The 71,871-nt window shown below is 43.5% G+C and overlaps 3 protein-coding genes across 3 annotated transcripts; 2 read left to right on the top strand and 1 right to left on the bottom strand.

Moving 5' to 3' along the window:
* The first annotated feature begins 29,270 nt into the window (after positions 1-29,270).
* On the top strand, positions 29,271-32,227 carry LOC120020294 (tissue factor-like). The gene is made up of 6 exons (XM_038963857.1): positions 29,271-29,460; positions 30,198-30,312; positions 30,538-30,731; positions 30,949-31,130; positions 31,268-31,436; positions 31,664-32,227. The coding sequence occupies exons 1-6, from the start codon at positions 29,388-29,390 to the stop codon at positions 31,813-31,815; spliced, it is 885 nt and encodes a 294-aa protein (XP_038819785.1). The 5' UTR covers positions 29,271-29,387; the 3' UTR covers positions 31,816-32,227.
* Positions 32,228-32,862: 635 nt separating this feature from the next.
* Positions 32,863-53,520, bottom strand: LOC120020438 (ATP-binding cassette sub-family D member 3-like). Its single transcript, XM_038964101.1, has 22 exons — positions 53,403-53,520; positions 52,758-52,794; positions 51,454-51,549; positions 51,202-51,290; positions 42,086-42,155; positions 41,533-41,630; positions 40,498-40,621; positions 40,226-40,282; positions 39,919-40,061; positions 39,724-39,793; positions 39,187-39,256; positions 38,949-39,046; positions 38,770-38,861; positions 36,081-36,175; positions 35,856-35,928; positions 35,688-35,751; positions 35,456-35,533; positions 35,203-35,358; positions 34,810-34,929; positions 34,463-34,567; positions 33,958-34,014; positions 32,863-33,773 (listed from the first exon to the last, which is right to left on the bottom strand). The coding sequence occupies exons 1-22, from the start codon at positions 53,510-53,512 to the stop codon at positions 33,696-33,698; spliced, it is 1,980 nt and encodes a 659-aa protein (XP_038820029.1). The 5' UTR covers positions 53,513-53,520; the 3' UTR covers positions 32,863-33,695.
* A 452-nt stretch (positions 53,521-53,972) lies between these two features.
* On the top strand, positions 53,973-71,585 carry LOC120020437 (histone deacetylase complex subunit SAP130-like). Its single transcript, XM_038964100.1, has 19 exons — positions 53,973-54,049; positions 55,245-55,372; positions 55,517-55,782; positions 55,865-56,038; positions 56,177-56,291; positions 56,471-56,714; positions 57,006-57,244; positions 57,821-57,916; positions 58,174-58,312; positions 58,596-58,714; positions 59,098-59,373; positions 62,984-63,158; positions 63,290-63,364; positions 63,574-63,893; positions 64,086-64,310; positions 64,589-64,714; positions 68,502-68,605; positions 68,944-69,057; positions 69,430-71,585. The coding sequence occupies exons 2-19, from the start codon at positions 55,264-55,266 to the stop codon at positions 69,586-69,588; spliced, it is 3,075 nt and encodes a 1,024-aa protein (XP_038820028.1). The 5' UTR covers positions 53,973-54,049; positions 55,245-55,263; the 3' UTR covers positions 69,589-71,585.
* The last annotated feature ends 286 nt before the right edge of the window (positions 71,586-71,871 follow it).

The raw sequence follows: 71,871 nt of genomic DNA, 5'->3' as shown, positions 1-71,871 counted from the left end.
CAAACCATATTTAGTTTTGTCAAGCCTTATCAGTTGGCTATCATATTTGGCTCAGTCTACTACTACTGGTATAGTCGTATAGTCCAAGTGTAGGTTAGTAGGGCTCAGAAAAAAATATCTGACCTGGAAAAACTTTTGGCCTTTGTTATAGTTTACTGAAACTACAGGGTACAGTAAGGTACAGTTTTAAATGGTCAGATCAAATGGTCAAGAAAAACTCCTCACTCCAGTTTCTGTCTCCTGTTTCTCAAAGAATCCACAGCTCTTGAGCTATGATTCCCATGTCAGCCACAAGGGGGTGTTTGAGTGTAGAAGACAGGTGGACTACGGAAGAACTGGTGGACTGATTTGTTTAGCTGTTAGACGGATAGAGAGAGTGAGAGAGAAAGGAACCACCCATTAATCTTTTCCAGTTCTATGTCAGTTTTATTGATACAATCTTAGACATTAGTGTTAACTTTTCCCAAAATGTCTGATGGGGATTTAATTATGATGGTGATTTAGAGAGTCAAAGCATCAGGGCCTGCTCTAGCCTTTTGGGGGCCCTAGGTGAGATAGGGTTGGGGGGCCCTCCACCAAGTGGGCCAATTTCTTTAGTGTACGTTTGTTAAGTTAATTTCCTGCAATTCTACACATTTTGCCATGAGAAAATCTAGCAGTTTTAAAGCAAGTGTTCTGCAGTTCTACACATTGCCATTGGGCGGAGAGAACATTTTTCAATATCCCAAAAATGTCTATGCAATTCTACGCATTTTGTCATTGGGCAAAGTGACATTTTTGCAGTTTTAAAGCAAATTTTCTGCAATTCTACACATTTTGCCATGACTTATGCCATGTTAGTGATATCTTAGGCTGGAGCCGGCCCTGCAAACCATCTACAGATATTAATGATTTTTGACAAAATGTTATATCCAAACTCTTACAGCTGCATGCTAAACTTTTTACGAATTATGAAACAAAAAAAGGGGAACAATGTTATAACTGTATTATACCCACAGCAATGTCTTTCTCTTGTTTCCTCTCAAAAGAAATTGCAGGAATAATTTGTGTGTAACATCAACGGGAGTTCAGATAACCTGACTTAACACTAGTCACAGCGTTATCTGACTCAGTTGGTAGAGCATGGCGCTTAAAAAGCCAGGATTGTGAGTTTAATTCCCACAGGGATTAGTACAAAAAAAATTATGAACTCACTACTGTAAGTCGCTCTGGATAAGAGTGTGCTAAAAATGACAGAAGTGAGTTTGTGTTCTTACAGTAGGCAATACACTTACATTACCCAACAAAATTGACAGAAAATCTATAATTTCCATAATATCTAACCAAAGTGTAACCAAAGGTGTGATCAATGAAGACAACAGAAGACTACAATCATTCATGCAAAAATCACGTTATTTTTCAGATATAATTGTAACATAGGTTTACTGTCTGTAATCGAATGTAAGATTAAATATAACAAATTAAATTAATGAAAATAAAACATTTAGCCATAAATACTCATCCACATCACAGTGAATGTCCTCAATATTTATGCACGGTGGGAAAACCTTTTGGCATTGCAAATCCAAGCTTGACATTGGTCTGCATTGATGTCGTCGAATGCCTCATCCATGGCCAGAAGGAGGGTGGAGATGGCACGCTCATGGAGATGGTGATCGTACAACTTCTACCTCCATGCTGAAAAAATTACTGATAAGATGGTTGCTGCTGTCAGGGGGAGGTTAGATTTATTAAAATGTTGTTGCCAGGGAAACTCACGCAAGGAGGACTGGGAGAGGCTATATGAGTTACAGGATGTCTTAGACATTTTGCAGAACCTGGGGAGAGCTATCATATACTGTACTCTGTACCAACTTCTGCCTACAATTGTATTACTAAAGGATCATTTTAATACTTAAACAAAGAGTATGTGTTTCCTTTCCATTACTAATGTATGTTTGATAATTATATAGACCTGATCATTTGTTGAAGAAATTAACCAACAGGGTCACGAATCGGGGATGGGCCCGAAACCATGCCTGAACCACCTCTGCACGGTGGAATCCGACATTGTCCCACTCAATGACCTAGGTGACCCCTTCACCTTGGCAGGTCTGCTCAATTTAATTGAGAAACACAATGAGGTGTTCAGTGTTGTATGATCCAAGTAATGGCCTACGTCCTACCACACCATCTTTAGAGATCGCTGCGCACATGGAGATGTTTCCCCCACGTTGTCCAGGCACTTGGACGGTCACCCGTTGGCCGATGAGTTTTGGGCAGTTTGAAGCCCGCTTCATCAACAAAGATATACTTGTGATGGTTCACAGCAGCATCAAGCACCATCACTGTCTAAAAATGTATTTTAGTTAGTTATTTTTGAATTATAGTTCCAATATGATATTGTGAAGTAGCATGTGCATCAAATAGTAACAGTAATACAGTATATAATGTGATACCTGAACATACTCAGCCAGCAGTTGTTTCACCCGGTCGTTGTGTCTCAAAAGGAACCAGGTAAATGTGTAACTGACAGTTAGACTTACAGGTTATGTCGTTGTTTTGTGTTTGAATTGTTTACGTGTCCGCTGTGCAGGGAAATGATAAGACAAGCGGAACTACGTAGCTAATAACTGTTGTAACGGGGATTCTTATTGTAGCAACACACTTTTGGAGGGAAGGCAATCCCGCGCTGTGTTAGCTAAGTTTTCATGTCATCGGGTGTAGTTCATAAAGTTTGAAGCGTATATGTTAGGATGGTAACGTTATAATAATTAAGGATGAAGCGTGAATTCATGCCAGGAATAATAAGTGTGAAGTTTGATTTCCTCCCTTCTGTAATAAGCAGCCAATGAGGTATTTTTCCTTTATTCATGTGTTTAATCTAATACTGTTATAGCGCCGGCTAAACTGTTTATGTATGTAAGCACTTCAGAGTTATACCAAGCTAATAAGTCACTCGTAAGATAAGGTTGTAAGAGTATGCTTAACTGTATTTTTCATTTACTTTATAGTTCTCACGGAAGGTGATAATTCTGACTAAATCTACAGAATAAAGCCGCCAGTTAAAATCAAGGAACGGTTGTGCTCGTGGTTACTGGAGGGAGCTACAGTGAGAACTCAATGCTCTTCACGAGCAAGAGAGAAAGAAGAATCTTACCCAGCTGTAAAACGTCTACAAGATTCCCAAATCCTGGTAGGCCCTGTCATCTGATAAGAGTTTTGCACCTACCTGCAACCTAAGAAGAAAATCTCCACATAAGGAAGCATCGTGAGGCAACATAAGGTCAAGACTAACAGGAAAGTCAGACACGCAAGTACAAGTCAAGGTGTTTGAAGGTGGTCCTAGCCTTGTGAACAGCTAATAAGAGACTTTAAGATTACAATTCGTAAGGACTGGAGATAGTTGTGTATTTCAAGAGGCTGGTATTATGCATTTGTTCTTTCTATCTTATTAATGTATCGCTGGTATGTGTATTACTGGAAAAATATTCTTTGATACTTACTAAAAAATATATATATTAAAAAAAAGGGATATATATATATATATATAGTTACAAAACATTAAGGGTCAGCGTACACCTATTAATTCTATTTTCACCTGTAAGTTAATAGTGTAATTGTTTGGTAAGGTGTTTGTTCAAGCCTTTGTTACAAGCATTATACATGTTTATACCACGTACTAAGGTTTAAATTACAGTGAATTAGAGTATAAATTACCTACTCACTTATCCAAACCTTACCTAGAATTGATTTGATTTAGAATGTCAGAAAGAGGTAGTTTCACTAAAGGTGATAGAGATGGGGTAGGTCAAGTTGAGCGGCTGCAGCAACACCTCGCAAACTTCAAGCCTTCATCAGAACAAACAGAGCAGCAGGAAGAGGCCCAGACTGGTGTGGAGTCACTTCTGCCAGCGAATGACGATACAGAGGCTGCTAATGAGATATCACAACAAGAGCCACGAAAAGGTGAGAGGGTCCGCAGGTTAACTGAAAAGGGCAGAGAACTGAAAGGTGGAGACAGCTCGAACATCGTTTCAGGGTCAGCTATGAGAAGTGGAAGGCTCTGGTAAAGGAAGCAAAACTGTTACTGACAGGCTGTTGCTCTGAAGACCTACTAGAAGACCTCTTAAACAAGATCAGTCATACCTCTACAGAACTAAACCTTGTCTATGTAAATTTGCGTCAAATCGACATTCCCGACAACGATATAAGACGCAGAGTTGATACTTGTGAAGCAGTTACAATGTCTATTATCAAGACTGTAGGGTGTCATTTAAAAGGCAGGGAAGAAGGTCAAAGTAACCAGATAGAACTGAACTGGAAGGACAGCAATTCCTTGTGCGTGTCCGAACTCTCACATAAGTCAAGTCTCAACTATCAGCCCTCAAGTGCTTCCTCCCAGTCTCAAAGCAACTCAAAGCTCAACTCCAGACGCTCAAGCGTGTCATCTGTCAAGAGACAAGAGGCTGCGGCGGAAGTTGCTGCTAACCAAGCAGCTTTAGAAGTAATGGTTAAGCAAGAACGCCAACTAGAAGAGCTTCAGAGACTCGAAGATGAAGATAAGAAGAGGACAGCGGAGCAAGAAGCTGAGGCTGTGAAACGCAGCTTAGAAGAAGCTAGGCTGCGAGTCAAGTTAGAGGTAGAAAATGCTGCCAGACGAAGGACGCTAGAAGACAAGCGTAGAGAGTTAGAGCGCCTAGAAGTGCTCAAGAAACTAAATGCTGCCAAGGCGCGGATGCAAGTGTATGAGCAAGATGAAAACTCAGAGGACGAGAAGAGAGAACTACTCTCTAAATGCAAATCTGTGAAAGAAGTCATGCACAGAAGTGGGTCATTTCACAGTCTCTCACCACAACATGTTGTGACAAGCACACAACAAGAAGATGGCACCAAGACCATGTTCAGGTTACTAGCGGAATCAATCAGTGAAAGCCTCCTCCCCATACCAGAACCAGTAACATTCAATGGAGAACCACTCTCGTTCACTGACTGGAAGGTCTCTTTTCAGACTCTGATAGACAGGAAGAACATACCAGCAACTGAGAAGATATATTACTTAAGAAAATATGTCGGTGGGCCTGCCAAGAAAGCCATCGAAAGTTACTTTATGTTAGGAACAGAGTCAGCCTACCATGCTGCGTGGACCATTCTTGAAGAAAGGTACGGAAACAAATTCCTCATCGCCAAGTCCTTCAGAGATAAGCTCAATGCATGGCCTAAGATAGGATCCAAGGACAGTCTTGAACTTAGAAACCTTGTAGACTTTCTTCGCAGCTGTGAGGCTGCTATGTCTCAGAATAAGGGCCTGGAGGTGCTTAATGACTGTAATGAAAACCAAAAGATCCTCGCTAAACTTCCAGATTGGCTAACTTCAAGATGGAACAGAAAGGTCGTAGACATCTTAGAAGAAACTGAGACCTTTCCAAGCTTCAGTCAGTTTGTGAAGTTTCTCACGAGAGAAGCAAAGATCGCTTGCAATCCTGTAACATCCCTTCATGCTTTGCAATCAAGCGAAGATGGAAAACCTAAGACACCAAGGATTCAAAGCCCCGGAGCAAGGGTGTTAGCAACTAACTCTGATGAGAAAGATACTGTTACTAGTTGTGTCTTCTGTGAGAAGTCAGGTCACAGTCTCCACAAATGCTGTAAGTTCATGGATAAGCCCACCACAGAGCGACAAAAGTTTGTTCAAGAGAATAAATTGTGCTTTGGCTGTTTAAGGCCTGGGCATCACTCGAAAGATTGTGATAACAGGAACACCTGCGACACGTGTCAGAGGAGGCATCCATCCTGCCTGCACGAAGATCGTACTAAAGAAAGGTTAAGGGATAGGAAGACAGAGCCCCCACAAGATAAGGGGACAAGAGCGTCAAGTGAGGCCATATCCAACAGAGTCGTGAGGGACATTAACAACACTCACACCTCCACAATCATTCCAGTATGGGTGTCAACCACAAGCGAGCCAGATCGTGAAGTTCTTGTGTATGCACTTCTTGACACCCAGAGCGACACCTCCTTTATCCTTGAAGAGACAACAAACGCTCTCAATACAAGGAAGGAGCCAGTCCAACTGAAACTCTCTACAATGGCTTCAAGGAATACCATTGTGCCCTGCCAGAAGCTGTCTGGTTTGCAGGTTAGAGGGTTTTACTTGGAGAAGAAAATCCCTCTGCCAACGACTTACTCGAGAGAGTTTATTCCTGCAAACAGAGATCATATTCCTACTCCAGAGACTGCAAGAGCATGGTCTCATCTTGAACACATTGCAGAGGAGATTGCTCCTCAACAGAGCTGTGATGTCGGTCTCTTAATTGGCTACAACTGCTCCCAGGCTCTCCTTCCAAGAGAAATTGTGTCTGGTAAGGAAAATCAGCCTTTTGCTCAGAGAACAGACCTTGGCTGGAGCATAGTCGGCTATGGAAACCCATGTATCGACCATGGCGATGCTATTGGAGTGAGTCATCGGGTTATCGTTAGACAGGTGATGCCAAGCCTTCAATCTTCTTCCAACATCACAAATCAAGTACACTATGTTAGTAGAACACGCGTAAGAGAGGTAATCACAGCACTGGACATTATCAAGACGCTTGAATCCGACTTCAACGAGAGAACTGCAGAAGAGGACCTCATATCTCAAGAGGATATCCGGTTCCTGACAAAAATGAAAGCGGGAATCAGACGCAAGGACAATGGACATTATGAGATGCCGCTGCCGTTTAAGGAAGAAAGACCCAACCTGCCGAACAATAAAACATGTGCAGTTCACCGTCTCAAGTGCCTGGAAAGGAGGCTAAGGAGAGACAAGCAGTACTACAAGGACTACACAGCATTCATGGAAGAGACCATAGCTTGTGGAGATGCTGAGAAGGTCTCCAAAGAGGAAATTAACAAGCATCCAGCATGGTACATCCCGCACCATGGGGTTTATCACCCACAAAAGCCTGGGAAGATACGAGTCATCTTTGACTGCTCAGCTAAGTTTCGAGAGACGTCCTTGAATGACCATCTCCTTACCGGTCCAGAGTTGACAAACACATTGCTGGGGTCCTTTGTCGTTTTCGTAAGGGTCCAGTTGCAATCATGTGTGATGTAGAGCGCATGTTCCACCAGTTTCATGTGAAAGCAGAAGACCAAGATTATCTACGGTTCCTTTGGTGGGAGAACGGAGATCTAGAGTCTCAACCCTCAGTGTATCGTATGAAGGTCCATTTGTTCGGCGCAGCTTCATCTCCTGGTTGCGCCAACTATGGTCTCAAACATCTTGCTGCCGAAGAACGAGGAAGCTTCAGCGAGAAGTATATCCAGTTCATAGAAAGGAACTTTTATGTTGATGATGGGTTGACGAGCGTATCGTCTGAAGCTGAAGCGGCCCAGCTGGTGAAAGAAGCAAGAGAGCTTTGCAGCATCGGCAAACTCCGGTTGCACAAGTTTATCTCTAACAGCAAGGAAGTTATAGCCACAATTCCCAAGGAAGAACGTGCCGAGGGTGCCAAAGACCTGGATATGGCTCTGGGTGAACCACACATGGAGAGAGCGCTTGGTGTACTGTGGTGTGTCGCATCAGACGAGATCCAGTTTAGAGTAGTTGTCAAGGAACGCCCACTCACAAGAAGAGGAGTATTGTCTACAGTAGCCTCTGTATATGATCCGCTTGGGTTTGTGGCACCCTTTGTCCTGGCAGGGAAGCAGATCGTGCAGCAGATGTGTCGTGACAAGATCGACTGGGATGACCCCCTTCCAGATGACCTACGTTCCCAGTGGGAATTCTGGCTCCAATGTCTACAAATCTTGTCTGAAGTAAGGATTCAACGAGCCTACTTGCCATCAAGTTTCAAGGAGGTGCAGAGTTATGAGCTCCATCACTTCTCCGACGCTAGTACCTCAGGTTATGGAGAGTGCTCATACCTCAGAACAATCAACACAGACAGAAATGGAATAAAGACAGAAGAAACGCAAGGATTAATGACATTGTCATCTTGCAAGATGATACTGCACCACGCAACCAGTGGAAATTGGCAAAAGTTACCGAAGTGTACCCGAGACAGGATGGCCGGGTGAGAAGATTCAAGTTACTGATCAGCGACTCCTGGATGAGAGAGGTAAACGCATCACCAAACCCACCTATCTGGAGAGGCCCATCCATAAGACAGTCCTGGAAGCCGATCAAGAAACCTGCAGACCCCTTTCACAGAAATCACCGGTGATTGGTGGGAGTGTAACTGACAGTTAGACTTACAGGTTATGTCGTTGTTTTGTGTTTGAATTGTGTAACTGTGTTAGAGCTACTAGGAGTACTGGGTGGATGGATTCAAGCGCAGAGAGCAGGTTTAAGGAACGTGGATTTATTTTCCAATACACAGGGGAAACGATCATGCCCTAAAACACACGGGCGCATGAAAAGATGAGTCCAAAAACACCGGACTAAACTGTTCCGAGAAAATAACAAAATCCACTTCACAATCCAACACCAACATAACAGAAAACAAGCCCGCACAACAGCCAGCGGGCTACCTACCCTTAAATAGCCTACCCACCAAACTAAACTCAAAACAGGTGCACCCAATCAGCCCAAACTAACAGAAACAAAAAGAAAAGAATCGATGGCAGCTAGTAGGCCGGTGACGACGACCGCCGAGCGCCGCCCGAACAGGAAGAGGCACCATCCTCGGCGGGATTCGTGACAGTACCCCCCCTCTGACGCGCGGCTCCCGCAGCGCGCCGACCCCGGCCTCGAGGACGACCCGGAGGGCGAGGCGCAGGACAATCCGGGTGGCGACGGTGGAAATCAGCCAAGAGGGAAGGATCTAAAATGTCTCTCCCCGGTACCCAGCACCTCTCCTCCGGACCGTACCCCTCCCAGTCAACGAGGTACTGCAGGCCCCTCACCCGGCGTCTCGAGTCCAGAATAGCTCGTACAGCGTACGCCGGGGACCCCTCGATCTCCAGAGGGGGCGGAGGGACCTCCGGTACCTCACCTTCCTGAAGGGGACCAGCTACCACCGGCCTGAGGAGAGACACATGAAACGAGGGGTTAATACGATAGTAAGAAGGGAGTTGTAATCTATATCACACCTCGTTTATCCTCCTCAGGACTTTAAATGGCCCCACACACTGCGGCCCCAGCTTCCGGCAGGGCAGGCGGAGGGGCAGGTTTCGGGTCGAGAGCCAGACCCTGTCCCCTGGTGCGAACACAGGGGCCTCACTGCGGTGGCGGTCAGCGCTCCTCTTCTGCCGCTCACTGGCCTGCCTGAGAGAGGCCTGGACTGCCCGCCAGGTCTCTCTAGAGCGCTGTACCCACTCCTCCACCGCAGGAGCTTCGGTCTGGCTCTGATGCCACGGAGCCAGGACCGGCTGGTACCCCAATACGCATTCAAATGGTGACATGTTAGTTGAGGAGTGGCAGAGTGAGTTCTGGGCCAACTCTGCCCACGGGACGTACCTTGCCCATTCTCCAGGCCGGTCCTGGCAATACGACCTCAGAAACCTACCCACTTCCTGGTTCACTCTTTCCACCTGCCCATTACTTTCGGGGTGATACCCAGAGGTAAGGCTGACCGAGACCCCCAGACGCTCCATAAACGCCCTCCATACCCGGGACGTGAACTGGGGACCTCGATCAGATACGATGTCCTCCGGCACCCCGTAATGCCGGAAGACGTGGGTAAATAGAGCCTCCGCAGTCTGTAGGGCCGTAGGGAGACCAGGCAATGGAAGGAGACGACAGGACTTAGAAAACCGATCCACAACGACCAAAACGGTAGTGTTCCCCTGAGACGGGGGAAGATCAGTCAGGAAATCTACCGATAAATGAGACCATGGCCGTTGTGGAACCGGGAGGGGTTGTAACTTCCCTCTCGGCAGGTGCCTAGGAGCCTTACTCTGTGCGCATACCGAGCAGGAAGAGACATAGAGTCTCACGTCCTTAGCCAAGGTGGGCCACCAGTATTTCCTCCTAAGACCCCGCACTGTCCTCTCAATCCCCGGATGACCCGAAGAAGGTAGTGTATGAGCCCACCGAATCAAACGATCACGAACACCAAGCGGTACGTACCTAAGGCCAGTTGGACACTGGGATGGCACAGGTTCTACCCTTAACGCCCGCTCGATGTCCGCGTCCACCTCCCATACCACCGGGGCCACCAGACACGAGGCTGGAAGGATGGGAGTCGGATCGATGGGCCGGTCATCCGTGTCATAGAGACGAGACAGCGCGTCGGCCTTAGTGTTGAGGGAACCTGGTCGGTAAGAGATCGTAAATCTAAAACGAGTAAAGAACATGGCCCACCTAGCTTGACGCGGATTCAGTCTCTTCGCCTCTCGGATATACTCCAGATTGCGGTGGTCAGTCCAGATGAGAAAAGGGTATTTTTCCCCCTCAAGCCAGTGTCTCCACACCTTCAGGGCTTTTACCATAGCTAGTAACTCCCGGTCCCCCACATCATAGTTCCGCTCCGCCGGCTCCAGCTTCTTAGAAAAGAAAGCACAGGGACGGAGCTTCGGTGGCGTGCCCGAGCGCTGTGATAGCACGGCTCCAACACCAGCCTCGGACGCATCCACCTCCACTATGAACGCTAACGAAGGGTCCGGATGCGCCAACACGGGAGCCTCAGTAAACCTTGCCTTCAACTGGTTGAAGGCTCCATCTGCCTCGGCCGACCACCGTAGACGCACCGGCCCCCCCTTCAGCAGTGAGGTAATGGGTGCCGCCACTTGGCCAAAACCCCGGATAAACCTCCGGTAGTAATTGGCAAACCCTAAAAACCGCTGCACCTCCTTTACCGTGGTTGGAGTCGGCCAATTACGCACGGCGTTAACGCGGTCACACTCCATCATCACCCCCGAGGTGGAAATGCGATAACCCAGGAAGGAAACGGCTGGTTTGGAGAACACACATTTCTCAGCCTTGACGTACAGGTCATGCTCCAGCAGTCGCCTAAGCACCCTGCGCACCAGGGAGACATGCGCGGCGCGTGTGGCAGAATAGATCAAGATGTCATCAATATATACTACCACACCCTGCCCCTGCAAGTCCCTGAGAATCTCATCTACAAAGGATTGGAAGACGGCTGGAGCATTCTTCAACCCATACGGCATGACGAGGTACTCATAGTGGCCTGATGTGGTACTAAACGCTGTTTTCCACTCGTCTCCTCCCCGAATACGCACCAGATTATACGCGCTCCTGAGGTCCAGTTTTGTGAAAAAACGCGCTCCGTGGAATGATTCCATCGCCGTAGCGATGAGAGGTAGTGGATAACTAAATCCCACTGTGATGGAATTTAGACCTCGATAATCAATGCACGGACGCAGTCGTCCCTCCTTTTTTCTCACAAAAAAGAAACTCGAGGAGGCGGGTGACATGGAGGGCCGAATGAACCCTTGTCCCAGAGCTTCCGTGACATATGTCTCCATAGCCAACGTCTCCTCCTGTGACAATGGGTACACGTGACTCCTGGGAAGTGCAGCGTTCTCCTGGAGGTTTATCACGCAATCCCACCGTCGATGAGGTGGTAATTTAGTCGCTTCTTTCTTACTAAAAGCGATAGCCAAATCGGCATATTCTGGGGGAATGCGCACAGTGGAAACCTGGTCTGGACTCTCCACCGATGTGGCACCGATGGAAACTCCCACACACCTACCTGAACACTCATCTGACCACCCCTGAAGAGCTCCCTGTCGCCAGGAAATGAGGGGATTGTGAATGGCTAGCCAGGGAACCCCCAACACCACTGGAAACCCAGGTGAATCAATAAGGAAAAAACTGATCTGCTCCCTATGATCCCCCTGGGTTACCATGTCCAGCGGAATCGTGGCCTCCCTGACCAGCCCTGACCCTAACGGTCGGCTATCTAGGGAGTGCACGGGAAAAGGTGGGTCTATCTGCACCAGCGGAATACCCAACCTACGGGCGAGTCCGCGATCCATAAAACTCCCAGCTGCGCCTGAGTCGACTAGCGCCTTATGCTGAAGAGAGGGGAAAAACGCAGGGAAAAAAATAACCAAAAACATGTGACCAACAGGGAGCTCTGGGTGAGTCTTGTGCCTACTCACCTGGGGTGGCCGAGGAGTATTCCGCCTGCCATCCCGACTCCCAGATGGACTCCTCCAGCACCGGTCCGAAGTGTGTCCTCTCCGGCCACAGTAGGTGCAAGAAGAGCCACCTCCTCCGGTCCCCCTAGATGCAGCTCCTCCCAACTCCATCGGAGTTGGAGCGGGAGGGCTGGGAGGTGGAATGGACAGGACCCCCTCTGAACGCCCGCGGGCAGCTAGCAAGTTATCTAATCGGATCGACATGTCGATCAGTTCATCGAGAGAGAGTGTGGTGTCCCGACAAGCTAGCTCCCGACGGACTTCCTCCCGGAGGCTACAACGGTAATGGTCTATTAAGGCCCTGTCATTCCACCCCGCACCAGCAGCCAAGGTCCGGAACTCTAAAGCGAACTCCTGGGCGCTCCTCGTCTCCTGTCTAAGGTGGAACAGACGCTCACCCGCCGCTCGGCCCTCTGGTGGGTGGTCGAACACAGCCCGAAACCGGCGGGTGAACTCTGCGTAATGGTCCCGAGCCGAGTCTGGGCTGTTCCAGACTGCGTTGGCCCAGTCCAGGGCCCTCCCCGACAAACAGGAGACAAGGAGGCTTACACTCTCCTCCCCCGAGGGAGTCGGACGCACGGTAGCCAGGTAAAGCTCAAGCTGGAACAGAAATCCCTGGCAACCAGCCGCTGCTCCATCGTACACCCTCGGGGGGGTGAGACGCAATGAGCTGGTCCCAGCCGATGACCCTGTGGGAGTGGGTTGTGTCGTCTGCAGGGGAGCTGTAGGGGGCGTCGGGAGACCACTCCTCTCCCATCGTTCCATCCTCTCCATCATCTGGTCCATCGCTGACCCGATACGATGAAGTACAGCTGTATGATGATGGACACGCTCCTCCATAGTTGGGAGAGGGGTGGTCGCTGCTCCTGCTGACTCCATAAGGTGGTGCGGGCTTCTGTTAGAGCTACTAGGAGTACTGGGTGGATGGATTCAAGCGCAGAGAGCAGGTTTAAGGAACGTGGATTTATTTTCCAATACACAGGGAAAACGATCATGCCCTAAAACACACAGGCGCATGAAAAGATGAGTCCAAAAACACCGGACTAAACTGTTCCGAGAAAATAATAAAATCCACATCACAATCCAACACCAAATAACAGAGAAACAAGCCCGCACAACAGCCAGCGGGCTACCTACCCTTAAATAGCCTACCCACCAAACTAAACTCAAAACAGGTGCACCCAATCAGCCCAAACTAACAGAAACAAAAAGAAAAGAATCGATGGCAGCTAGTAGGCCGGTGACGACGACCGCCGAGCGCCGCCCGAACAGGAAGAGGCACCATCCTCGGCGGGATTCGTGACAAACTGACAGTTAGACTTACAGGTTATGTCGTTGTTTTGTGTTTGAATTGTTTACGTGTCCGCTGTGCAGGGAAATGATAAGACAAGCGGAACTACGTAGCTAATAACTGTTGTAACGGGGATTCTTATTGTAGCAACACACTTTTGGAGGGAAGGCAATCCCGCGCTGTGTTAGCTAAATTTTCATGTCATCGGGTGTAGTTCATAAAGTTTGAAGCGTATATGTTAGGATGGTAACGTTATAATAATTAAGGATGAAGCGTGAATTCATGCCAGGAATAATAAGTGTGAAGTTTGATTTCCTCCCTTCTGTAATAAGCAGCCAATGAGGTATTTTTCCTTTATTCATGTGTTTAATCTAATACTGTTATAGCGCCGGCTAAACTGTTTATGTATGTAAGCACTTCAGAGTTATACCAAGCTAATAAGTCACTCGTAAGATAAGGTTGTAAGAGTATGCTTAACTGTATTTTTCATTTACTTTATAGTTCTCACGGAAGGTGATAATTCTGACTAAATCTACAGAATAAAGCCGCCAGTTAAAATCAAGGAATGGTTGTGCTCGTGGTTACTGGAGGGAGCTACAAAATGCGTTTCATAGATACCTGGTGCCTCTTCAAAAGTCGAGTGATTGTTGGTAGACTTATGGATGCCACATTGGCAAAGGTGTCATCGTTCTTCTCAGTGGCCTGCTTTATTTCGGACAGCCGTATGTGACATCCTGGCCCACACCATTTCCACCACTGTCCACTACTGCTGGTCGGTCAACACACGGCCACCATAGGGTCTTCTGTCAATTCTGTGGGTAGAACAGAGTTTACTGTAAATAGATCATACTGTAAAATGTTTTGTGAATTTACATGCATTACAATATGTGATTTACTATAAAAGTCATGGTAAAGCATAGTGCATATTCTGCAGACTTACTGGTTTTCTTGGCAAAATGGTCTCATGATCGAATTGACAGTTGATCTTTTCAGATTGGGGTGAACTCACCTGACAGCCTCTGCCATGGTAAGGTCTATGTTTACCACATGGTCAATGATGATGGCCTGGACTTTGTTAGACAACTGTTCCCTACTGTCTGCCTCCATCTCTATGATGTCCACCACTTTCACAGGGACCATGTCCACCTCTTTGATAGGGCCCATGCCCACCTCTTTGATAGGGCCCATGCCCACCTCTTTGATAGGGCCCATGCCCACCTCTTTGATAGGGCCCATGCCCACCTCTGACGTGCTTCTTGTCTACGAGCTCTTTGATTTCTTCCTCTCCTTTGCTGTCTATCCTGCTCCATGTTGAAAGAAATTGCAAGTTTTCACACACCCTTTTATATGGTGACCAACTGTGGTTACCACTATCTGAAATCAATTAGCAATAACCAGTAGTCATTATGTATGGTTATCATGTATCATACATGTAATTTCGATGTTTATACTTTACAAACACACATTTTATTTTTGTAGTTCTCTAAATCCATATATAGTAGACAAACCAGTTTAAAATCTATAGGTTTACCAAATGGTTAAGTGGTTAACCATTAAGCGCAGTTGGATTAAGTGATGGTCAAATGTATTTAAACAAATGAGAAGAGAATCATATGAAAAGTATTGTGAGCATTGCATTGTGAAAGGCAATTACTTTATACGAAAGGTATTTCCAGATGAAACTGATTAGGTTTGGTGAAAAAGTTACTGTGTGATTTTGCGTGTTGTATTTAGTCAATTGAAAATGTGCTTAAAGTTGTTTTTTTAACAGCCTTTTTGATGTTTTGAGTTTTGTACTAAGAATTTAGAAATTTTACCACATACTTGTGAAAATAGTAACAATGCGATAAAAACATTTTTTATGTAAAAAAAAATTCAAGTGTTTTTTGGGGTATTTGTACTTTTACATTACTATGTATACTATTTACTAGTAATACTATTTACTATTCATATTTTTGACTACCTTTACTTCACTACATTCCTAAAGAAATGAATGTACTTTTTACTCCATACATTTTCCCTCGCACCCAAAAGTAGGAAAACGGTTCAATTCACGCACTTAACAAGAGAACGTCCCTGGTCATCCCTACTGTCTCTGATCTGGCGATTGACGTCGCCGGTCTACTAACCACCGGTCCTGGCAACCCATCATTACGCACAACTGGCAACCCATCATTACGCACAACTGGCAACCTTCATTACGCACACCTGCACCTCATCATTGGGCACACCTGGACTTCATCACTTTCCTGATTATTTCCCTTTTATTTAGCCCTCTGTTGTCATCACTCTTTTGGTATTATTGTTTGTTCTTTTGTATCTGGTCAGTACTAAAACTCACCTTCTGCACCTGCGTTCTGACACCTGGCATATACGTTACACTGGCAGACTCACTGAACACAAATACTTAATTTGTCAATGATGTCTTGCCAGATGGCGCCAACAGAGATGGTCGCCTCGCTTCGAGTCCTTAGGAAACTATGCAGTATTTTGTTTTTTATGTATTATTGGGCAATTGGGTCCTGGACTCTCTGACGGGCCGTCCCCAGGTGGTGAAGGTAGGAAACATCACCACTTTGCTGATCCTCAACACTGGGGCCCCACTAGGGTGCGTGCTCAGCCCCTCCTGTACTCCTTGTTCACACATGGCTGCGTGGCTATGCACGCCTCCAACTCAGTCATCAAGTTTGCAGATGACACAACAGTAGTGGGCTTGATTACCAACAACGATGAGACAGCCTACACGGAGGAGGTGAGGGCACTCGGAGTGTGGTGTCTGGAAAACAACATCTCACTCAACGTCAACAAAACAAAGGAGATGATCGTGGACTTCAGGAAACCGCAGAGGGAGCACCCCCTATCCACATTGATGGGACAGTAGTGAAGGTGGAAAGTTCCTCGGCGTACACATCACAGACAAACTGAAATAGTCCACCATACAGACAGTGTGGTGAAGGCGCAACAGCGCCTCTTCAACCTCAGGAAGCTAAAGAACTTTGGCTTGTCACCCAAAACCCTGACAAACTCTTACAGATGCACAATTGAGAGCATCCTGTCGGGCTGTATCACCGCCTGGTACGACAACTGCACCACCCTCAACCGCAAGGCTCTCCAGAGGGTGGTGGGTCTGCACAACGCATCACCGGGGGCAAACTACCTGCCCTCTATGACACCTACAGCACCCGATGTCACAGGAAGGCCAAAAAGATAATCAAGGACAACAACCACCCGACCATCCAGAAGGCGAGGTCAGTACAGGTGCATCAAAACTGGGACAGAGAGACTGAAAAACAGCTTCTATCTCAAGGCCATCAGACTGTTAAACAGCATTCACTAACTCAGAGAGGCTGCTGCCTACATACAGACTCAAATCATTGGCCACTTTAATAAATGGATCACTAGTCACTTTAAATAATGCCACTTTAATAATGTTTACATATCTTACATTACTCATCTCATATGTATATACTGTATCTTATACCATCTATTGCATCTTGTCTATGCCGCTCGGCCATCGCTCATCCATATATTTATATGTACATATTCTTATTCCATCCCTTTAGATTTGTGTGTATTAGGTAGTTATGGAATTGTTAGATTACTTGTTAGATATTACTGCACTGTCGGAACTAGAAGCCCAAGCATTTCGCTACACTCAAATTAACAGCTGCTAACCGTGTGTGTGACCAATCAAATTTGATTGTATTCTGGTGTTCCCCTGGCTATCTCTAAATAAATAAAAAAACAAGAATTGTGCTGTTTGGTATACTTAATATAAGGAATTTATGATTTATACTTAAGTATATTTTAGCAATTACATTTACTTTTGATACGTAAGTGTATTTAAAACCAAATTCTTTTAGACTTTTACTCATAGTATTTTACTGGGTGATGTTTACTTTTACTTGAGTCATTTTCTATTATGGGTGGCAGGTAGCCTAGTGGTTAGAGCCATTGGACTAGTAACCGCAAGGTTGCAAGATCAAATCCCTATGCTGGCAAAGTAAAAATCTGTTCTGCCCCTGAACAAGGCAGTTAACCCACTGTTCCTAGGCCATCATTGAAATTAGGAGTTTGTGCTTAACTGACTTGCCTAATTAAATGAAGATTAATTAAGGTATCTTTACTTTTACTCAAGTATGACAATTGGGTACTTTTTCCACCATTGAGGAATGCCCAGGATACAGCATTACTCTGCCGTTCTCTGGAGTTTAGATTCTGCATCGGTGCTATAATTCTTTACCAGCAGTGTTAGCTTAGAGAAGCCGAGCAGACTACCAAGACACGGGGAATGTGGCCACTATTTTAAAAAGCCGAAGGGTGAGCCTTTACCAAGCACTGAAATTAAAATTACCACAAAATATGCCACTCTCAGAGAAATTGTTGATTGAATCCCCCATCTTTCTATCTGAGTGGATGACCCATCTTTTGTGAACCTATTGTATGTTCCGTTCTCAAACATACCGAACTCCGGGTTGGGTAATCGAAAGTGTCTGGCAGGAATTTTGTAAATATGTCTACTCGTGATCTTTACCAATGCCTTAAGGGAACCTGAAGGCATTGGAAAGTAGCTTTTTAGACCATTTAGGTTTGTCTTGTTTTTTTGTTATAGGATCTGTGTTGGACTGAACCAACCCAAAGCCTGGTGCCAATTAGGCTGGAGAGTTCCGGATCTCAGCTTGTAACATTTATTTTGGAATGGGATGATAGGGAGCGGGTATTATTACGTAAAGGACATCTGGGGTACACAGCAAGGGACATATTGTTTGTTCTTGTTTATGTCAAGGGCATGGTACAACTATTGAATGTTCTACTTCAATCTTATACCGTGTGTGTTTGAATGATCAAACACATGAAGCCTACTTCTTAGTGTGAATAAAAAACGTTGGACTGGGCTCTCTAAACATGAACCTGCACTCTATATTACACTACAATAAAGAAGGAACAAAAATCATAGAAAAATGTACACTTGACCAATAACGTTCTCCCCATGTGTGAATAAGGCGTCTAGTCCTCTTGGCAAGAGGTCAGCGCTGTTGAAAATCAACTCTGTTTGCACCAGGACAGAGGGAGTGAACAGGAATGTGTAGTGCAATCTATCAAGAACTGTAGATAAAAATACATATTGGATTAGACAAGTGTGAAATGGAAGAGTCATAGTCTCACCAGGATTTGTGGTCACTTTATCGGATAGTGGGGGCCAGAACCATTAATTAAACAGCTGCATGGCTGCACTGTTGGAGTAGTGGAGTATTTCAGTGAAAAGGATACTGTGTTTGTGTACCATGTATCTGGCAAGCAGCTAAATGAGCCAATCTGTTGAGAATTATCCCAAACAGTCTGGGGCTTTATCCCATCCAGCTAAAACCTCCATATACTGTATCCCCAAGAGTTAGGCTAGACTAGAGGGTCCTGTTGACAGGTGTAATTATGAGTGTCCTCTGGTAAAGATAGCACAGAGAACTCTGCTCAGTTTCACAGCCTATTACACCCAAATAGCTATAGTCACTTCCTGTCGTTTGATTTCAACAGACTTCAACAAGTTACGTGATAGTACATTTCCTAGATTTCACTGAAGCTTTGCATATGGCTCAACAAGAACATGCAAACAATGGAGGATATACAGCAACCATGTGTCCTTATAGATGACAAATTATCTTATAGTTTGAAAAAACTGAATCAAGTTTGCTGTTGTTTTTAGTGATGTATACAAATGCTGCCAAAACCTATCCTGATCCCAATTTCGGTCAGCAGATTACCCTAAAAGTGCTCGCCTAGAGCCAACCCTGCTGATCCTATTCTTTGTGAATATGGGCCCAGAACTTTATTATAAGCCTGGTTGGTCATTAGTCTGAATGAAAGAAAACCAGGATGCATCGCCCTCCTTTGCATGTTGAGAATGTTGAGAATTGCAAATGGAGAATTCCATAAAAGGTCTATGTCCATAAAAGGAGCTCCAGGTCTTAAGGGAAAGATTTACCCATTTTGAATGTACTTGTTACAGATGTAGGATCTTAATTTGAGCCAGTTTGCTACAGCAGGAAAATAATCCTGCAGCAACAGGAAATGTGAATTATTATGTGGATTATAATTAATGGACATTTGTGTAGGGGTTGAAACACATTTAGCAAGAGAAAATCAAGTCTGAAATGTCAAAGTGGAAATTACAAACTTCAGAAGCCTTTTAAAACCTCAAATAGGCCGACACTACAAATTTTACATTTCCTGCATTGCAGGAAAGTTCTCCTGCAACAAGGTGATCAAATTAAGATCCTACATCTGTAGGATGACTAGGCAAGGCTCTGTGGTGTGGTAATTAATAACAGACTTCCAGTGATTTATAGATGGAACATCCACTTCACCACAGCAGCACTCAGGACAAATCAAACATCCCTCCCTCTGTTGTTTACTTAAAAGTCAAACAAATATAAACATTTTTGTCTGTTACATAGACCGCAGATGGTCAAATATTTATATTCTTTGAGGCACTGTTCCACTGCTTGAATTTAGCCCAAGAGCTTGTTTACCTTATGTGTACTGTCTGTTTTACCAGTTTAGAGTTTATATTACAATTCTGCAACATATGGACAAAAAATGTACCATATACATCTCACGGGATAAGGAGGTCTCCATCACCAGTCCGTTGGCAAAATCACCAGATATGGGCCGAATCGGGACAAAGTGGTACACGCTAAGCAAGCAGCGTGACATCCTTTACACATCCACCACCGTTACTATACAGCTCAGATATAGTGATCACAGTGGACAAGGACGGCTCCATTGTTCATCTGTCATCTCACTTTTACAATTATATTGTTCATCTGTCATCCAGCTTGACTGAACCCATGTGTGGAGGTGCCATGGACCCTCACGTCTGTCTGTGAGTTTGAGGGATAACTGTGCACCACGGCTAGGTGCCATGAAACTACTGTAGTACAGTACAGAGCATGTTAGGGTTGGGGTTAGGTTTGTCATAGTAGTAGGCCACAGCAGACCTGGGGAGTTAGATGTGTTACTCAGCCAACCCGAATAACCAACAATACTCTTAAAGAGCGACTGCCTTTGAAAAGCAACTAATCTCTTTGAAAACGGCCTATGTGGCATCGATATGAGTCAGAAACAGTCATTTTAGTGTCAAAATTGACTGCAAAGTGTAAATAGGATTATTTTGGTTAACAAAAAACAAAACGTTGCGCATTTTTAAACTTGAGAAATACCGCACCAAACACCTTAGTTAGATGTTAAATTGCGTAACTAAAAAGTCCTTGGCAAAAACGTTAACATTTAACTACAGTTTTCTTGAGTTATCTTAGATTAATTCTGGAGATTTTGAGGAAGTGAAATAGGCTTCTGCGGTCTACAGTATCTCATGGGGCCAAACTTCATTAACCAATGGTCAGGAAACCCACCTCCGAGACTGAAATCTAATTTTTCAAGTCAGCCAACAGAAAAACATACGTGCCAGTCGGCGTGTTCAATGACTCTTTAAGAGGGTCAATGTTCAAAGATCAATCTGTGTGGTTAGTGTGTGTAGACTCAACAGTCAGCAACAACTTAAGTACATTGAACACAAAAGGATGAGAAGCAGTGAGACTGAGAGGTAACGGGTGGGCCTATACAAACAAAGACTGAAGTTATTGTGAAATGTGAGAAAGATGGAGAGTTTAACAAAGCAGGCGACAGGCGGTTGGACTCATGCCACCAAGGAATTCTAAACCCCAGAGGCTCATAGGACAGCTGTGAAAATAAATCATGGGATTTGAGGGAGAATATATATCAGATATTTGTATATCGACTACAGAGACAAGTTAGGTAAATGGTGTGAAAACTTGAAGATTGTGGCTTTTGGAAAGATTGAGTAAATTCTGTGTTTAAAATGATAATGCTATAATCAAGTGATCACTGATTGTGTACAATTATCTTCTGTTACATTAGTATGAACTTACATATTTATTATTAATGAATAATTTAATGCCATTGAGAAAACATTTGTTTAATGTATGTACTTTCCAGAGTTTATCTTTCATGTGGTTTTAGTTAAGTTTCTATATGGCATGTAGGCACTGTTGTGGTTTTGGCAGGTGTTCCCACCTTCCCTGATCATCCCTTCCTGTCTGTCTGCCTGTCTGTCTGTCTGCCTGTCTACCTGCTTGTCTGCCTGTCTACCTGCTTGTCTGTCTGCCTGTCTACCTGCTTGTCTGCCTGTCTACCTGCTTGTCTGCCTGTCTACCTGCTTGTCTGCCTGTCTACCTGCTTGTCTGCCTGTCTACCTGCTTGTCTGCCTGTCTACCTGTTTGTCTGCCTGCCTACCTGCTTGTCTGTCTGTCTGCCTGCCTACCTGCCTGCCTACCTGCCTGCCTACCTGCCTGCCTACCTGCTTGTCTGTCTGTCTGTCTGTCTGTCTGTCTGTCTGTCTGTCTGTCTGTCTGTCTGTCTGTCTGTCTGTCTGTCTGTCTGTCTGTCTGTCTGTCTGTCTGTCTGTCTGTCTGTCTTTCTGCCTGCTTGTCTGCCTGCCTGCTTGTCTGTCTGTCAGTCTTTCTGGCATGACATTAAAAGGGATAAAAAAAGGGAAATCTTGAATGTGTTTTATGGTCATTGTCACAGTGTATGGAAAGAAATGAATACACACATAGAATACATCAATATCAACTAATATTAGTAATGGAACATTTGTCACCTTGTCATGCCTTCTGAGGCTTGTTTGTGTAACTCTTTGCTCTTAATTTAGGTATTTTTTTGTTCCAGCTGTGACTAAGCATGAGGGGGTATGCTACTTTTCATGTAACATTACAATGGAAATCTACCTGATTGCTTAAAGAACGGACAGTCATAACATGAGAATTGCACTAAAAGGCATAGGATTGTGCCAGTGACAAACCTTAGATTGCAGCATCTTAGAAATGTACCTCAGCCGCATGCTTTGTAATTTACATCCCATGACATCTAAGTCACTGCTTTCTAGGGTAAATGACTTCCTGGGTGGATTCTAGTCAACACACAGGATATTGAGAAAATGTCACTTTTATTTAATGACAACAACTTAGCCCTAGACACACAAAAGACTACATTATCCAATCGGGCATTAAAATGACAAAGATTTAGCTGGACCAAATTTCAACATCAAATCAAATGCAGAGTTAAAAATATATGAAAAATAAAAATAGTGTCAGGTGTCAATGTGCAGCGGTCTGGACGGAGTCAGGCGCAGGACACAGAACTGAGTAAAAGACGTACTTTACTCGAAAAGAAACAACAAATATTTCCATGCAGGGAAAACACATCAGCTCACAGAAGTCTTGAACACTAAACAAAGAACAAACATGCACAAAACCATGTGGGAACCAGAGGGTAAATAGGGAATAAATTATAACGTAATGGGAACCAGGTGTGGACAATCAAGACAAAACAAATGGAAAAAGAAACGTAGATTGGTCGCAGCTAGAAAGCAGGTGACGACGACCGGCGAATGCCGCCCGAACAAGGAGAGGCACCAACTTCGGCGGAAGTCGTGACAAATAGTAACACAAAATGAATAAAATATACAAGAATGAAGCTATATACAGGGAGTACCAGTACCATCAATGTGCAAGGGTACGATATATTTGAGGTAGATATGTATAGCGCCTTCGGAAAGTATTCAGACCCATTGACTTTTTCCAAATTTTGTTACGTTACAGCCTTATTCTAAAATGTATTTAAAAATAGTTTTCCCTCATCAATCTACACACAGTATCCCATAATGACAATGCAAAAACAGGTTTTTCGAAATGTTGGGTAATTAATAAAAAAACAAAAAGGAAATATGACATTTAAAGTTGAAGTCGGAAGTTTACATACACTTAGGTTGGAGTCATTAAAACTCGTTTTTCAACCACTCCACAAATGTCTTGTTAACAAACTATAGTTTTGGCAAGTCGGTTAGGACATCTACTTTATGCAGTGCCTCATTGCTTCACATCATGGGAAAAAAATAAAAAATAATCCGCAAAAATTGTAGACCTCCACAAGTCTGGTTCATCCTTGGGAGCAATTTCCAAATGGCTGAAGGTACCACGTTAATCTGTACAAACAATAGTACGCAAGTATAAACTCCATGGGACCATGCAGCCGTCATACCGCTCAGGAAGGAGACGCGTTCTGTTTCCTAGAAATGAACGTACTTTGGTGCGAAGAGTGCAAATCAATCCCAGAACAACGGCAAAAGACCTTGTGAAGATGCTGGAGGAAACAGGTACAAAAGTATCTATATCCACAGTAAAACGAATCCTATATTGACATAACCTGAAAGGCCGCTCAGCAAGGAAGAAGCCACTGCTCCAAAACCGCCATAAAAAAGCCAGACAACGGTTTGCAACTGCACATGGGGACAAAGATCTGTCAGAGTAGTGTGTATAGGTGGCAGGGAAGTCAAGCGCAGGAGAATCAAACTTAATGAAATTGAGTTGTTTAATGACTGTAAACAAAACATAACTTCAAAACTACGAATAAAAATAAAACAAAGTGGGTATGAGGACACGTCGCTCACCAATACAAACAACACGAAATTTGAATAACAAACAATCTCTGACAAAGACGAGGGGAAACAGAGGGTTAAATACACAACAGGTAACGAATGGGATTGAAACCAGGTGTGTAGGAAGACAAGACAAAACCAATGGAAAATGAAAAATGGATCAATGATGGCTAGAAGACCGGTGACGTCGAGCGCCGAGCACCGCCCGAACAAGGAGAGGCTTCGACTTCGGTAGAAGTCGTGACAAGATCGTACTTTTTGGAGAAATGTCCTCTGGTCTGTGAAACAAAAATAGAACTGTTTGGCCATAATGACCATCGTTATGTTTGGAGGAAAAAGGGGGAGGCTTGCAAGCCAAAGAACACCATCCCAACCGTGAAGCACGGGCTGGCAGCATCATGTTGTGGGGGTGCTTTGCTGCAGGAGGGACTGGTGCACTTCACAAAATAGATGGCATCATGAGGAAAGAAAATGATGTGGATATATTGAAGCAACATCTCGAGACATCAGTCTGGAAGTTGAAGCTTGGTCACAATTGGATTTTCCAAATGGACAATGACCCCAAGCATACTTCCAAAGTTGTGGCAAAATGGCTTAAGGACAACAAAGTCAAGGTATTGGAGTGGCCATCACAAAGCCCTGACCTCAATCCCATAGAAAATTTGTGGCAGAACTGAAAAAGTGTGTGAGCAAGGAGGCCTACAAACCTGACTCAGTTACCCGAAACGTTTGACCCAAGTTAAACAATTTAAAGGCAATGCTACCAAATACTAATTGAGTGTATGTAAACTTCTGACCCACTGGGAATGTGATGAAAGAAATAAAAGCTGAAATAAATCATCCTCTCTACTATTATTCTGACATTTCACATTCTTAAAATAAAGTTGTGATCCTAACTGACGTAAGACAGGGAATTTTTACTCAGATTAAATGTCAGGAATTGTGAAAAACTGAGTTTAAATGTATTTGGCTCAGGTGTATGTAAACTTCCGACTTCAACTGCACATAAGTATTCTGACCCTTTACTCAGTACTTTTGTTGAAGCACCTTTCACAGTATCAAGTCTTCTTGGGTATGACGCTACAAGCTTTGCACGCCTGTACTTGGGGAGTTTCTAACATTCTTTTCTGCAGATCCTCTCAAGCTCTGTCAGGTTGGATTGAGAGCGTAGCTGCACAGCTATTTTTAGGTCTCTCCAGAGATGTTCGATTGGCTTCAAGTCCGGGCTCTGGCTGGGCCACTAAAGGACATTCAGAGACTTGTCCCAAAGCCAATCCTGTGTTGTCTTAGCTGTGTGCTTAGGTTCTTTGTTCTGTTGGAAGCTGAACCTTTGCCCCCAGTCTGAGGTCCTGAGCACTCTGGAGCAGGTCAAGCACATCAAGGATCTCTCTGTACTTTGCTCCGTTCATCTTTGCCTCGATCCTGACAATTCTCCTAGTCCCTGCCACTGAAAAACTTGGTGCCCGATTTCCTCCAGACGTGATGCTTGGCATTCAGGCTAAAGAGTTCAATTTTGGTTTAATCAGTAAGAGAATCTTGTTTCTCATGGCCTGAGAGTCTTTAGATGCCTTTTGGCAAACTCCAAGCGGGCTGTCATGTGCCTTTTACTGAGGAGTGGCTTCCGTCTAGCCTCTAACATAAAGGCCTGATTGGTGGAGTGCTGCAGAGATGGTTGTCTTTCTGGAAGGTTCTCCCATCTCCACAGAGGAACTCTAGAGCTCTGTCAGAATAACCCTCGTGTTCTTGGTCACATCCCTGACAAAGGCCCTTCTTCCCCAATTGCTCAGTTTGTCCAGGCGGCCAGCTCTTGGAAGAGTCTTGGTGGATCCAAACTTCTTAAATTTAAGAACAATGGAGGCCACTGTGTTCTTGGGGACTTTCAATGCTGCAGAAATATTTTGGTACCCTTCCCTAGACTTTTGCCTCGACACAATCCGGTCTCAGAGCTCTACGGACAATTCCTTCGACCTCATGGCTTGGTTTTTGCTCTGACATGCACTGTCAACTGTGGGACCATATATAGACAGGTGTGTGTCTTTCCACAAACCTGTCAAAATAAGGTGTGTGTGTGTGTGTGTGTGTGTGTGTGTGTGTGTGTGTGTGTGTGTGTGTGTGTGTGTGTGTGTGTGTGTGTGTGTGTGTGTGTGTGTGTGTGTGTGTGTGTGTGTGTGTGAGAGAGAGAGAGAGAGAGAGAGAGCGTGAGAGTGTCAGTGTCAGTGTCAGTGTTGTGTATATATAGTGTATATATAGTCTTGTCAGTGTCCATAGCGTCATTGCAAGATAGGGTCAATGCAGATAGTCTTATGACTAACCACTAACCGCCACGTTCCCACAGTCCTCTCCTCACTTCAACACCCAGAACTGATAGACGAGGAACTGCCTAGATGACACATTACACCACTATTGAATTTAAAAAAAAAAATGTTTATTTAACCTTTATTTAACCAGGTAGGCTAGTTGAGAACAAGTTCTCATTTACAACTGCGACCTGGCCAAGATAAAGCATAGCAGTGTGAACAGACAACAACACAGAGTTACACATGGAGTAAACAATAAACAAGTCAATAACACAGTAGGAAAAAATGAGTCTATATACAATAAATAGGCCATAGGAGCGAATAATTACAATTTAGCAGATTAACACTGGAGTGATAAATCATCAGATGATCAATGTGCAAGTAGAGATACTGGTGTGCAAAAGAGCAGAAAAGTAAATAAATAAAAACAGTAAGGGGATGAGGTAGGTAAATTGGGTGGGCTGTTTACAGATGGACTATGTACAGCTGCAGCGATCGGTTAGCTGCTCAGATAGCAGATGTTTAAAGTTGGTGAGGGAAATAAAAGTCTCCAACTTCAGCGATTTTTGCAATTCGTTCCAGTCACAGGCAGCAGAGAACTGGAAGGAAAGGCGGCCAAATGAGGTGTTTGCTTTTGGGATGATCAGTGAGATATACCTGCTGGAGTGCGTGCTACGGGTGGGTGTTGTTATCGTGACCAGTGAACTGAGATAAGGCGGAGCTTTACCTAGCATGGACTTATAGATGACCTGGAGCCAGTGGGTCTGACGACGAATATGTAGCGAGGGCCAGCCGACTAGAGCATACAGGTCGCAGTGGTGGGTGGTATAAGGTGTTTTAGTAACAAAACGGATGGCACTATGATAAACTGCATCTAGTTTGCTGAGTAGAGTATTGGAAGCTATTTTGTAGATGACATCGCCGAAGTCGAGGATCGGTAGGATAGATCCACATCGGATAGACGCCAGGAACTAATGTCTAACGTTTTACTGCAGTGTGTTAAATCAGAGTCACACAGCGTGTTTCTTGGTAGTCTTAAACAAATCTACTTTTAAACAAAAGTATACACCTCAAATACATGGTTATGGGCTTTAAAAAGAGAAGAGTTTTGTTTTACAGTTTTGTTGTATTTCAATCTTCTGTGATGTATATAAAGTGTAATATTGGGATGCAAACTCATATTTGAGTTTCATGTCAGATATAAACTCAAATATGAGTTTGCATCCCAATATTACACTTTATATACATCACAGAAGATTGAAATACAACAAAACTGTTTGACATAGAAACATCAGATAACCTTTTTTTATTTTCTTTTTTTTTAGTTTATGAATTATGAAATTATGAAAAATATTTATAACATCCCACTCACGAGGCCACTAGGTCATTTGACTGCAGGAAAGGGCTACTCCACACAGGCTGCTTTTTAGGAAGTCTCAGGCTGCCAGACGCAAACCCTCTCAAGATGGAAGAGATTGACAGAGCCATACACCAGAGATCCAGAATAGAAAACTTTTATTTTATCATTGACCATGGTTGTATTATAGTTGCATTGCATTGCAGTTCTTTAACTATAAGGGTTTATTCACTGACCACTGTTCTGCAGATTCTGATTATAACTATTAATTGTCATGGCTTATAATGGGCAATGCTCATTTTTGCATATTTTCGCATACTCTGTCTTCAACACATTTGGGAGTGATGCATGTTTTAGCCCCACATGACCACTAATTCATTCCCATAATGAGATGTGTTACTCAGCAGTCCAGGCCAGCCAGAAGGAGGAGAGGGGGTGTGGTGGAGTACAAGTCATTTGGCACAATTTCTACTGCTTAGTAATGATCAAGTTGTTTTCTCAAACGGGGTAATACTGGGTAGCATGCCTGCAAAGAACAGTGTCACGCCCGTTCCCACTCCCCCTCTCTGGCGCTCGAGGGCGCCAGGCACCCCTGCCACATTAGTACGCACACCTGCTTTCCCCCCGTCACGCGCATCAGCGATTATTGGACTCAATCAGCTCTGTCATTACCTCCCCTATATCTGTCTGGTTCCCCGCTCTGTTCCTGGCTTCAGCATTAATTGTCGTTTGTCGTTGTTTACCCGTGTGCTGACGCTGTACCTGTTTTGTTACCTGTCTGTTCCTGAATAAATGTTGATTCTCCTTACCATCTCCAGCGTCGGTCCTTACAAACAGTCTTAAAACTGCTCTTTAAAAAAAAAAAATATTTAACCTTTATTTAACTAGGCAAGTCAGTTAAGAATAAATTCTTATTTAAGCTAAGCCTAAATCAAATCGTTTATTTATTATCCTTTAATTCCCCTGTGAACTATCACATGGGCCCACACTGGGGCTATCCAGTAAAATTCAACAGTAAAATTCAACAGTGCTCTTTTATGTCCATATACATATTCAACTGGAAACCGCTTTCAGCGAATGGCAGAGGGTTGGAAAATGTTGTCCGGGGGACAGCTAATCCTGAAGGTCCAGAGGTCTCCAGCTGGAGTCACATGTGTAACGGCTTTCGTCGGTGGAAGGAGAGGAACCAACAAATTGCTTTCGGTTCACTGTATGGTCAGAAATAGATTCTATCCCCTTCATCATAATGTTTCTTATCACAATTTATCACAAACCTTTTTGGAAGTACTTAAAAAAACAGTATTTGTATAATAGTTATTTATAGTTAAAACAAAATGTACTATTACATTGAAACTCATCATTCTAGTTATTTAAAGAACACAGTTTCAAAAGAGGACTATTGAAAATCTTACATTGACTCAAATTTCTAAAATGTCCATGTCTCTCCATTCATGCCGCTGCAATGATATACGGCAAGCTACAGGTCAAGTTTAACTATCTGGATGACCATGTACGGACAGTAAATGTCTTGACAGATTGTATGGGCAGCATGCTCAGCCAGTGACAAACCAATGATGTATATGAACCATTGGACAAAACCCCCTGATCGAGGAGAGTTGTAAGGGAGGTGGAGCTATTGTTGAATGAGTCGTAACTAAAATTCCGACCGCTCGCAATTTAAATGTGGTAGGCTATAAAAACGAGGCACCAGCAGCACTGTGAGCAGTTATCTAACAAACTTTGAAGTGTTATTTTTAGACGAACACTAGCAACACTGACTCAAGGGAGGACAATCAGCATTCATTATTCGTTTTCGATAGTAAGAGGCTACTGCTACTGCCTGTAACATTTTGGATTATGATGGATGTAAGGACTTCCGTTCACTTTGGAGTGTCACTCTTATCGGTACTTTTCACGATTGGAGCATCTGGTACGTTTTACTTATGGCTTTTTATGAGTTTCATCTCAAACATTTAGCCTCTTTTTTATCCAAGGCTGCCTAAATAGGCAGAGATTAACCTTTTCACCTGATTCTACATAAACATTTCTGTTTATTCCAATGGCACCGTTTTTGCACTCCACATTGTAATATGCACAATTACTTAGCCCTGATGCTCAGTGGGAAATATGCGAGATATGTGCATTCAAATCGATATGTAGGCTATAGATCCTATTTAATTTATAGGCTATACTTTGTGGATATCTTGATTCTTGCTTTTTTATCAGGTTACAGTATCTGAGTTGTGCAGATACAGAGGTGCAATACTCTGGAATTCTTATCTTCACATTTTACAAAACATCAACATCCCTAAATAACTTCAAGGGAAGACTGGTGAACCAAACTACTCAGTAATCTCCTCCATATAACCTAACTCTCACACACTGACATGCACACACACAGTTCAACAAAACACTTTTTTTTGTGTGATTACTGATCAATTAATTTATAATTAGTTGGTTTTGTTATGTTTTAACAAACCTTTTTTAATTTTTGTACTTATGTTGTGGTGTGGTTTTCATATAAGCCCTTGGGTCTTCTAACCACACCTGCACACTGTTTTTTTTCTGTTGGTTTGTTTTTATCTGTTTTGTCTATCAATTGTTTTCTTTGGTGCAAATACATTTTACTAAATAACTAATCATGCCTTGTTTTTCCTGGGTTAACAGGTGAGGATTATTTCCCCGAGGCGCAGAATGTTAAATGGGTGTCCAATAACTTCAAGACTATTCTAACATGGGGCCCTGAACCTACCAACTACACATACACCGTTGAATTTTCTGAGTAAGTAGCCTACATCATGTCTCTGCAGACTGTCTGCTCTGTTCTGTTCATCATTACATCATCGTTGAAAAAAACGCCCTTTCTGTACAAGCACAAATTGACCACTTTTATTGATGAATACCTTCCTTCATGTCAGCAGAATTAACTTAAAACTGAGTGTACAAACTGTACCTATCACAGTTCAAAGAGTGTCTGATGTGGGACTGCTGTGTTGTGTGTGTTCAGGGTCGGCAAGGATAGACGGAGGACCCCCTACTGCATTCGGAGCTCGGGGACAGAGTGTGACCTCACCAACGAGCTGCGGAACCTGGAGGAGACCTACTCTGCCGACGTCCTATCAGAACCCCTGCCTGGCGTGAACTCTGACCTTGTAGAGTTCCCCTTCACCCGGGCCGAGAGGTTCTGCCCCTACAAAGACAGTGAGTGTTATTAGCTACATTATTATTACAGTAATAAATAGATTATTATTGTATTTACGCTCACACAGTAACAACCTGAGCCATTAAGCACCTTGTTATTGCATTGAAAAATAATGCAGTTATAGCATTAATTTATAATATTAAAATGTTTATTTCACTGGAAATTCCCCAAATAAATTATGTCTGTGGTGCCTAACTTGTCTGGTTCTCCTTTTAGCTCAAATAGGAGCACCCAGATTCAACATCAAGCAGAGCGAAGACAAGACCAAGATGACACTCCACATACAGGACCCTCTCACTCCCATCTACAAAGATGACCAGCTGTTGACTATCAGAGACATCTTTAAGAATGACCTGAAGTACAACGTCGTATACAACAAAGCCGGGAGCACAGGAAAGGTGAGTTGAACAGTCAGTCAATAGATTGTAAATGCATCGCTTATGATTCTATACCTGTTGATTCCCACCAATGACACAACACAAACAGTGTGCGACTTGAGATAATATTGTATCTAACTCTAAACCTCTGTCCACAGAAAGAGACAATGTCAGACCTGAGAGATGTTGAGCTGACCAACCTGGATAAAGGAGAGCGCTACTGCTTCATGGTGGCAGCCTATATCCCTTCTCGCTCTGTGGAGAAGAGACTTGGAGATTGGAGCAAGCCGCAGTGCTCACCCAGAGAGAGCAAGACCATCTTTGAGGGTAAGTGACCCCACAATGCAAAGCACCTGGTATGTTGGAGTTGAGATGGAAGGAATTTAAGGGGAAATTCAGTGTACTCAAATGTGTAGTGGATGGAGTAACTACAACAAATCTAGTCTATAAAGTTAAACTGTTATTTGGGCAATATCCCTTTTTACTATAGACTACAATGTGTAGCAACTTCAAGAACTTCAATTCAATGAAGTATTCTTTCTCACTTCTCTCAGAATTCCCCTTTGGTGTGATCGCAGGTGCCATCGGCATCATGCTGGTAATGCTCATCATCCTCATCACTCTGACCGTGGTGTGCTGCAAACGCTTATGCTGCAAAAACAATACAACTGTGGACAAGGAGAACCTGCAGTTGAGTCCAGTGTAAAGGTTTGTGTAGAGTATGTGTGTCTTATAAATAATGGTACTTCACTAAATCAACCCTGGAAATGCATGAGGTCTGTCTCATTATTAGCTGGTTCTTTTAAATGGGTAGATCATTTTTTACACTACTTATTTATTTGTTTAATAATGTTGAACAAGTAAATTAGATGAATCCTTGAGAAATACATATTTTTGCCACTATGTAGAAAAAAACATTTAATTACTTGGCCACTTATTTATTTCAATCAATGTTTTTTTTTTTGTTAAATATTTATTTTTGTATGTCTAATATGTTGATGTATAGTTCATGTTGAATGGGATTTGTCCATATTGTGTGCTGTTGGAACATGGATTTGATCACTGTGGTGCATTGTGGTACTTTTAATTTTGTTTTACAATTAAATGTATTGATATGAGTCAATTCTCATTTGTCTTTTATCTAACACTATCCCTGTGAAGGAAATTTGACTTACAGCACCATCTAATGTCATCTTTGTATTACATTTGCCTTAAAATGATCTTACTTAAATCATGTTTGAAACTGATGAGACAAGAGGAAAGCCTTTTCATAGAGTGATTGATTGTAGCTTAATGCCTGCTTATCAGTTTATGACCCAGTAAACCATGGGAATACCCTGGCAGAGGGGTGAACCCACAGTCACATTGGCAACATGGTGCCAGAGACCTCTGAGACATGCCCTGGAGCAGGTCCAAGTAATGGGTGCAGCTCAATAATAAAAATTGACTGCCTCTTCTTCATCTGAATGGACTTAAATGCCACTGTAACCTATTTCTAGTTCCTATATTTTTCTTGCACCGTGTTGGGCTAACATGCATCTGAAAAGGCCGAATAAGAGACAACATGGCAGAAGCTTTCTGGGGCATTTGCTTTCACCTGTCCAATTGTTTCAAGATCGGTGTGGAATCAGTGGATGAATGAAAGGAGATAGGAAGCCACTTAAGAGGTATTGGGATGCACAAACTATACTCTGATATCTAACAGAATAACACAATGGGTAGTCTGCAGAACAGAAGACCAAGGGTCTTGAAATATATATTAATGAAATATTTATTTCTAGTTCAGCTCATAGCAATGGCATTTTAAATATCCTATGTTAACAAAAGTACCACGTCCTCAATCCCCTTTTACAAAATAATCAAAGCTAAATTAAGTACAGTGTAAAGTAACTACAGTGTAGTACCTTCCAAATTGAGGCAGCCGCTGAGGGTTTATACTATAAGAGACAAAAAAAATGTGCATACATGTACTACAATTGACATACTTGGACTAGCTATGCTTAATGTCATTTACAGTTACTGGCTTCATGAAAGAAGAATGCACTTCAGTGTTTCAACAAACAGCACTAAACAAACATTTAATTCAACATTAAAACTGACCATTTTAAATAATGAAAAACAATGCAATATTAACAAATAAAATTAAAACATACAGCTAGTAAGGCTAGTTTTCTTAGTACATTATTTGCTTCATATAGAATTTTAAAAAAACTCACTACACACACATCCTTAAACGTAGACTCTGCAATATGACATCATCATACACAGCGGGGCGGCTTCCTGCTCTAAACAGAATTCAATCTGCCCTTAGGAAGAGCCAATACGGTCAGTCTTGGCAGAATTCAATTGTTTTGTTTATTTCTGCAAGCAGGAAGTGTACCCTGCTCTGTATGATGTCATATTGTGGACTCTACCTTTAATCTAATACAGGTTTAGCTATTTCTCTCTTGACATTGAGCTCCCAGTCTTCACACTGTTGCATAACATTTTAATATGTTAGGACTTGACTTCTGTTCCCTATGCTTCATGTAGTGCAGAATTACTTAGGACCATCTCTGTGAGCAATAATTGGCTGTGGTGAAGTCGTTATGACCCAAACTCAATTGTTTCCTGGGTGATGGCTTTGAACTCATAGTTTCCCCTTCCGTCCATGTGCAGGTAGTACTGGAGAAGAGACAGAAATCACTGGTTAGGTGTTCTTTCTTAAAGGTCCTTTTAAATATTTGGAACGTATTTTAACCTATATAAAATAGATGTAAACTCTCTTAAAATTAAAAAAGGACAAAAGAACAGGGCTTTAGTATTCACCTGCATTTTACGTTTCATCGTTCGGTGTGAAAGGACTTACCTCATGGTGCTTCCACAAAGACTTCCTGTGAGAAACCGTGAACAACGTGATGCCCACCTGGGGAAAGGTAAATATGACATCCCATAAGCTCGGAAAACACTTTCTCAGTCTTCTGTAAGTTTATTTAACTAGGCAAATCAGTTAAATTATTTTTACAATGACGGCCTACCAAAAGGCAAAAGTCCTTTAAAGATTAAAAATAGGAAAAAACACACATCACGACAAGAGAGACAACACTACATAAAGAGATACCTAAGACAACAACATGGTAGCAACACAACATGGTACAAACATTATTGGGCACAAACAACAGCACAAAGGGCAAGAAGGTAGAGACAATAACACATCACATCAAGTTACCATGCATCAGTTTCCTTGGATCTTTTTCATTCCTCTTTCACAATGTGCACATAAATAATAGATTTTTAAATAATTATCATTATATTGACAAAATGGCCTATTTAATGTATAATCTTCATTATTAGTCCACGGTGTTGTATCTTACCGTCCTACAGTGGCTGTAGATGAAGTCCTCCACATCTACACTCACAGCACTGGTGCACTCATCCAGGATGGCAAACTGGGGCTTATGGTAGAACAGACGGGCCATCTAGATACCAGAGAGAGCAAGAGAGTGTGAGCGAGAGAGAGAGAGTCCAATCAATGAAAAGCTACATTTACCCATTTTACAGCCATATGTGCTTGTAAAATGGTCTTAAACGTCATGGCAACATAAATGGAGTGAAGTGCTATGCCGCTAGCAGAATTAGTCTGGCATAGAAAAAGACAAAACAACTACACGTGTCTACACTATTCTGTTTTGTTTTTTTTAGGAAATGAGCAGTGACTTACAGCCATCCTCTGTTTCTCTCCTCCACTGAGGACGTCCATCCAGTCCTGGACTGTGTCCCAGCTGCCCTCCCTCTCCAGGATGTGACCAAGCTGGACGTTGTCCAGGTACTCCTTCAGCACCTGTTCCCCAGCACAACACACACATCCCATTACACACACACAAAGAGAGAGACGCACAGATACGTACAAGCACGCCAGTATACCACACTGTCAGCAAACAGCATGCATAGCTTAGTGTTATCCTCAGACATACCACACCCTACTGACAGAGGCCACATACAGCACACTGTTCTTTCTTCTTGAGAAGCATTACAACCATTGGTCCAGAAAAAGGCTGCTGTGATTGGATATATGATCCAGTAATGAGCTGATGTGATTAGATAGTTAGTCTACCTTATCAAAGGTGCCCTTCCTCCTCTGGTCCTCCACTGTATCTGGGTAGATCACCTGATCCCTCAGAGAGCCCAGGGTCATGTATGGCCTCTGGGGAACATAGAAGAGTTTCCCTCGCTCAGGTTTGGTGAGACGGCCACCAAACAGAGGCCAGAGCTGAGAAACAGACACATCCATTACTACTCATGAATGTAAAACAGTCAACACTACAGCAACATAACAGGCTTTTTCAGCAATTGTTGATTCCTCATACCTCTCCCAGGACTCTGAAGAGTGAGCTCTTCCCACAGCCGTTGGGGCCACACACCAAGACGTTTGTCCCTGACGTCACCTTAGGTTAGCAGGGGATGGGAAGGCACAGTTCAGCCGTTTGCACTTACAGATTAACCAGTCCCTCGACCGTCAAAAGTCTAGTCTTTCGATTTCATGAATTGTATAAATTGGTTCAGTACTGAGTTGCTCCTAGGTGGGATTGAGATACTCACCTCAAAGCTGAGGTCTTTGATAAGAATGTCCCCATTGGGCGTTGCAAGAGGTGTATGCTCAAACCTGAGACACAAGTACAACGTCAAACCAGGTAGTACCTACTTTCATTAAGCGTGTTAATCATGTTTATTCTATTGCTATAACACATGTATCTGTCAGACACATACTTAATAATCTTGTCTTTGTGGATGATTTCACCACTTCCTGGGACCAAGGTGATTCTATCTTGTAATTCACCATCTGAAAATGTGACAAAAAAATCTAAAGCAATCATCTCTCACATCAACTAGTAAAATGTTCTCATGTTCCTGCATTAGAGTACTACAACATGAAACTGCTATCCAACAACAATAATATCATCAATACATTATCAGGGAACATGCAGCGGGCACCTCTTCCTCCTTGTTGAGAGACCATGGTCCTCTCGTATTTCCCAGAGTTCAGCTCTTTCAGGACTTTCATGATCTCGGTGATGCGAGCTGTGAACCTGTAGGGGGACAGCAGGGGTCATTGAGGAGGGGACAGCAGGGGTCATTGAGGAGGGGACAGCACGGGTCATTGAGGAGGGGACAGCAGGGGTCATTGAGGAGGGGACAGCACGGGTCATTGAGGAGGGGACAGCACGGGTCATTGAGGAGGGGACAGCACGGGTCATTGAGGAGGGGACAGCAGGGGTCATTGAGGAGGGGACAGCACGGGTCATTGAGGAGGGGACAGCAGGGGTCATTGAGGAGGGGACAGCAGGGGTCATTGAGGAGGGGACAGCAGGGGTCATTGAGGAGGGGACAGCAGGGGTCATTGAGGAGGGGACAGCAGGGGTCATTGAGGAGGGGACAGCACGGGTCAGTGAGGAGGGGACAGCACGGGTCATTGAGGAGGGGACAGCACGGGTCATTGAGGAGGGGACAGCAGGGGTCAGTGAGGGGACAGCAGGGGTCAGTGAGGAGGGGACAGCACGGGTCAGTGAGGAGGGGACAGCAGGGGTCATTGAGGAGGGGACAGCAGGGGTCATTGAGGAGGGGACAGCAGGGGTCATTGAGGAGGGGACAGCAGGGGTCATTGAGGAGGGGACAGCAGGGGTCATTGAGGAGGGGACAGCAGGGGTCATTGAGGAGGGGACAGCAGGGGTCATTGAGGAGGGGACAGCAGGGGTCATTGAGGAGGGGACAGCAGGGGTCATTGAGGAGGGGACAGCACGGGTCATTGAGGAGGGGACAGCAGGGGTCATTGAGGAGGGGACAGCACGGGTCATTGAGGAAGGGACAGCACGGGTCATTGAGGAGGGGACAGCACGGGTCATTGAGGAGGGGACAGCACGGGTCATTGAGGAGGGGACAGCACGGGTCATTGAGGAGGGGACAGCACGGGTCATTGAGGAGGGGACAGCAGGGGTCATTGAGGAGGGGACAGCAGGGGTCATTGAGGAGGGGACAGCAGGGGTCATTGAGGAGGGGACAGCACGGGTCATTGAGGAGGGGACAGCAGGGGTCATTGAGGAGGGGACAGCAGGGGTCATTGAGGAGGGGACAGCAGGGGTCATTGAGGAGGGGACAGCAGGGGTCATTGAGGAGGGGACAGCAGGGGTCATTGAGGAGGGGACAGCACGGGTCATTGAGGAGGGGACAGCAGGGGTCAGTGAGGAGGGGACAGCACGGGTCATTGAGGAGGGGACAGCACGGGTCATTGAGGAGGGGACAGCAGGGGTCATTGAGGAGGGGACAGCACGGGTCAGTGAGGAGGGGACAGCACGGGTCATTGAGGAGGGGACAGCACGGGTCATTGAGGGGACAGCACGGGTCATTGAGGGGACAGCACGGGTCATTGAGGAGGGGACAGCACGGGTCATTGAGGAGGGGACAGCACGGGTCATTGAGGGGGGGACAGCACGGGTCATTGAGGAGGGGACAGCACGGGTCATTGAGGAGGGGACAGCACGGGTCATTGAGGAGGGGACAGCACGGGTCATTGAGGAGGGGACAGCACGGGTCATTGAGGAGGGGACAGCACGGGTCATTGAGGAGGGGACAGCACGGGTCATTGAGGAGGGGACAGCACGGGTCATTGAGGAGGGGACAGCAGGGGTCATTGAGGGGACAGCACGGGTCATTGAGGAGGGGACAGCAGGGGTCATTGAGGAGGGGACAGCAGGGGTCATTGAGGAGGGGACAGCAGGGGTCATTGAGGAGGGGACAGCAGGGGTCATTGAGGAGGGGACAGCAGGGGTCATTGAGGAGGGGACAGCACGGGTCATTGAGGAGGGGACAGCAGGGGTCATTGAGGAGGGGACAGCAGGGGTCATTGAGGAGGGGACAGCAGGGGTCATTGAGGAGGGGACAGCAGGGGTCATTGAGGAGGGGACAGCAGGGGTCATTGAGGGGACAGCAGGGGTCATTGAGGGGACAGCAGGGGTCATTGAGGAGGGGACAGCAGGGGTCATTGAGGAGGGGACAGCACGGGTCATTGAGGAGGGGACAGCAGGGGTCATTGAGGGGACAGCAGGGGTCATTGAGGAGGGGACAGCACGGGTCATTGAGGAGGGGACAGCAGGGGTCATTGAGGAGGGGACAGCAGGGGTCATTGAGGGGACAGCACGGGTCATTGAGGAGGGGACAGCAGGGGTCATTGAGGAGGGGACAGCAGGGGTCATTGAGGAGGGGACAGCAGGGGTCATTGAGGAGGGGACAGCAGGGGTCAGTGAGGAGGGGACAGCAGATGGAGGGAAAGAAGAACAAGTGGAGCAATCTCAGACCATTAAACCAGTGAACAATTGAACTGGTCTCAGATCTGTTTGTGCTCTTACCGTCTCCATTGCTGTCATTATCAGGCCAAACAGTCTTGCCTCACAGCAATATTCAAATATGAACATTAATGAGAACAGAGGATTGGATCCTAATTTGATAACCCCCACAACTATGCAAATATTGGAACTCTATCGCAATAACTGACAGGAAGTTGACATGATAGCACAAACAGACTGGCATTCAGACTACCAGTGAACCACCAAACCATTGAACCACCGAACCAATGAACCATTGCACCAGTTGAACCAATTGTGAGATAGGAGCATTGTGTATGACTGACCCAGAGAGCCTGCTCATCTCTCTGCCAGCCAGGACGATCCTGCCCAGGGCCTGAGACATGCTCAGCAACATACGCCCACTCTGGTAATAGTCCTGAATGAGAACGAGGGAGAGGAGAGACAGGGAAGTTAGGATCTCAACCATCCAGAACACAGACACACACTCTTTGTCTCTCCTCACCTCTAGCAGCTCAGCGTGGGTACTGCGTAGGTGGCGTGGGTGGGTATGGTTCAGGAACGGCCTGCTCACCACCAGGTACCCCACAACAGTGGCAATATCTACAGAGATGGGAAAACCACAAGTAGTTCATTCAGCTATTTTCAGTTAATTCAGCTATATTATCTTACTTCGGATGAGAGAATATGAATAAAGCAATTGATAACAAACTTCAAATCAAAGACATGACAAGTATTCTCACACTTTGCAATGATGCTATCCACGAAACCAGTTGAAAAGCGGAAGACAATGAAATTGTGCAAATGATCCACCTAGGGGTAAAAGGGAATGCAACGTGAGACATTGTATATGCACTGCAGTATAGATATTCTGTGATACCATAGTACAGGGCCCGCAAGTGATTTTATTTGGCCGCCCAACTTTAAATTGTTTTTTTAATGTTGGGTACATAAAAGACTATAAATTCCCCCAGCAAATCAGCTCCAATTGATTTTAATTCTGGGAATCTGTTCCAAAGTATTCCCACGCATAATAGAGAGATATATGTGATCGTATACAAATGTAAGCACGGTATGAAATGATTATGTTTTAGTCAAATATTATATCTGTTTGGGCTTCTTGCGGTCAGTTTGCAGTCTACAAATGATTTGAAATTATGTTCCGGCCCCTGACCATCCACCCAAGAAAAAAATCATCCTCCGGCTGAATCTAGTTGGTGATCCCTGCCATAGTAAGTCAACTACTGCCACTGATACATTTAAAGTCCCTGCCCTCTCACCAGTTTCTGGAAGGTAGAGTGAATGGTCTGTTTCTCCCTCAGGTTTCCATTGTAGAAGGCAATTTCTTCACTGTTGGAAACAAAACATTAAACCTTTAATTTTTCATAGTGGAAAAAGAACATGGAAACAGAAATTCTTTGTCTAAAAAAAGAAGAGAGGGACAGTAGTAAGGAGCGATGTGTGTCCCGACTGACCTGTTGGTGATTAGGCGTGAGTTGACGAATCGGTACTCTCCCTCGTATCTCTGCTCCATCACCGTCATCTTGCCGATGGGCCGCCGCAGACGTGTCAGGATGAGCCCAGAGAACACCAGGTAGCCTATCATACAGGCAGGACCCTGAGGGGAGAGGAAAGTAGAATAGAGACGTTAGAAACTATATTCTGCTGTACGGATGCATTGGAGATTATCATGGTCATTCTTTCAATTTAAACTACATAAGCCTAACTGTAGGACAACTCCAGAGATCCATAGAAGGCTACATTAGACAAAGCAAGACTCACCTGTGGCCCGATGGCCGAGGTCAACTTGAAGATGTACAGACCAATGTCCAATAGAGGCTGAAGGGACAGAAAACCTGTCTGATTATCATCATAGGTTCAGTGTACTGTCAATAGCGGTAGATTGTATCAGGCTTTGAGCAGCATTAGTTGTCTCTACAACAGAGGTCTTTTTTAATAGCCTGGTTGAACCCGACTGAATTCTGCACTAACCATTGTTTCATTTGAGTGCAGAATTCGGTCTAGTTTATCCAGGCTATTTAAGTGCAGGTTACCTTGCTGATGTTGGAGTAGAGGTCCACTACACTGTTACAGAACCTCTCAACGTCCTGGGTCAACAGCTGGTCGGGGTTACCGATGCGGTTGTCCAGGTTACCAATCTTATAGTACGTGTAACCTCTGGTGGATGGTGTGGTGAAAACATGAAACAGGATTTGGCAGGTGGGTTATGTATTTTCTATCACTTTGAGTTTATGAAGTCATTATTCATTACACCATTGTAACAGGGTCACTACACTGTAAGTACCTATTGCATTGTGGCTACGAAATGTGTAAGATGAAAGAGGATCAAGGCTAAATCCTTCCAAACTAGCTCTATTGCTAAGGGCTAATCCACTGGGTTATATACGAACTAGAGACAGCGTCCAGAATGGACACCTGTTGTTTTCAGCGTAATCAACTTAAGTTTGCATACGCTGTTTCTGGTTGCTGCCATCATTCTATATCCGTTTTTACTGGGACAACTATACCTGAGCACTAGCGCTCAGTGCGCACTGGACAGACAGCAAGCAGTACCACGCGAACATGCTCCGGGAACTCTGCCAGAACGTGGACAGCTACACAACCCAACCGGCACATCCCCTGGCCAACTGGGCTCAGCATGAATAAATTTTTTCCATATCTTCTGCTGTGAGTGTTGAAAAAGAAAAATCGGCCTCAGTGACAATTAAGTGAATAATTCAATGGTAGTTTTGTGCTCAAAGGTGATGACTTAAGTGTCTTATTAAGAATTTTCAAATGTGACTTCTCTATAGGGCCGTCTATGGGAATTGCTTTCTGGGCCGGACTTCAGTTAAACTGCAATACCGAAGCTGTCATCTGGGCACAGCCAAACGTGTGCTTCCAGTCCGGAACCCGGGGACCTGAGCTAATCTAGTCATCCAGAAACAAATCTCCCGCTACGTGATTTGGGTTGGATGCAAATGTTAACGTCTTTCACAAGAGACAAGCTAAGGGCAGACAGACAGATGTTCTCTCAGAAGTAATATTCTGCAAGAAGTAGGCTTGGGAATGTGATCAGGAGGACTTACTGCAGGTACTCATCATAGAGGTGCTTGGTGAGTCGAACCCGGCAACAGAGCTTCAGTTCATTCAAACCCAGCTTGAGGAAGTTGTTAACCAACGAGATCTGAAACAGGCAAACGGGCCATAATAGCAGTCTCATTTAAAAGCAGTGCATTACATTTTATAGTGCGAGTATACCACTCAATGGAATGTATGCACTGAGTAAATAATCATAAGAATCATGAACACCTCAAAAAACCTCTAATAAATATAGGCCAGGAATCACCAGTCTTATCAGGCAGTTTAAGTATTGACCAAAAATACACACAAAACGCTCTCCCCACTGGGCACAATACTAATACTAATGTAAACCCCCATTCCCAAATCATGAGGTTAACTGTTTTACTGTAAGTTCATTAGTTTATTATCAAATATATTGTATTGAGAAAGTGTAATGTGTAAAATTACACATTATAATGTTAGTTGTATAATAATATATTTTGTTTTAATCTACCGGTAGTAGAGACAATTAAGACAACAAATTAACCACAAAAATAGAAGTATGAAAGTTGCACTTACAAATGGCATGACTTTTATAAAGTTGAACAAGAGTCTCTTGAAATCTTTTGTTGAACGACCAATAATTGCACTGCAAACCAACATCCACAAAGTGAATACACTCACAATGTCACATACAGGGCAAAAGTGGGGTCATTCTACATTGTAAACCAAAGGTGTCTGTGTTTTCAGTGTCTTTTAGTGCACAGAAAAACCCAACACTGGAAGAGCTAGATTGTCCGCACCTTAAAGAGCCACTGAACACGCCAATTGGCACGTGTGTTTTTACTGTCATTAGAAAAACTTGTTTTCAGTCTTGGAGGTGGGTTTCCTAACCGATTCCGCATTTGGTTAATGTTTGTCCCTTATGAGACACTGTAGACTGAGAAGCCTATTTCACTTCCTCAAAATACCCAGCATTAATTTTGTATTTATTTTACCTTTATTTAACCAGGTAGGCTAGTTGAGAACAAGTTCTCATTTACAACTGCGACCTGGCCAAGTTAAAGCAAAGCAGTGCGACACAAACAACAACACAGAGTTACACATGGAATAAACAAACATACAGTCAATAATACAGTAGAAAAGGTCTATATACAGTGTGTGCAAATGAGGTAGGATGAGGGAGGTAAGGCAATAAATAGACCATGGTGGCGAAGTAATTACAATACAGCAATTAAACACTGGAATGATAGATGTGCAGAAGATGAGTGTGCAAGTAGAGATATTGGGATGCAAAGGAGCAAAATAAATAAAATAAATAACAGTACGGGGATGAGGTAGTTGGGCTATTTACAGATGGACTATGTATAGGTACAGTGATCTGTGAGCTGCTCTGACAGCTGGTGCTTAAAGCTAGTGAGGGAGATATGAGTCTCCAGCTTCAGTGAATTTTGCAGTTCGTTCCAGTCATTGGCAGCAGAGAACTGGAAGGAAAGGCGGCCGAAGGAGGAATTGGCTTTGGGGATGACCAGTGAAATATACCTGCTGGAGCGTGTGCTACGGGTGGGTGCTGCTATGGTGACCAGTGAGCTGAGATAAGGCGGGGCTTTAGATGACCTGGAGCCAGTGGGTTTGGCGACGAGTATGAAGCGAGGGCCAGCCAACGAGAGCATACAGGTCGCAGTGGTGGGTAGTTATGTACAGGTGCAGTGATCTGTGAGCTGCTCTGACAGATGGTGCTTAAAGTTAGTGAGGGAGATATGAGTGGAACGATTTTTGCAATTCGTTCCAGTCATTGGCAGCAGAGAACTGGAAGGAAAGGCGGTCAAAGGAGGAATTGGCTTTGGGGGTGACCAGTGAAATAGACCTGCTGGAGCTCGTGCTGCTATGGTGACCAGTGAGCTGAGATAAGGTGGGGCTTTACCAAGCAAAGACTTAGAGGACCTGGAGCCAGTGGGTTTGGCGACGAACATGAAGCGAGGGCCAGCCAACGAGAGCATATAGGTCGCAGTGGTGGGTAGTATATGGGGCTTTGGTGACAAAACGTATGGCACTGTGATAGACTGCATCCAATTTGCTGAGTAGAGTGTTGGAGGCTATTTTGTAAATGACATTGCCGAAGTCAAGGATCGGTAAGATAGTCAGTTTTACGAGGGTATGTTTGGCAGCATGAGTGAAGGACGCTTTGTTGCGAAATAGGAAGCAGATTCTTGATTTAATTTTGGATTGGAGATAATTAATGTGAGTCTGGAAGGAGAGTTTACAGTCTAACCAGACACCTAGGTATTTGTAGTTGTCCACATATTCTAAGTCAGAACCGTCCAGAGTAGTGATGCTGGACGGGCGGGCAGGTGCTGGTAGCGATCGGTTGAAGAGCATGCATTTAGTTGTACTTGCATTTAAGAGCAGTTGGAGGCCACGGAAGGAGAGTTATATGGCATTGAAGCTCGTCTGGAGGTTAGTTAACAGTGTCCAAAGAAGGGCCAGAAGTATACAGAATGGTATCGTCTGAGTAGAGGTGGATCAGAGAATCACCAGCAGCAAAGAGCGACATCATTGATGTATACAGAGAAAATCTAAGATAACTCAAGAACTGTATCATAAATTTAGACTTTTTTGCCGAGGATGCTTTAGTTGCGCAATTTTACATCTAGCTATGGTGTTTGGTGCAGTAGTTCTCAAGTAAACAAATTGCATGACGTGTTATGTAAACAGTCGGCGCTGCTGAGCAGGTCTGCATCACACTCTATGCTATTGTATAGATAGCAATCACTGCAGCTGTTCACCCCATGTTAGTGGGCAAATGGACATCACCAATTTAAATCCCAAACTTAATTAACCCGCTGTGACGCAGAAATGTTACAAACTCTGTTTTAGATGAGATTGACTTTACTTTCCAAATTACCCTATTTACACTTTGTAGTAAATTTTGACACTAGAATACCTGCTTCTGACTCATATCGATGCCACATAGGTCGTTATCAAAGGGATTAGTTGCTTTCAAAGGCAGTCGCTCTTTAAACTGACCCAGCTAGTTGGGCGAGAGTGAGTCACTGGATCTTGCAAAAGGCTTTCACCAGTACCCTGATCAATTACTGAACATTGGAAAAAGCCACTGGTAGAAGGTGAACACAGCAGGATGAGGAGTGCAAAATTGGATGGACACAAAACAAACTAAATAAAGTCTCATTAATAAGTTGGGCCAGTCTAGTCCTGTAGGGCTGCCAGGATCAAATGTCTGTCGATTTTTCCACCCCAAAAACAAAATGAAACCCGCTCTAGAAAATAACCAGGATTATGTTAATAACTGACTAGAAGGTAAATACAGTATTTCAAATATTTTCACGCCTGCAACCCTTCATGACCAGTGATGCCCACAAACACAATTAAACCACAACAACAATACACAAGTGAATTCATAAGCACTTAATCATATTCTGCTTCCAGGCACCCCAGGCAGCAAAGTATTCCATGCAAATGGGCACTGGACACTAGTTTACCCCTGGTATGGCAGCAACATAGTAATAAAAGAGCTTCTTGAAAAGATTGACATCTCTGCTAATGATTCCACTGTGGAGGAATTAAGAGATGATTACAACCTGTCAAATATGATAAATAACAATTCTGCAAAGCTATGTTGAAATTGCTGCTGGCAATGCTGGTGTGCTAGGGGTTTCTATGGAGTCCTACCTCTAGTGCTGAGCGATATGGCCTGAAAAATCATATCTTGATTTTATTCAAAGTCATGGGCGATTCACATCTTTATTTTTTTACGTTTTCTCTTAAACTTTGTTGAACAATTAAAAGGTCAATACACTGATTTCAAACAGTCAGGTCAGGAATAATCTAATGAATTCAGGGCTTGTAAAATTATACCTAGGCTAAATATGCGCCTTCTACAACAATAAGACCCACTAATAATTGTATTATTTTAGCCTGCTTTTGTTGCAATAACCACTGATCTGGCTTTCAAGTCGGTCTATGAAAATGACATTTTTGTTACAAATTGAACAGGAACCATGCATAATGCACATTCAGTAATAATGATTAACTTCTTGTAGCAGGCATTATAGAAAATGAACACAGGTTTCATAAATACGCTCTGAAGCATAAGCCCATGTGCTAGTGAGTAGCCAGCTAATCTTTATATTTAAAGTCTAGCCAACTTGGATCTATTTGCTTGCTAACGAGGTAGAACAGTTGAACTGTTATGACCCTGATGTCCATCTTAAACTGTTTGAACAACATAGCATGTTCACTTTGTTTAGAAATCAAGTGGCCTACCTAGATAAGATTATTTATCAGAATGAGAACGTGTTGCCAATTCCTTATATAAATGCATATTTTTATGCTCATTGCACATTCATAAAACGCAGACTAGACAGCTAGCACAACAGTATGTGGCTAAAATTCTGCAAAAGCGGTACGTGGTACTGCAATGCCGCGTGCGACAGAAATTGAGCATTAACCAACACAAAAACATCCTATGGAGTTCTGCATTAGCATCGAACAGCCCCCGTGATATGCAACTTTTCAGGGAAGCTAGAAACCAATATACACAGGCAGTTAGAAAAGCCAAGGCTAGCTTTTTCAAGCAGAAATTTGCTTCCTGCAACACAAACTCAAAAAAGTTCTGGGACACTGTAAAGTCCATGGAGAATAAGAACACCTCCTCCCAGCTGCCCACTGCACTGAGGACAGGAAACACTCACCACTGATAAATCCACTATAATTGAGAATTTCAATAAGCATTTTTCTATGGCTGGCCATGCTTTCCGCCTGGCTACCCCTACCCCGGTGAACAGCACTGCACCCCCCACAGCAACTCGCCCAAGCCTTCCCCATTTCTCCTTCTCCCAAATCCAGTCAGCTGATGTTCTGAAAGAGCTGCACAATCTGGACCCCTACAAATCAGACAATCTGGACCCTTTCTTTCTAAAATTATCTGCTGAAATTGTTGCAACCCTTATGTCATGACGTTGGCCTGGGGGTAGGTATATGACAGTCATAAATACCTCTCCCCCCTTTTTCCTCTCTCTGCCCTACTGATGTGACATTTGAAAATCCTTTGGTTAACTTCTCTGGGATATGTGGGACGCCAACGTCCCACTTGGCCAAAAGCCAGTAAAAATGCAGAGCGCCAAATTCAAATAAATTACTATAAAAATCAAACTTTAATTAAATCACACATGAAAGATACCAAATTAAAGCTACACTGGTTGTGAATCCAGCCAACATGTCAGAATTCAAATAGGCTTTTTGACGAAAGCAAGCGATGCTATTATCTGAGTTAGCACCATAGTAAACAAAGAGAGAGAAGCATATTTCAACCCTGCAGGCGCGACACAAAACGCAGAAATAAAAACATAATTCATGCCTTACCTTTGACGAGCTTCTGTTGTTGGCACTCCAATATGTCCCATAAACATCACAAATGGTCCTTTTGTTCGATCAATTTCGTCGATATATATCCAAAATGTCCATTTATTTGGCGCGTTTGATCCAGAAAAACACTGGTTCCAACTTGTGAAACGTGACTACAAAATATCTCAAAAGTTACCTGTAAACTTTGCCAAAACATTTCAAACTACTTTTGTAATTCAATTTTAGGTATTTTTTAACGTAAATAATCGATAAAATTGAAGACGGGATGATCTGTGTTCAATACATGATTAAAACAAATTGTAGCTAGCTTTCTGGTCATGCGCCTCTAACAAACAGGACACTTCGAGTGACCCTCGTTCAAGATGGCCGTACTTCTTCATTACACAAAGGAAAAACCCTCAACCAATTTTTAAAGACTGTTGACATCTAGTGGAAGCGGTAGGAACTGCAAGAAGGTCAATTACAAAATCTGTATTCCCAATGAAAATTCATTGAAAAGAGCGTGACCTCAAGAAAAAAAAAATCTGAATGGTTTGTCCTCGGGGTTTAGCCTGCTAAATAAGTTCTGTTATACTCACAGTTTTAGAAACTTCAGAGTGTTTTCTATCCAAATCTGCTAATAATATGCATATCCTATCTTCTGGGGATGAGTAGCTGGCAGTTGAATTTGGGTATGCTTTTCATCCAAACGTGAAAATGCTGCCCCCTATCCTAGAGAAGTTAACATAGAGATTCTGGGAACATCAGAAGGTGGGGGGAAATGAACTATATTCTGGTAATCCGACCAATTGAACATTTGCGGTGGTACTTAATGAATATGATGTCAGTTCGGTTGTCATCTGAGACATTTTCATCAATGATAGGATGACAAACTCTACAGTGGAAAGTCTGCACATTGTAGTTATCGGAGTCACATGGAATTGTTGTTCAATTTAAATGTTTGAATATAAAATTATTGGTGAAGAGATGAAATGTAATTTTAGCTTCCAAATGACAGATTTGGGTTTTCATAAGGTTAGGGCTCTGCTCAATCAGTGGCCGCCCCTGTGAAGAGACATGGGTTATAAAACTTTTCAAACACGCCCTCTTCTCCCTCCACTATATAAAGCCTTGACGAAAATGTAACCTCCTGTTCCAAGTACGTGAGGTCTGCAGCCTCTGCGTTAAAAGGGCAAATAACTATCTGTTCCGAGGAGGATGACGATCCGATATCAGAATGGTTCAGATGTTAACTACAGAACTAAGCCAACCTCAGCGTAAGCTTTGGTTGCGAATGGTATGAACTTTGAACTCTTATTCACTACAGAAGTGATACCTCCTAGCCGTTGAGTTAGCAACAGCAGCTGCAAGCGTGGGCTAAAAAAGAACAGACAGAGTATCCCGTCTACCACACAACAATGTTACTACAACGTATCCAATTTACCAGCAGAGACATTCTTCAAAGGACACGGCCTTTCATCTACCACCAACCTACCGAAGCACAGCTCAGAGTAAATATTTATTGCATTTTCCTTTTCCAAATGGCCGGTAATTTAGAATGCATAAGATACTGTATTTACGATAGAGACACCGCTTCTCCCTTTGTTCCTCGGTCTTCCCGCTCTTTCACTCAAACCCAGCCCATTTTCTTTGTGTAACCAGCTGTCATATCTGTTCCGCCAGCTAGGGACGTTTTCCTTTATGACGTAATTCGTAATCAAGGTATGATTCATTCTGTGTATATGTAATTCTGTGTGATTAGTTAGGTATTTAGTAAATAAATAATTAAACCCAATTTTGTATTGCTGATTCAACTTGTTAGCCAGGGTTCGTGAAGATAACCAAGAATTTACAACTTTCAGATGAGACTGAAATAAGGTGACGATTAATATTGACTGCTATTGATGTAAAATATTACTAGGTCTTTAAGAGTTTATTCGGAAGATAACAGCTCTATAAATATTATTTTGTGGTGCCCCGACATTCTAGTTAATTACATTTACATGATTAGCTCAATCAGGTAATAATAATTACAGAGAAAGGATTTTATAGAATAGCATGTCATATCACTTATATCATATCACTTAATCCGGCATAGCCAAAGACATGACACCTATTACAGCCTGTTCAACCTCTCTTTCGTATCGTCTGAGATCCCCAAAGATTGGAACGCTGCTGCGGTCATCCCCCTCTTCAAAGGGGGGACACTCTAGACCCAAACTGCTACAGACCTATATCTATCCTACCCTGCCTTTCTAAGGTCTTCGAAAGCCAAGTCAACAAACAGATTACCGACCATTTCGAATCCCACCATACCTTCTCCGCTATGCAATCTGGTTTCAGAGCTGGTCATGGATGCACCTCAGCCACGCTCAAGGTCCTAAACGATATCCTAACCGCCATCGATAAGAAACAATACTGTGCAGCCGTATTCATTGACCTGGCCAAGGCTTTCGACTCTGCCAATCACCACATCCTCATCAGCAGACTCGATAGCCTTGGTTTCTCAAATGATTGCCTCGCCTGGTTCACCAACTACTTCTCTGACAGAGTTCAGTGTGTCAAATCGGAGGGCCTGTTGTCCGGGCCTCTGGCAGTCTCTATGGGGGTGCCACAGGGTTCAATTCTTGGACCGACTCTCTTCTCTGTATACATCAATGATGTCGCTCTTGCTGCTGGTGAGTCTCTGATCCACCTCTACGCAGACGACACCATTCTGTATACTTCTGGCCCTTCTTTGGACACTGTGTTAACAACCCTCCAGACAAGCTTCAATGCCCTACAACTCCCCTTCCGTGGCCTCCAATTGCTCTTAACTACAAGTTAAACTAAATGCATGCTCTTCAACCGATCGCTGCCTGCACCTGCCCGCCCGTCCAACATCACTACTCTGGATGGTTCTGACTTAGAATATGTGGACAACTACAAATACCTAGGTGTCTGGTTAGACTGTAAACTCTCCTTCCAGACTCACAAACATCTCCAATCCAAAGTTAAATCTAGAATTGGCTTCTTATTTCGCAACAAAGCATCCTTCACTCATGCGGCCAAACATACCCTCGTAAAACTGACCATCCTACCGATCCTCGACTTCGGCGATGTCATTTACAAAATAGCCTCCAACACCCTACTCAATAAACTGGATGCAGTCTATCACAGTGCCATCCGTTTTGTCACCAAAGCCCCATATACTACCCACCACTGCGACCTGTACGCTCTCGTTGGCTGGCCCTCGCTTCATACTCGTCACCAAACCCACTGGCTCCAGGTCATCTACAAGACCCTGCTAGGTAAAGTCCCCCCTTATCTCAGCTCGCTGGTCACCATAGCAGCACCCACCTGTAGCACGCACTCCAGCAGGTATATCTCTCTGGTCACCCCCAAAACCAATTCTTCCTTTGGCCGCCTCTCCTTCCAGTTCTCTGCTGCCAATGACTGGAATGAACTACAAAAATCTCTGAAACTGGAAACACTTATCTCCCTCACTAGCTTTAAGCACCAGCTGTCAGAGCAGCTCACAGATTACTGCACCTGTACATAGCCCATCTATAATTTAGCCCAAACAACTACCTCTCCCCCTACTGTATTTATTTATTTTGCTCCTTTGCACCCCCTTATTTCTATCTCTACTTTGCACATTCTTCCACTGCAAATCTATCATTCCAGTGTTTTACTTGTTATATTGTATTTACTTCGCCACCATGGCCTTTTTTTTTTCTATACCTCCCTTATCTCACCTCATTTGCTCACATTGTATAGACTTATTTTTCTACTGTATTATTGACCATGTGTAACTCTGTGTTGTTGTTGTATGTGTCGAACTGCTTTGCTTTATCTTGGCCAGGTCGCAATTGTAAATGAGAACTTGTTCTCAACTTGCCTACCTGGTTAAATAAAATAAAAATGTATTTTCCACATGTTCATTGATACTCTCGTTTTAGTAGGGTCTCCTCTGTTCTACATTTTGGCAGTTGAGACAAAAAGGGTATCGTTAGAAAATGTAAGTTCTCCTCTAATACAGTAAAATAACGTCTCTAAGCGTTTCGGTGTCCATACGACTGATTATGTTGGACCAAACCTCAAATACCGAGTTTAAACTGCTTGTTGTCAGGGTGAAGTTATCATTTGTCTGTGTTGTTGTAAGTGGCAGGGGGAGGGGCTTGGTGCCTGTGTACGAGTGGGAAGGTGCACAGAGCACAGAAGGAGTCGAGACCAAAAAGACAGAACACTTATAAAAACAAACACAACATTTTTAAAAAACTAGATTTTTGCGATACAGGCATTTGGAACATCGACCTGAAACATTAGATATTTTGCCCAGCCCTACCTACCTCTCGATCATGGTGCCATTCTGGATCATCCACACATCACAGTAGGTTCTGGCCACCAGCATGGCAGCGATGAGGAGACAGTATCCTGACTGTGGAGAGGTAGATTACCAGAAATAGGTCAACACAAGTGATCGGGAGATGTGTGGAGATGTTACACAATACACTTCCTTACATTAAGTGAAATGTAATTCCAATCAAGATGAAAATGTTGGAGTGCATTCAAAGTCATCAAGTTTGTAGAAGAGCTCTTACCTCTTTGCAGAACACTCCAGGAACCATGATCTTCACTATCTTCAGGATACGTGCAAAGAACACCTTGTCCACCACCGTCCTTTCCTTCTTGGCCTCCTGACACACATCATACCAAACATTTACAGATTAATCCGATAAATAAACCCCTTCAAATCTCACCAGCTCAGTCCTACTGGTTAATCTGGTAAAGGCATGTGGATATTGACATTATTGCCAAAATGTTGTCCCTGGGTGTGGTAAGACAGGGGTTCCCAAACTTTTTCACTCTGGCCCCCCTTCCAGCCTTGGGGAAGATCCCGCGCAAGCGCCATGTCCATTTCTATTGACACAAACACTGCTCGTGACACAAACTGTTCACATCCCTCTTGTTGGTGGAAAGAATTTTGCAGGTTTCAAGCTTATTTCCTGCAATTCTATGCAATTTGACATGGGGTGCAAAGAACCTTCAGCAGTTTTAAAGCAAATTTTCTTGCAATTCTATACATTTTGGCATGTTATGTGTATTCATGTGCTATTTGAGTGACAAAAAATTACAACACTATCTATGGGTTAAAAAAAAAAAATGTTAGCTGACATGGGCTAGTTGATCTGGACATTTCTGACAAGTTATAAATAGCTCTCTAAGGTATGCAATGACTAACATGACAAGAGGAACTGATGATGCACTACCCAATTTTGAAATTGCACCTTGTGCATTTTACTATTACAACTTTCAAGAGTAAGTTTAAAGCCGGACTAAGTTTCTAAAATAAATAAATAAATGTTAAAATATATATATATTTCAACAGGACAATGTTTTTCAACAGGACAATGACCCAACACACCTCCAGGCTGTGTAAGGGCTATTTGACCAAGGAGAATGATGGAGTGCTGCATCAGATGACCTGGCCTCCACAATCACCCCAATTGAGATGGTTTGAGATGAGTTTGACCGCAGAGGGAAGGAAAAGCAGCCAACAAGTGCTCAGCATATGTGGGAACTCCAAGACTGTTGGAAAAGCATTCCCGGTGAAGCTGGTTGAGAGAATGCCAAGAGTGTGCAAAGCTGTCATCAAGGCAAAGGGTGGCTACTTTGAAGAATTCCAGATATAAAATATATTTTGATTTGTTGAAAAACTTTTTGGTTACTACATGAGCCCATATGTGTTATTTCATATTTGATGTCTTCACTATTATTCTACAATGTAGAAAATTGTTAAAATAAAGAAAAAAAATACTATGGTAAGAGAGAGATTTCAACATTGAGTGTTGTAAGAATCTTACAACTCAGTAGTTGGTAACATTTCCTGAATACAAACACTTACATCTTTGCTCAACTGTAGTTCTGATGATCTTTTCACCCTAAACATAAAACAGTAAATGAAACCAATCAATGGTACCGAAAGACACACAACACACTCATATTACTTTGTTAGCTAGACCTTGGGATCCTGACCACCCAGCTATAACAGGCAATTCAATAATAGCCCCACAGGACCTCTGAGTGTCAGTAGAGAACATTTACTCCATAAACTACTAGCTACCTAAAAGTGTTAAAACAACATAACAGAAATCTCTGATTCAATGTCATCATACTGCAACTTGTCTCAGTTACATTTTGTCTGACAAGTGCCGCGTTCAAAACTACTGGGAACTCGGAAATCTCCGAATTAAGTGCGTTCAAAACAACTGGGAATTCGGCAAAAAAAAACTATCTCCAGCTGGGAAAATCGTTAAGAACGGTCATCCAACTCGGGAACTCGCGACTCTTCCTAGAGCTCCGACTTTCCGAACTGAAGATCACTGACGTCATGATTTGACCTCTTACTTTCCCCTAGTTCCCAGTTGTCTTCAACGCGACATTACTAGCTAGCCAATGTTGGCTACATCAGTTTAGCATTATGATGGCCCGTCATCTAGCTAATCTTACTTTAGCTACGAAATAGTTGTCAAGTTTTTAACTTAGCTACCCATTTATCTTGGCAGCATGTCTTTTCCTCTTGAGAAGATACAAGGCAACGATTGTGGCGCCTGCTACAGTGCAGTTCTTAGCTGTCAAGTATTTACTGATCGCCGCCATGTTTTCATCTGTCGACCGACCAAAGAAGTAACGAGATGCATGCTGGGGTAGCTACCTGGCTGGCGTGCTAGCATAATGAGCTATATGGTGCAACATTTCAGTATATCAGACAAATGCAATGCATATATCTTATGAATAAACCGTTTTAGCCAAGGGCAAAAAAGTCAGCATGTCCTTTATCTTCAGTAAATCATGCTAGCTTTGTGTGTCAACATTGCATTTTCACTTCTGTTTTCATTTCAAACTCAGCGACATTTGGCAGGAGAAAACCGGAAGCAAATCCTTCAAATTAAAAGTAGTAAGGACTCTTAGAGAAAATACTACACACTAATGAAGACAATTCCAATTTCGTATGAACACGAGCAACTATAGAATGCTACAGCAACCTCCTTATTGTAGCGTTATTTTTCCATATGGCTTTTATTTTGCAATATGGCTAAACAAACTCACTGAAAACCGGAAGTTCTGAAATAGTGATGCTTGTGGAACACGCGCGTAGTAGAAAGACACGGATGGAGATTCCTGATCAAAAACAAGGTATGTTCTTGTTGCTGGTTCTATATAATCGTACTGTTTCTTAGTAACCACCAATAATAATTGCAGATGAATGTACGCCTTTCTGATGAATGGGCTAATCAACAAATGTATTGATTATTGTTAGTTCAGTGACATAATGCAGCATTTAGCTAGCTTCTAGCATTGTTAGCTAAGGCGCGATTTCAGTTAATATGTAACTAGTTGTGTACTGTATCTACTACGGTTTAAATCTACTAAAAGAGCTGTCTGTTCAACTTGCTTAGTTAGCGGCTAGCCCACACTGGCTTCATCGAAGTAGCAACAAACTAGCAAGTCAGTGACTAGTAAGCTAATTTAACGGTACAGTTGTTAGCGAGTGACTGCTTTGAAGTTGTAGCAAGCTAATGTTATCCTTGGCTTGAATCCAGTCCACTACAAACAGAGTGTTCATAGTCAAAAGGTTGGCCATCAAGTTAGCTAGTTACTGATGTCTATATGGTTACAACTTGCAGAGAAATCCTTGCAGATGTCAACGCACTCACTTAACGTTAGCTACTTAACTAAGCATTAAGTTACAGCATTGACTGTGTGAGATGGACCTCATAATGGACGATTTTGAGAAAATGTCTGCTTAACGTTAGATGTTGGCAAAATTCAGTTGTGAATTTATATTAGCTAGCTACATACAGGTAACTGCCAAAATAAAGGAAACACTTGAGTAAATGAGGGATACAAAGTATATTGAAATCAGGTGCTTCCACACAGGTGTGGTTCCTGAGGAAATTTTAGCAATTAGCATTGCATAATGTTTAGGGTAATGAATAACAATGCCCAGTTGCTCATTATTTTGTCAGCCATGGCTAGAAGAAGACATCTCAGTGATTTTTGAAAGAGGAGACTCAAAAGAGTGTGTGTGTCTCAGTCACCAGATCTCAACCCAAATGAACACTAATGGGAGATTCTGGAGCCGCACAAGAGACAACATTTTCCACCGTCAACAAAACACCAAATTATGGAATTTCTTGTGGGATAATGGTGTCGCATCCCTCGAATAGAGATTCAAGGCACTTGTAGAATCTATGTCAAGGCGCATAGAAGCTGTTCTGGTGTCTCGTTGTGGTGCAACGCCATATTAAAACAATTTATGTAGGTGTTTCCTTTATTTTGGCAGTTACCTGGACCTTTCAAGTTTAATATTATTCTCTTCATTGCGTAGAAGTCAATTGTGTCAGAAGATGAGTTCGCAACATATTTCACGACCGGGAATACCCCCTGGTATGGGAAAAAAACAGATTTCCGGAGGAAACACTGCAATGGTGGCTAGTAGTCAACCAAACACAACAGGTAATATCATGCAACCTGCTAAACTAATTCGCTTTGTATCACAGCTTTTACAACTATTTGCAATGGTTAATACGTGTGAGAAATCATTGGTCAGTCAAGTCTGCTGCATAACAAGGGTTAGTACTCCAACTCTTTATACCACAGGTGGGACAGACGATAGCAGCCGTGACCCTCACCCAGACCACAGTCCTTATGACCGCCCCGGTGGTGGAGCACCGGGCTTCAGAGATGACAAGCAGGAGACAGTGGTGGTCCGGCCTTACCCCCAGGTCCACGGCCCCCCCCAGGGTCACCACCCAACACTACCTCAGCACCTGCCCCTCCAGCAGGGCATGCCCGTCACAGTGTCAGCCCCTCCACCGCACATTCCCCAGGGCCTGCCTCTGGCCTTCACTGAAGGACCTATAAAGGTATGGATGAGGCAGCTCAGAGTTCTGTCTGCTGCATTTGCCTTCAGCCTACTTTATCTAATCTCTCCATGCCTTTTCATAGGTGCAGTCGTCTCTGAAGTCGCCCATGCCCAGTCGAGTGATCGCCCCAGCACCAGCCAACATCCAGGGCCACATCTCCCTGCCACCCAAGGTGCCAAGCCACCTCACTGTAACCATGGAGAGCACTGTGCCTCCGACCCCCGGCATCCCTGTAGCAACTATCAGTGGCCAACAGGTAAGGACTGGTGTTGTTTACCGTTGTAATGTACCCCAGCAATAATATACCCTTTTAAGGTTACCCAATGTGATGACATGATGAAAAATGTGGTTCCAAATCTATAATGCTTTGTGTCCATGGGCGTGGCGTTTCCAGGGCAACCCCAGTAACTTGCACCATCACGTGCAGATCATTCGCAGCAACGGCCCGCCCCTGCAGCTCGGCTCCACTGGCGTTCCCCAGCACACCTTTACCTCCCATCTACCCCGAGGTCAGTTGCATAGCCCAGAGCAGATAGAAACTTTTATAATTCAGAAAATAGTCAAGGTGCTTACCGTGACCAAACAAAGTACACCATAGTGGTTGGTTCATATTTTAACCCACTCTAGGTCCTCAGCAAAACCATCCTAAGCACAGACATGTCTAACTGTTGTTCATGTGTGTTTCCAGGAGCTGCTGCAGCTGCTGTGATGTCCAGTTCCAAAGGCCCTACCGTACTGAGACCTGCTACAGGTCCTGGTGGTGGTACTGGCCCACCTACTGTCCAGCACATCATCCACCAGCCTATCCAGTCCCGGCCAATAGTAACAACGTCCACGGCTGTGTTGCCCACGGTGGTTGCCCCGGTAACGGCCACCAGGCCTCAGTCCCCAGTGGTTAGCTCAGCCACGCACTCCGCAGAGATGGTTCATGGGTACGACATGCTCAAAGCATTAACTTTAAACCATTTTTTACTGTTTTATTTTGTTTTATGTATGTATGTGTGTGTGTGTGTGTATGCCATTTTAGCAGATGCTTTGTTCAAACCGACTTGGTCATACATCAGTTTTTTTATGTCCCGGTAATCAAACCCAATATCCTGGCATTGCTCTAACAACTAAGCTCCACATTGTGTAAATGTGTCTAGATAGTGCCCAATACCATTCCAGCTATTGCAGGTGTACGTAAAACCAATGTTAACTCTCCTCTTGTTCTCTTCCATCAGGCGTCCAGGGTTGACCATTCACCCCCCTCCAGCCACTCTGAGCATCCAGCGTCCTCCCCAATCTCGGGAGACCCCCACACGCATCACCCTGCCCTCTCACCCTGCCATTGGGGGTCAGAAACCCCAGCTGTACAACACCATGGCACAGAAGTCCATATTCAGCAATGTTCCTCCTGTCGCTGCAGCAACTGTTGCCCCCATATTAGCCACCAATACTGCTCCATCGCCTAGCACTACAGGTATGATGCTATTGTTGTGATGGAGAGAGGTCTAACTCATCTATTTTAATTTCAGCGTCATATTCAAGTTGTCACATGCACGTACAGTGAAATGCCTTTCTTGCAAGCTCCAAACCCAACAATGCACATATCAATATAGCACTAAAAATAACATAAGGTAAAACAAAAACACACAAGAAATAGAAATAAAAAGAAAACAAAGTAAGAAGCTATAATACAGGATCAGTTCCAATGCCATATGTGCAGGGATACTGGAGTGATAGAAGTAGATATGTATAGGGGTGAGGTGACTAGGCATCAGATATGATCAAGCGTAGCAGCAGCATACATTATGATTGTATGTATAGAGTCCCGTGAGTGTGCATAGATCAGTGCAAAAATAAAATACAAGGGTCAACTCAGTCCATGTAGCCATTCTGTTAGCTATTCAACAGTCCTATGGGTTGGGGATAGAAGCTGTTCAGGAGCCTGTTGATGTCAGACTTGATGCACGGAAGCAGAGGGAACAGTTAGCAAGACTAAATGTCTCCTTTATTCTGTTTTAATTGTGTAATAACCACATCGTACCTCAACCAGGCTCAGGACCCCACCCCAACAGTAACATCGTCACCATGGCGATGCCCTCTCATTCCTCCCACGCCACAGCAGTCACCACGTCCAACATCCCCGTGGGTAAGTATCTCAATCATTAATGTTGGAGTCAAAGGCACCAGGCTACTGTCTGGAGTAACATACTCCACATAACATGTCATGTTTACTTATCTAATAAGTAATTGGTATGAGTAGAGAGACTATTAAAAACAGTGACACATTGAATTATTAACTGCCGAACTGATAGCAACAAATTGAATTTAGAGCACCAGTCCCTACAGAGTGATTTTATGTTGTGAAATGAAATTTGCTCCCCATTCCACCTCCGCCCCCTTCAGCTAAAGTGGTTCCCCAGCCAATAGCCCACACCTCGCCCAGGATCCAACCGGAGTACCCTGGAGAGAGGGGGAACCTGATCCCCATCTCAGGCCCCCGCTCCTCCCCCAACCCCATCACCATGGAGGCCCGCAGTGACAGGTCAGAGACGGGCACTGATAGATTTTTATTTTGGGTTGACGATACTCATCCTGTTAATGCATGTATTATCTGATCCCAGAGGATAGATAGCACGAGAGAACACTTAATGTTTCTTGATTGTCCTGGGCTACATATCAATAGTCTAAAATGTTTTCTCCTTATTTCTGCTGTACTTGGAGTACGTTTCTGGTTGATAGTTGAAAGCTGAAAATGTTATTAAAAGGCAAAAGTTGTGTTTTTTATCTTATTCAGTTGGCATGCATTCTCCCCCCCACACACACAGGCAATCGGTGCCAGTGCAGTTTCAGTACTTCCTGCCTACCTACCCTTCTTCGTCGTACCCTCTGACACACACCTACACCCCCATCACCAGCTCTGTTTCAACCATCCGACAGTACCCAGGTACCACTCACCTTTTCTCTTACTATTTAAATTACTGCTTCCATATGACTCTGTAACCAATCAGATATTTGGAATTCTCGGGGTATGATGCTGATGATAATGCTAGACAATGATGCTGATGATAATGCTATATAATGATGTTCATACTAGATGATGATGATGACCAATAATAAAAATGCTAGATAATGAAAGTACTGAACCAACTCTCACTTCAATCAAGATGAATGATAATTATGTATCATTAAATCACTAGTTTCTAGTTCTGGCTACCCAAGCCAGAGTCCGACCCAATTGTGGGCTAGTGTAATCTGTCTCTAAACAAGTCTCTAACCCTGTGTGTGTCAACCCCAACCCCTCATCTCTGTTTCCTGTCACCCCTACAGTAACCCCTCAGGCCCCCAGCGGCACGGCCATGCAGACCCAGGCCAGTGTAGGCGTAGCGTCGGCGGTGCACCTCAACCCCATGCAGCTGATGACGGTGGACCGTATCGCTCAGATCAACACGCAGAACATCCAGCCCGCCGCCATGGCCACGCAGGGCATCAAGTCAACCAACATCAGCACCCAGGGCCTGCACACTGCCACCGGTCAGATCACTGCGCAAAACATCCAACCTGTGCCCATCAACCAACAGCAGCCAGCCATTGAGAACAAGACAGGTGAGTTGGTGAATGAAGAAGTTTGAAGAGGTTTGAATCAATCAAATTGTATTTATAAAGCCCCTTTTACATCAGCAGATGTCAGTGCTATACAGAAAACCAGCCTAAACCCCCAAACAGCAAGCAATGCAGATGTAGAAGCATGGTGGCTAGGAAAAACTCCATAGAAAGGCAGGAACCTAGGAAGAAACCTAGAGAGGAACCAGGCTCTGAGGGGTGGCCAGTCCTCTTCTGGCTGTGCCAGGTGGAGATTCAGAGTACATGGCCATTTAAGGCCAGATTGTTCTTCAAGATGTTCAAACGTTCGTAGATGACCAGCAGGGTCAAATAATAATCAGTGGTTGTAGAGGGTGCAACAAGTGCTCAGCGTATGTGGGAACTCCTTCAAGACTGTTGGAAAAGCATTCCAGGTGAAGCTGGTTGAGAGAATTCCAAGAGTGTGCAAAGCTGTCATCAAGGAAAAGGGTGGCTACTTTGTAGAATCTCAAATAGAAAATATATTTTGATTTAACACTTTTGGTTACTACATTATTCCATATTTTTTCATAGTTTTGATGTCTTCACATTATTTTGCCATGTAGAAAATTGTAAAAATAAATTAAAACCCTTGAATGAGAAGGTGTTCAAAAACATTTGACCAGTAGTGTATAGTGAAAACAATAGTGGTCCTAAAATGGAACCGTGAGGAACGCCGACACTTACAATTGATTTGTCAGAGGAGAAACCATCCAGAGACAAACTGATATCTCTGACAGATAAGATCTGAACCAGGCAAGAACTTGTCCGTGTAGACCAATTAGGGTTTCTAATCTCTCCAAAAGAATGTGTTGATCGATGATGTCAAAAGCAGGACTACGGTCTAGGAGCACAAGGACAGATGCGGAGCCTTCGTCTGACGCCAATAAAAGGTAATTTGCCACCTTCATGAGTGCAGTCTGCTATGATGGGGCTAAAACCTGACCGAAGCATTTCGTATACATTTATCTTCAGGAAGGCAGTGAGTTGCTGCACAACAGATTTTTCTAAAATGTTTGAGAGGAATGGGATTTTCGAAATAGGCCGATTAGTTAAAAAAAAAATCTGGGTCAAGGTTTGGCTTTTTGAAGAGGGGCTTTATTACTGCCACTTTAGTGAGTTTGGTACACATCCGGTGAATGTGATCGGCTATGAAAAGCCAACTGACATTTACTCCTGAGGTGCTGACCTGTTTGCACCCTCTACAACCACTGTGATTGTTATTATTTGACCCTGCTGATCATCTATGAATGTTTGAACCTCTTGGCCATGTACTGTTATAATCTCCACCCGGCACAGCCAGAAGAGGACTGGCCACCCCTCAGAGCCGGGTTCCTCTCTAGGTTTCTTCCTAGGTTCCTACCTTTCTAGGTGGGTTTTCCTAGCCACCATGCTTCTCTACATCTGCATTGCTTGCTGTTTGGGGGTTTAGGCTGGTTTTCTGTATAGCACTTTGTGATATCGGCTGATGTAAAAAGGGCTTTATGAATACATTTGATTGGATAGGGAGCCATTTTTATTATGTTGAACACTGGTGGACCAAGCACAGGAAGTAGCTCTGAGTTGTTTAGTTGGAATAGGGACCAGTGTGCAGCTTGACGGTTTAGAGGCCATTACTATTTTCATGAATGTGTCAAGAGATGTAGGATTAAAAAATTTGAGTGTCTCCATTGATCCTAGGTCATGGCAATTCTGTGCAGACTCAGGACAACTGAGCTGAAGAAATATGGAGATTCAAAAAGGAGTCTAATTTGCTTTCTAAACATCTTTTCATCGAAGAAGTTTATGAATTTATCACTGCTGAAGTGAAAGCCATCCTCTCTTGGGGAATGCTGCTTTTTAGTTAGCTTTGCAACAGTATCAATAAGAAATGTTGGATTGTTCTTATTCTCCTCAATTAGGCTGGAAAAATAAGATGATCAAGCAGCAGTGAGGGCTCTTTGATACTGCACGGTACTGTCTTTCCAAGCTAGTCGGAAGACTTCCAGTTTAGTGGAGCGCCATTTCCATTCCAATTTTCTGGAAGCTTGCTTCAAGGCTTGGGTATTTTCTGTGTACCAGGGAGCAAATTTCTTGTGACAAATGTTTTTTTTGGGGGGGGGGGGGGGGGGGCGACTGCATCTAGGGTATTATGCAAGGTTAAATGTAGATCCTCCGTTAGGTGGTTAACTTTTTTTGTACTCTGACATCCAGTAGGTGGAGGGAGTCTGGTAGGGCATCTAGGAATCTTTGGGTTTCTGAGAATTTATAGCACGGCTTTTGATGATCCTTGGTTGGGGTCTGAGCAGATTATTTGTTGCGATTGCAAATGTAAGAAGTGGTGGTCCGATAGTCCAGGAATATGAGGAAAACATTGAGATCCACGGTATGACTGTGGCAATGTGTAGGTCCGGAAACATGTTGGACAAACCCCACTGAGCCGATGATGGCGCCAAAAGCCTTTTGAGTGGGTCTGTGGACTTTTCCATGTGAATATTATCTGCCATGACTACGAGGTCCGATAGGAACTTGGTGAGGAACACTGTATACAGTCCATTATGCCTGTAAACGGTAGCTATAAAAGGTGATTGAGTAGGCTGCATAGATTTCGTGACTAGATTGGTTGAGCATGCCGACAGCATTTCTTTCCAGAAGCCTTGAGAAAATTGTCCGGCTGCGGGGACTGTCCAGGGGAATTTATACTACAGTACAAGCTGTACTTAGTGGTGGCACAGACACTGTTTCATCCTTGCCTAACGTTTGCATCTGAAGTTGCACTTGCAACACAGCTATCTTCACCAGTTTGTTCTTATAGTTCTCCTGTATGATGAGTACAGCGACTGCAATTAGATGGCATAGTTTTAATGTTACTACTTAACTTTTTCGGCTGGTGGAGGTTCTGTAGAACCATGTCCAGATAAAGTATCTGGTGTGAAAAAGTTGAGGGAAGAAAAAATTAATATGTTGGTTGTTACGTACGCCTCTTGGCGGAGGGAACACAACACCCTGCCACAACTCAAAATAATAACAAAAAATAATTCACCAATACTTTGAACAATTTCAATAAACCAAAGTACTAAGTCCTATGGCATACACATACCTCTGCAGGAGCGGCTACAAAATACTTTCAACAACTTATACAGACCAACACATGACATACAAAGAAGCTCTCTCCTCCTGACAAAAGAACACTGGCTTTTATCCAGCTGGAGAAGGAGTTGTAATTGCATACAGCTGTATCCCTTGATGATGAGAGGGAGGGGTCAGATCCAATCTGCAATGGGGCCAACCAATCAGCTGCTTTTGGAATCCAGGAAGCCATTTCTTGAAATACACACACACAAACCCACAACACACAAACTGGGGAACGTAACATTGGTACATGTATTAAAAGTAAAAACCAAAAAGTTGGCAGATAGCCAAGTAGCAACAAACACACAACAGCATAGAGACAAGTCCAGAATTGTCGGTTCTGAGATTTACATATTATGAATATAATACATATATCATTCTACAGATTTCCTCCAGTCTCTAAAGTTCTGATGATATTAATGTATTAGTTCAAATTAATTTAGTTGTCTGGAAAAAATACAGTAACATTGTTCTTTATTCTTAGTTGTGTTAGCAGACGGCTCCACTCTGGTGGCCAACCCCATTGGCCAGACGTTCGGCAGCAGCCAGCCTCCCACCTGCGTTGGGCAGACACACCCCCAGAACACTGGGACTGGTGCCCCCACCCTGCTGTCCTCCCCCCGGCCTAGCATCCTGCGCAAGAAGCCTGCCAATGAAGGGTGAGTTTAGAACACCCCTCTGTTTTTCTCTGGATGCTACAACTTACTAGAGCAGTGGTCCTGGCGAGCAACGGGGTGTGCATGTTTTTGTTCCAGTCCAGCACTAACCCATTTCTGTTTGCCCTATAAAGGTCTGCTGTGAGGAAGAACCTGATCCCAGAGGCCATCAGTCCCAGGATAGATGGAGGCATCAGGCCTGCATCAGGGTAGGACTTAGCACAGCACCTTGTTAGTAGGCCCTGATCACAGTAGATGCTGATTACACACACGCTGGTATCCTCAGTAGATGCTGATTACACGTGCTGGTATCCTCAGTAGATGCTGATTACACGCGCTGGTATCCTTCAACTACATCTTGTAGTTAAAAATTACATTTAAAATGATTTTGTGGTTGATATCTTCCCTGTTCACCCAGTATGAAGCACAAGGCTGATCTCCACGTGTCCCTGGCTTCCCCGTTGACGTCGTCCTCCATGGAAGCGCTGCCCAGCCATCAGATCAATGAGCAGCAGCCCTCTCAGCCAATCCAGACCCTCCTCTCAGTGTCCGCACCCCCACACTCCCAGCCTGGCCCCGCCATGTCCGCCATTACTCCACCAATCTCGTCTATGACCAACGTGGTGGTTCCGCCTACACAAGCAGCGGCCAGTAGCACAGCGGCATGTGGAATAAGCTCCACCCTCCCAGAGCTCAAGATAAAGCAGGAAGTGGAGCCTATGGATACCTCCAAAGCAGGTACATTTGAATTGAAAGATGAATTTCTCTGTAACACTTTTTGTTTTACTGATGTCCTTCTATTGCTGATATGGTGTACGATGCTTTTACCTTTTTAAATCAGAATGAGTAAGGGGGGGGGCTGATCCTGGATCATTATTCCTAGTCTGAGACGCTTTGTGAATACGGGCCTCGCCCCTCATCTCCCTCCAGGTCCCCCTATGCCCCATTGCGGTGCCCCCATGTTGTCCATGATGCCCGGTGGGGACGTGATCCTCGGGGCCTCCCCCAGGAAGAAGCCCCGGAAGCAGCAGCATGTCATCTCCACGGAGGAGAGTGAGATGATGGAGACCAACAGCACAGACGAGGAGAAGGTCCTGGCCAGACCACACAGCATGAGGCCCGAGAAACGCAAGTCGCCCCCCAAGGAGTACATAGGTAAGGGAACATCCCTTTTGTGTGTGTGTGTGTGTGTGTGTGTGAGCGATTTGTTCCGGTAAACTAGCCTCAGTAACTTGGAAACGGGCTCAAGTTAACTGCAGTCTTACATAATGTTTATTGCATTCTCCTTATTTTCAGACAATAAATCGTCGTTAGCTAGAGTCTACTCCTGTTGTGCACTTTGTCTAAAGATTCACTAGTCTATAAGGACAAGACTTGTACAAGAACAGCCATATTAACCCTGTGAGTGACCACTGTGTGTCTCTGCCCTGCAGATGAGGAGGGTGTGCGTTATGTCCCCACCCGGGCTCGCCCCCCGGTCACCCTCCTCCGCCACTACAGGAACCCCTGGAAGGCTGCCTACCACCACTTCCAGAGATACAGTGACATCCGGGTCAAAGGTCAGACCAACGTCTTTTATTGTTGATAACGTTCAATGATAACTGTATTTCTAAAGAATGTTCATACATTCTGGGTTCTAAGAGCTTGTTGTGGTATTGAAATGCGTTTCTCGTGGGACTGACTGAAATGCGTTTCTCGTGGGACTGACTGAATTGCGTTTCTCGTGGGACTGACTGAATTGCGTTTCTCGTGGGACTGACTGAATTGCGTTTCTCGTGGGACTGACTGAATTGCGTTTCTCGTGGGACTGACTGAAATGCGATTCTCATGGACAAAAATGCCAGTAATGCTCAGGAGGCTTTTTGACATTGAATTGTTTATTCGTTGTTTTGTTTGGACAATTTAAATGACACAACCATTATTACAACAACATCACACACAAGGTTATTATTCTCTCCAGTGTGCACACATATGAAAACATTTAGAACACGCACACGCACGCCCATACACACACAAACCAAGAGGACATCTTTCTATTGTGCACTGTGAAGCAAAATGAAAAGGAATTATTAGTAAGCTATGAAAGCTAATGTCATTTGTTGTCATCACATCATTGTTAGACCTTTTCATTAGTAACGCTAGTGGGGGGAAAACACCAGTTAATTCCACTGTTCTGTTTTAGTAGTCTCCAGCATGGCTTGCTAGCAAATGACCAGTCACTTTCAAAGCACAAATATTTTATGACTTTGGTCTAAAGATTTTCCTACCCAGGAAAAACTCCTGACCCTAGTTATAATTAAATATCTTAATGGTGTGTATTACTGTATTATTTTTCTGCTATAATATAGAATTACAAGAAACTAGCTTTAAAATGGCGAGAATTTGAGAAATTTGAGAAATGTGTAGAATTGCAGGAAAGTGGCTTAAATGCAACAGTTTCTCTACACCGCCAGATGGGGGTCTCTAAAATGTTCTAAGCAATGTTGCCGCGCTAACGCCCACCACCTAAGCCCCTGTTGATACAGAAAAAAACCTGTATTATATTATAAAATGGCTTAATGGTGGTGTTGGAGGTATTACTGTATTATAAGATGGCTTAATGGTGGTGTTGGAGGTATTACTGTATTATAAGATGGCTTAATGGTGTGTTGACTAGAGGTCGACCGAATAATCTGCATGGCCGATTTTAATTAGGGCCGATTTCAAGTTTTCTTAACAATCGGTAATCGCCATTTTTGGACACCGATTATGGCTGATTACATTGCATTCCATGAGGAAACTGCGTGGCAGGCTTGACTACCTGTTACGCGAGTGCAGCAAGGAGCCACGGTAAGTTGCTAGCTAGCATTAAACTTATCTTATAAAAAAAAACAATCAATCTTTACATAATCACTAGTTAACTACACATAGTTGATGATATTACTAGTTTAACTAGCTTGTCATGCGTTGCATATAATCAATGCGGTGCCTGTTAATTTATCATCGAATCACAGCCTACTTCGCCAAGCAGGTAATGATTTAACAAAAGCACAATCGTTGCACAAATGTACCTAACCATAAACATCAATGCCTTTCTTAAAATCAATACACAGAAATATATTTTTTTAAACCTGCATATTTAGTTAAAAGAAATTAATGTTAGCTGGCAATATTAACTACAGAAATTGTGTCACTTCTCTTGCGTTCATTGCACGCAGAGTCAGGGTATATGCAACAGTTTGGGCCGCCTGGCTCGTTGCGAACTAATTTGCCAGAATTTTACATAATTATGACATAACATTGAAGGTTGTGCAATGTAACAGCAATATTTAGACTTAGGGTTGCCACCCGTTCACTGAAAGAATAAACGTTTTGTTTTCGAAATGATAGTTTCCGGATTTGACCATATTAATGACCAAAGGCTCGTATTTCTGTGTTTATTATAATTAAGTCTATGATTAGATAGAGCAGTCTGAGGTGGTAGGCAGCAGCAGGCTCGTAAGCATTAATTTTGTCACGTTCCTGACCTATTTCTGTTAGTTTGTTGTATGTGTTAGTTGGTCAGGACGTAAGTTTGGGTGGGCATTCTATGTTTTCTGTTTCTATGTTGGTTTAAGGGTTGCCTGGTATGGCTCTCAATTAGAGGCAGGTGTTTGGCGTTTCCTCTAATTGAGAGTCATATTTAGGTAGGTTGTTTCACAGTGTTCGTTGTGGGTGGTTGTCTCCTGTTTCAGTGTTTGTCGCACCATACGGGACTGTTCGGTTTGTTTGTACATCGTTCCTTTTGTGTAGTCTATTTTCCCTGTTCGTGCGTTCTTAGTGTTATATGTAAGTTCGTATAGTTCAGGTCTGTCTACGTTTTCGTTTTGTTATTTTGTATCATTCCAAGTGTTTTTCCCGTGTTTCGTCGTTGTCCTAAATAAATCATGTCATTCCAAAACGCTGCGCCTTGGTTCAATCCATGCTCCTCCTCTTCGGATGAAGAGGAGGAGGACTACCGTTACAAATTTAAACTTCCCTGCGTTCGCCAGCAGCTCTTCGCAATGCTTGATCACAGCGCTGTTTATGACTTCAAGCCTATCAACTCCCGAGATTAGGCTGGCAATACTAAAGTGCCTATTAGAACATCCAATAGTCAAAGGTATATGAAATACAAATGGTATAGAGAGAAATAGTCGACCCGTCATAATTCCTATAATAACTGCAACCTAATATTTCTTTACTGGGAATATTAAAGAACTAGGAATATTGAACCACTAGCTTTCATATGTTCTGATGTTCATATGTTCAGCAAGGAACTTAAACGTTAGCTTTTTTACATGGCACATATTGCACTTTTGCTTTCTTCTCCAACACTATGTTTTTGCATTATTTAAACCAAATTGGGCATGTTTCATTATTTATTTGAGACTAAATAGATTTTATTTATGTATTATATTAAATTAAAATAAGTGTTCATTGTTCATTCAGTATTGTTGTAATTGTCATTATTGCATATATATCTAAAAAACAAATGCCAGTTTTTAATTGCTATTGGCTTTGTTTGGTCCTCCAATAATCGGTATCGGCGTTGAAAAATCATAATCGGTCGACCTCTAGTGTTGAAGGTGTTACTGTATTATTATAAGATGGCTTAACCCTATCAGACCCAAGACCCTAGCAAAAATCGCCTTTTCATTTATCTGACCTTCATTTATGTGGCTGTCCAGCCCTTTATATTTAGCCTCACTATTAAGTGTTTTTACCAATTTTCTTTCAGGGTAACCAGGGCTACGAGTAGAACACAAACAATTTGACAAATAGTTGCATTCATGAATTTTATTCACAAATGTCAATAACAAAAATAAGGTCTGCCAAAGCAAAAACCTGTTTCAAAAATGTATTTATATGAATGCTGTAAGTACAGAAATTGTTTGCTCATTGGGAAATGAATATCCACTAGCCAGTGATAACTGTTTGGAGTTTGTGACAGCAACTGTGAGCTTATTACAGTATTATTGACACTATGTCCTGGGTTTTCCTACAATCTTCTATAACACCTTACCTTCTAATGACTCTTCTGTGGCTTGTGAGCATCATAGAGCAAAACATGTCACATGTTCATGAGTCTTTTCATAAATAGCTTTTAATAGTTTGAGCTACAAACTATTCGGGGGTGTCTCAAACACCACTAGCTCAGCCTCAATTAATCACACAGACTAATGGTTGGTATCTACGAATGCAGAAGAAATGGACAAATGCAATGGTACACCACGGAAGTATGTAGCTCATTGGGTTAATGGAGTGGGACTCATTGGGTTAATGGTGTGTTGTTAAAGGTATTATTATATTGTAACATGGCTTAATGGTGTGTTGTCATGGTTTCAGAGGAGAAGAAGGGCACCCTGCAGGACGTAGCCAATCAGAAGGGGGTGGTGTGCAGAGCGCAGGGCTGGAAGATGCACCTGTGTGCTGCACAGCTCATGCAGCTGGTGAGAAACACTTCCCTTTTACGTGCAGTTAGCTGAATTTTAAGCACGACAAAAACAGATCCTTAGAGTTATGAAGTTGGTGTGAAAAAGGGTGACTCTTAAAGTTATCCAAGTGGATCTCATTGTCTGGCGTCATTTAGCATGACGGCCATCTGCGCTGATGGTGCTTCATGGCAACACTTCACATTGTATGACGTAGCTGTCGGAAGACAATGAAGTGGTTCTATACCCATATTTTCTTAGAACAAGATACAGTAATTGTCCTCCTGAATAGCAGTCATTTGTGATGTCAATCATGTTGTATTGGTCTCTCTATTGTATCCCCTCTCTATCCCCAGACTAATCTGGAGCATGATGTGTACAGCCGCCTCACTACCCTCCAAGAGGGCCTGATCCCAAAGAAGAAGGCCGGGTCGGATGATGACATGCACCGTATCAACGAGCTCATACAGGTCAGAGGTCATACACGCAACAACACAAAGGAAATCCATGCACGTCTGCTGCTCATGGGGAGGCCCAGATTTTTTCCAGACCTGGTGACTTGACCAGGAAAAACTCTGGGCCTTAGTTATAGCCTACAAACCAAACAGGTTTTCCTGAGCACACGTTTAATCACAATATCTAAGAACTCACTATTCCCATAAACACTGCTACTACACTCATATTAAAGTGAGGCATGCTGCTCTGTAGCTGTATTTGGTCTGTTTTGTTTAATCAATTCCACAGGTATGTGTATATATCATTTTTGAGGGCTCAAGGGAAAATCTACCTGGGCCTTTGTTATGAATGTCAGTCAGCCATCTTGAATTGTCTCTCCCCCCCAGGGTAACATGCAGCGCTGTAAGCTGGTGATGGACCAGATCACTGAAGCTAGAGATGCCATGATGAAGGTGCTGGACCACAAGGAGAAAGTCATGAAGTTAATCAACAAGAACGGCGGAGCGAAGAAAGTCAACAAGCTGAAGCGCAAGGACAAAGCCTAGAACAGAGGGGGGACCAAGCCTAGGCTAACCCCTGTACTCTTGTCTTTCTAAAGACGGCTCTAGTCTACACCCCTCACTGATATGACCATAGACCACTGGTAGATTTGAGTCAGTATGGCGTCTGGGGTTACTCGTTAGCTGTGTGCAACCGTCCGACCACGTTTGACCTAGAACTGAGAACCAAGTGGTCGGCAGAAGGAACATATTAGGAACAAACACGGTTCCGCTACGTCCAAGGGAGGAGCTTGTCAATGGAGAGGAATGTACAAGTATTAAGCCCATATCAGGAAGTTGGTATGTTCTCAGTTGTTGATTGGATGGCTGGCAGAATTATTATGATTTTGATGGTTGAATGATGGTCTAGAGGAGATGCAGTGTCTGTTCAATTGATACCCTGGAACATTGTGTGATCAATATGGGTTGTTTATTAAACTATCATCAAGTACTTATTGCGTAATAAATGTGTAAAACAGTACAGTGTATTTATCCTTCACTCCTGAAAAATCACAAGTATGCTACCAAGTTCAGTCATTGGAAATGTCACTACGGTCCAAGTAAAGTGTTGTATATCACAGTATTCAACAGATCTTGGACAAATATGTGTCAAATACTTGTGTGCTTGGAGTTAGCTGTCTGATAAACTAAATCAAGCACATCTTAAGTATTTGACCCCAGGCTAAATGTATTCTCTAGTAAATACAGATTGTAAAAGAAAGTGCAACTGTAATCTCTTTTAGAACTTTCACTGAGTGTTACTCTATTTGGGAGTAAAATGTTCAAGGGATGCCTTTTTGTCATGTGCTATCAGTAGCTGACTACACTGTAAACCCAATCAAACTCTTATCGGGACAAAGAACTTTCTGGGGCTTAAGCTTGGAATGTTGAACAAGTCTTATTTTGGTTTGTGGGTAAACTGAAAGATATTAAAACTGCAACAGTGTTATTCTTGGCAGTCTGACATTTAAAATGAAGAAATAGCAGAGTAATTTTCCATCACATTATGTGGAACAATATAATACTTGTGCTTTTTTTTAGGTGCCTCGGTTGTCAGAGTTAAAGCTTCTTAGTTTTAGGTCCCCATTTTGAAAGCGCTGCCATTTTATATAGCATGGCACATTTTTAAATCTCAATCATACAGGATGATGCCTCTGGTGGTTGACTCCATGAGTCTACATTAAAGTCAAGTCGATCTGTTGTCCTCATAGTCACTACATGTCTATTGCTGTTCTAATTCTAAGTCTCTAAGCATGCAAAAAATATTGCTGGACAGTCAATGAGGAGTGTCCCGTTATAGAGTTATTTGCTGAAGAACACAAATTAACGGGGAATGGATATGTTTTTCAAACCACCGTTAAGACAAAAGATTGTAGTCAGAGTGCAGTATAACTGCAGTATGCTGCAATTATTGCTCCAAAATACCACAGTAGACTGCAGTTTCAAAACGGCTATCTTTTTTTGTAAGGGCAATATGAACTGTGAATATATTAGTATACCCACTCATCAAAAGCGATGCCATTATTTGCACTGCCGACACAATTGTGGGGTATGGTAGTTGATTACATCAAGGTCATCTGTAGCTTCTGAACACAATTCTCAGTGGCAGGAAGGTTCTTCTGTGTGCTTTTTTTTAAAGCCATCTTGTTGATGCTGTGTAGTATCAACTAAATCAAGTTTCGAGTATAAAATCTGGATTAAAAATGGTATGAGACGAGGTGAAATTGTCTACATTGCCTATATTGTGCATATGCACACAACGTATCTACATTCTTTTAATGTTTTATGGGTAAAAAATAGTCAATTTTGTTTTTTGGTGATTAAATGCACTTCATTTTTATTTGACCAGACATGTTTGCTTGTGTATTTTTCATTTGTTTTACTGTGCATTGTAGCTGATAATGAATGTGTGTTACATGTAGTTGGGTCTAGATTCTTTCTTTCTGTTTGGGTTTCTTTTGCCATTCCCCCATCACTGCAATAAAGACACTTTGTACAAAGAATATGGCGTGTTATATTGGCAGTACCCGTATGCAAAAATGGGAATCCATTTTGTAACGATAGATATTTGCAAACTGGACAAAAGGTTAAGTCCAGGATTCAATCAGATCAAGCGTTAATCGGCGATAGCCGACACCCGCAAAGCTTATGTTTTGGCGGTGTGGAAGGAGTAACTGCGTTGGAGCTGTCAAATCGGTGAGCAGCTGCTCTTGATCATTGTCCCACTCGCGCTAGACGCTCAGAACAAGGAAGTGTATATCTAGAAATAATGATGCTCAAAATCATGAA

This window comes from Salvelinus namaycush, chromosome 25, assembly GCF_016432855.1.
Source record: "Salvelinus namaycush isolate Seneca chromosome 25, SaNama_1.0, whole genome shotgun sequence".
Lineage (NCBI taxonomy): Eukaryota > Metazoa > Chordata > Actinopteri > Salmoniformes > Salmonidae > Salvelinus > Salvelinus namaycush.
The sequence above is the reverse complement of the archived record's forward strand: the minus strand, read 5'-3'. Positions and strand labels throughout refer to the sequence as shown.

Bases quoted from the DNA above. Each gene is read 5' to 3' on its own strand.
- LOC120020294 (XM_038963857.1), top strand. From the start codon at position 29,388: ATGATGGATGTAAGGACTTCCGTTCACTTTGGAGTGTCACTCTTATCG. The intron at 29,461-30,197 runs GTACGTTTTACT...CTGGGTTAACAG, and splicing joins TTTCACGATTGGAGCATCTG to GTGAGGATTATTTCCCCGAG. The intron at 30,732-30,948 runs GTGAGTGTTATT...TTCTCCTTTTAG, and splicing joins GTTCTGCCCCTACAAAGACA to CTCAAATAGGAGCACCCAGA.
- LOC120020438 (XM_038964101.1), bottom strand. From the start codon at position 53,512: ATGGCGGCGATCAGTAAATACTTGACAGCTAAGAACTGCACTGTAGCA. The intron at 51,550-52,757 runs GTAAGTGTTTGT...GATGTGTGTCAG, and splicing joins AACTACAGTTGAGCAAAGAT to GAGGCCAAGAAGGAAAGGAC. The intron at 40,062-40,225 runs GTGAGTCTTGCT...CTCTCCCCTCAG, and splicing joins CCTCGGCCATCGGGCCACAG to GGTCCTGCCTGTATGATAGG.
- LOC120020437 (XM_038964100.1), top strand. From the start codon at position 55,264: ATGAGTTCGCAACATATTTCACGACCGGGAATACCCCCTGGTATGGGA. The intron at 58,313-58,595 runs GTCAGAGACGGG...CCACACACACAG, and splicing joins ATGGAGGCCCGCAGTGACAG to GCAATCGGTGCCAGTGCAGT. The intron at 69,058-69,429 runs GTCAGAGGTCAT...TCTCCCCCCCAG, and splicing joins GTATCAACGAGCTCATACAG to GGTAACATGCAGCGCTGTAA.